A 64542-nucleotide genomic window follows, 5' to 3' on the forward strand; every position below is an offset into this window, starting at 1 on the left:
AAATGTCGGGTTATATAAGGCCAATAAAAATGGTTTGAGTGGTTTGAAACTACGTAAAGAAATGCGAAATGCGATTTAAAAAAAAAATATTCCCGACTTGGTATTTTTATGGTATTATGAGAAAAAAAGTCTGATTTTCGCCGAATTTTTCCAGAAAAAAAATTTCTTCATTTCTTTTTTTTTCAAATCGCGCGATTTTACAAATGAACATTTTTGAAAACGTTATGCAAAACATTATAAAGAATATTGTGCAAAAACGTTTTAATTCATGATCTTTATACTAGTATAACCCGATATTTAAATGTTATTGAAACGTTTTGAATAAACATTTTAAGAACATTTTTGTGTTTGCTGGGGTGACCGTTTATACCGCATGAATTACAAACTCAGACTTTCCAATAATCAGATATTGGTCAATATCATACTGATAGCTACCGATCATCAACATGATCATGTAAATGAAACACAACGGACACGAGCGTTTCCGATCTGGTATCACTAATCACTTCCACAAGCTTATACACAATCACACCCCGGATAACTGACATTCTGACCGCTATCAACACGATCGCAGCGTGTGTAAGAGTTTTTAATTCTAGTAAAGATTCACGGGGATTCCCCGGCATCGTTTTTCTACCGTGACTAGCCACGCACTCGTAACCAAATCTACTTTTCGGACCTGGCATTTCCACGTGCAAACACCGTATGAGTCATTAGCCAAACATCAGGGCCGGCGCAACCTATGCGACAGGTCAGGCGATCGCCGCACCAGTTTTGAGCAAAGCAAAAAAAAAAAAAAAGAGAGAGAGAGAGAGAAAAGGAAGAAAGAGAGAAAGAAAGGAAAAAGGATGCACCAAATCGGGCGGATTGAGTTCAGAAATGCAAAATTTCCCTAGGCAAGGGGACGCTGCCCCTTCCAACACACTGGACCCCCGTATTGGTCATAACTTTACAGCAGGCGCGGTTTAGGGGGCGGGCCCTCCTCCTCCCCACAAAAAAGAGGAAATGAGAGAAGAGAAAGGGGGGAAAAGGGCTATAAAAAAAGGAGAAAAGGAGGAGAGAAAAAGTTAAATTGCACGTAATTGAGTAGGTCCATGCCTAAAAAACCGCACATCGATCGGAAGTAGGCCCTATAACATAGGCCTGATTATTTTAGGCATTACTTGAAGGTAATCGTAGGCTATACCAAAAGCATGTGCAAATTACTGCGGGCCCGCCGATATGCAGGGCCTATCACATTTTGTCACCAAAGTCACTAGACGACAATAATAGGGAAAACTTTTTCACGAAAGGCTTCATATGGACGGGCCGTCATTCACAAATATTTTCGGCTTTTTCAACATGTTCTAACTAAAATTTTACATACTAATAGTGCCAAAATGGTCCACCAAATCGCTTCAATTAGGTCTTCATTTTGCAAAATTTTCCAACTTCTCAGCTCCGAGGGGGGAACTTGATATCCCCCTCAGACACCCCCTTGGATATAGTGGATAAACAAGTGTCCATTTTCGCTTCTGCTTTCAACATTTGCCCATTTATGTTTAAACATAGGCCTACAACAATCGGGAAAACTTGTCCACGAAAGGCTTCATGCCATGTCATTTCACAAATTGTCGGTTTTTTCAAACTAAAATTTTACACACTAATAAAGACAAAATGGTCGACTAAATCGCTTCAATTAGGTCTTCATTTTGCAAAAGTTTTACTTCTGAGGGGGCACACCCCCCTCAGACACCCCCCTGCGATACGATGCTCGCTTCACGTACATTTTTTTACATTTACGATATTTTATTTTAAAGCACCCCGGGGGAAGCAGTCCTGGATCCGCCCTTGTCACCTTGTATATATTGATGGGTCTACTTTCAAATTCTCAGCGGCACCCCCCCCTTTCCCAGGTTTTATAATGTGAAGTACTTAATCTGCATATTTACCATTGCAAATTGGGGGAAATTATAATAGAGTGATTTTTTTTCGTGATTACCGCGCAACCGGGACCTTATTTTGGTGTTAACTTAAGTCTAGAATATCCACAATTTTGTTTAAAAACAACAGGAAATGGCCTCTAAGCGCATCCAGAAACAAAAAATTTTCAGGGGCCCTAAAGCGGGCCCCTGCACCCCACGTCGTTAGACGCTCCGCTCGCATCGCTCACTACGCTCGAATTGGATAGTATATTTCTAGCGCCGCACCACTTATAAATCCCTTGCGCCGGGCCTGAACATGTAACTTATTAGCCTATATTATTATTATTAGCAACCCCGGGAATAACACACGTTTTGCAATTGTAGTTATGATCATTGAATGAACTAGTATAAATACACGTAAATAATTTGCTTAGTGTCAATATATAAGCTGCTATACAGCGTTTTTCATCCAATCATCATGGTGTGAATATGCCCGTGAATATAGTCTACCAACGTAGTATCGTTAATCATCAAGTTGGAGATCAGAGGGCAAAGCTACAAAATTATTGCCAATCATCACCACCAACACCAAGCTACTTACTATGAACATAGTAGCTTCGCGAAGTCATGTTGATGGACCAAGTTGTGTCTTCAAGTTTCATAAACATGATGATGAGTACATTTGAGAGTGAGTTACAGTGTTTATTCTTTAGACCAATCTATGTTTGAAAACTATGAATTCATAAACGTTTACAATATACTACTCAGACATGTCGGGTATAACCTTTCGAAGGGGCCGCGATAACTCAATATCACATATAAAATCATGCATTATGCTGTATCGCTTCAATTTCATAAAGTAACGATTGCACGCTTTACATATATTTTTACAGAAACCCAGCTCCTTTGGTTATACCACTTCAAACATTGACATAAAGATGGCAGTGAAGATTGTTAAGGTACTAGTCCGAGACAACTGTTGCGACTACAAGCTATTTAACACCTTCTTGAATGGAGACTCGACTGCCAAACCAAGATATATCACCAGAGGAGAGAGAATCGCATTTTTAGAGATTTCAAATCAAATGAGAAAATTTCGCTTTATTTTGATACATAGAAACTCACCCCAGTGGTTATTTGCAGAAAAAAAGGGAAATTGAAAGACATTTAGTAAGCGTCGCGTCGAGCTTATCTCTGTATGTTGAACTGTGTTGGGGGTTCAAAACTTAGATTACAAAATCGTGACATTTTACACAAAAGACGCTGATTTAAGCTGGACTACGGTATTTCAGATGATGAAGAAATAAGAGGAAGATTCGATCACCGCCAGCGCCTAGCAGGATTTTGTGCCGATTATACATTCCCCGATAAAACACTTTTGTTTTAGCGTTATAATTTTCAACTCAAAATGTAATGTATTTCTCTAAGTTCATTTCCGTAAAACGAGTTCAAAAAGTCAGGAGCAAGTATGCTATAATCTTTGAGCAATTTGCTTGCGCCTGTCCCATCAGGACCGAAACGTATATCTACCGGACCGACTGGTTAAACAAAGAAACAAATAGTCATGGTTTCGGTTCGGAAACGACAAGGACCAAAGCAGTGTGGCAAATCAGGAAATGATCACAATCTGACTTATCTTAATGAATATTGATATTATAAGCACTAACTATAGCTATTTCTAAACTTCCCGCCACAATTAAATGCAATTACACTTTAAGTTGGAAGGAAAATGTTCTTGACAGCTGGCTTCTTCTCTCGTTCTCAGACAGACATAATGCTTTCGACAGGTCCGACGTTTCTTCTTTTGCTCTAACAAAAAGCAGTAGGCTTATTATTCTATTCTTTGTATGCTGTATCAGCAATTCGACCAATTCCCCTTTAGTTTCAGTAATGACTTAGTATACTACAAGATTGTTCATCATGATCATAGCCCCTTCAGATGAGATTTGTACTCATTATAAGCATGATGAGGCAAAGAAATGTCACTACCTACATGACTTAGATAACATTAGATCTCGCTTACCTCATGGAAGAAAGAGATATTTCTTTCTTCCATGCTTACCTCAGCTAAGGCACGGTACTGTAAAACATCTGGAATTAAAGTGGAATTCTCGACCCATTATTATATAGGTTTAGGTCTCAACAGACCTCATGACTGTTTATCCAATACCATGAATACGAAGTCATTGCCGAAACTTTGAAATGAAAATTTGAAAGAAAAAACCAAACGCTATTGCTAGTTAAGCAGTAATCCATTTGTATGCTGTATCAGCATGTTTGTGACCCAATCATCTTCTTTTATTTGTATATAACATACATTAGGCCTAAAAAATTGTTTCATTGGCGAAACCCGATCAACCCTAAAAATTAAATTAAAAAAAATAAATAAAATAAATATACAAGACTTTTATCAAACGCAATTTGCAATTTACCGCTTTAAAATTGAAAAAAAAATCCCTACCCACCCTAAGGTTTTTTTTTATGTTACGCCAATCAAACAATTTTTTAGGCTCAAGTATAGTACATGTATATGAAATAGAAAACAATTCCTAAACAATGATGACTATTAATCAGAGAATGTTTTTTCCTTACATTAGCATGATTAGCTTACATTGAGACATTGGTGTCGGGTCCAGTGATGGCTTGATGTGTGTGATATGGGAGCGTTCCTGGGCCTCCAATACCATGCAAGGCCCAGGAACAAACCTATATTACATACATTGAGACATTGCTGGGCCCTATAGTATATATTTGTAATTTTAAATTAAGTGTCAGGTCCATTGATAGATTGATGTGTGTGATACGGGAGCGTTCCTGGGCCTTCAATATTACCATGCAAGGCCCAGGAACAAACCTATATTACATACATTGAGACATTGCTGGGCTCTTATAGTATTTGTAATTTAACATTCAGTGTCGGGTCCAGTGATGGCTTGATGTGTGTGATATCTGAGCGTTTCTGGGCCTCCAATACCATGGAAGGCCCAGGAACAAACCTATCAGTATTACATACATTAAGACATTGCTGGGCCCTATAGTATTTGTAATTTTAAATTAAGTGTCAGGTCCAGTGATGGATTGATCTGTGTGATACGGGAGCGTTCCTGGGCCTTCAATATTACCATGCAAGGCCCAGGAACAAACCTATATTACATATACATTGAGACATTGCTGGGCCCCATAGTATTTGTAATTTTAAATTAAGTGTCAGGTCCAGTGATGGATTGATGTGTGTGATATGGGAGCGTTCCTGGGCCTTCAATATTACCATGCAAGGCCCAGGAACAAACCTATATTACATACATTGAGGCATTGCTGGGCCCTTTAGTATTTGCAATTTAACATTCAGTGTCGGGTCCAGTGATGGATTGATGTGTGTGATATGGGAGCGTTCCTGGGCCTCCAATACCATGCAAGGCCCAGGAACAAACCTATATTACATACCTTGAGACATTGCTGGGCCCTTTAGTATTTGCAATTTAACGTTCAGTGTCGAGTCCAGTGATGGATTGATGTGTGTGATATGGGAGCGTTCCTGGGCCTTCAATACCATGCAAGGCCCAGGAACAAACCTATATTACATACCTTGAGACATTGCTGGGCCCTTTAGTATTTGCAATTTAACGTTCAGTGTCAAGTCCAGTGATGGATTGATGTGTGTGATATGGGAGCGTTCCTGGGCCTTCAATACCCTGCAAGGCCCAGGAACAAACCTATATTACATACATTGAGACATTGCTGGGCCCTTTAGCATTTGCAATTTAACGTTCAGTGTCGGGTCCAGTGATGGATTGATGTGTGTGATACGGGAGCGTTCCTGGGCCTCCAATACATGCAAGGCCCAGGAACAAACCTATATTACATACATTGAGACATTGCTGGGCCCTTTAGTATTTGTAATTTAACATTCAGTGTCGGGTCCAGTGATGGCTTGATGTGTGTTATATGGGAGCGTTCCTGGGCCTCCAATACCATGTAGGGTCCAGGAACAAACCTATATTACATACATTGAGACATTGCTGGGCCCTATAGTATTTGTAATTTAACATTCAGTGTATTGCATACATTGAGACATTGCTGGGCCCTATAGTATTTGTAATTTAACATTCAGTGACGGGTCCAGTGATGGATTGATGTGTGTGATATGGGAGCGTTCCTGGGCCTTCAATACGTACCATGCAAGGCCCAGGCACAAACCTATATTACATACATTGAGACATTGCTGGGCCCTTTAGTATTTGCAATTTAACGTTCAGTGTCGGGTCCAGTGATGGATTGATGTGTGTGATATGGGAGCGTTCCTGGGCCTTCAATACCATGTAAGGCCCAGGAACAAACCTATATTACATACATTAAGACATTGCTGGGCCCTAATACTAGTATTAACTTTTTGTAATTTAACATTAAGTGTCGGGTCCAGTGATGGCTTAATGTGTGTGATATCAGTGTTCTTGGGTTATATATAAATGCGCTTTTATAAATGCGCACGTGACCACCTCCGCGCTGCCATAGACAATAAGTCTCGAAGTGACCTTCTACATAGCGAGTGGTCTTTCTATACATTTGAATACAAAGGCGGAACAACATGAGACTGCTGAGAAGCAAAATGGTCTATTTTGTTCAACTTTGTGATTATTTTGTAAACGTTTCCATCGTTGAATATTTTTTCCGTCGTCATATACTTTCAAAATGTTGTTTTTGATAACATATTACACATTCGGAATTGCAAAATGTGTAATATTTTTGCAATTCAATTTATACTTAAATTTGATGATATTTATCTACAGAGTTCCTATCCCTTTCTGTGTAGTGGTCAATGCACGAGGATTTGATCACGCTTGTTGGTCTTGGTATGTCGTGCCCATGGGTCAAAAACAGTTGTTTTAGAATAGATAATCTGCTTCATATACCGTATACAAATTCTCGCAGGAGAAATGTCACAGAAAAGAATCAAATCAAAATTAGGTTCTGTCAACTAAGTCAATTTTTGAGGCTGAAATACATTATTATTAGTAAAGGTTTATTAGAACATAATTTATTATGGCCTGGCTTTCAAAAGATGCCCTGCTCGACTCATGTAATTGGGTAAAAAAACGTTGACGATTAAAGATTCTGTAAAAACGGATTAAGAAAGAGCTATAATTAAAAGTAAGAGTAGTGTATTACACATACCACTGTATAACTTTTTAGGTTCCAGTGACCACATATCTATTTTTTAGTTCATTGACGTCACGCGTCATTGTGGGAATTCCCCGGATCTACATTTAGCAATGACGTTATGGTAGAGATTCCCCGTGGTCTTACGTTTGGGGAATCCCTATATTTTACATCTAGCACCATGTTTCTATGGGTATTTCCCGATCTTGGTTTTATGGGGAATCCCCACGTCTAAATTTAGCACCTTGTTTCAATAAGTAAAGGCTGTGCAATAATTATGAGCGGGGTGTGGGTGTGTGTGTGTGTGGGGGGTTAAATTTTCAAACGGCTCGCCAAAAATCGCTTGCCCCCCTCTCGGCCCGCCAAAAATCGCTTGCCCCCCTCTCAGCCTGCCAAAAATTCTTTGCCCCCTCCCCTTGCGCATGCCAAATTTTTGGGATCCCAATTTACAAACCTTAAATGGTCTAGATATATGTTGCGAGCGCAGCGAGCAGGAAAATTTGCATATTTAAGCGTTTCCGTGCTGTTTTCCTAATCCCCCCCCATTTACCCTCCCCAGGGCTTACAATTATTGCACATCCCTAACCGTGGCGAGTGGGGATTCCCCGATGTTTATTTTGCGGGGAATCACTGTCTAAATTTAGCAATATTGTGGGGAAATGCCTTATGTTACTACATGTGTTTGTTGTAGGAATCGCTTCATGTTATTGTTATGTGAGTTACCTATGTGACATTGATTGTATTTTTGTTTATACTTTTTAGATAAATGCCTTGACCACTCAACACAAAATGATGACAGAAACAAGCAATCGTTTTGTTTCCTTGAACACTGAATATTCTTTACAACATTTAATTGTGTAACATTTCAATTTAATGTAAAATTTGAAGCAATGGATAAATATAATATTCTAATATATAGCCTATGTTTTAGAACTACTGCAACTTTTAAGTGCAATAATATTGAACATGTTGTAGATCAAACACAACATATTCTTTTGAGTTGAAAAGAACTGTTATAGTTGTTGTAAATATATTAAACAAAACACTTGCTTGTTTGTATCATATTCTTTGTGGTTCAGTGTTGCTCAATAATAATTAGGCTATAAACACAGGTTCAATCAATGTCACATGCATGGGTCTTCTCACGTAAATAACATTAAAGCAACAATGTTTTCCATATAAGAATAGATTCTTATTTGTTTTCCAAAAAAGGTTAGTTTTCACTGATCACATTAATAATAATTTTAATTTCGAGCCAAACAAATGAGGTAAAACAAAATTGCCATTTCATTCCAGCGACTCTAATTAAGGGGAATATATCATTGAATATGTTTTCAAATGACAAAATGAGACTATTGATTTAAAATAATGCTTAAAATGTTATCTTTCTTTTGCTTCAAATTTGATTAAAATCGGATCTTCCTAGCTTCGCAAAGTTACAATAACTTTTGTGTGAAAGGATCATATTTTGAATCCTTTTGTATTCTATTGTTTTATCTTATGTATTGTATTGTTTTTAAAATACGCCAATTTTAGATAGTTTGTTCCAATCAGGGTTAAACTATTAAATTATATTATTTTGATCCACCATATCGGACAGCCATCAGATATATAACAATTGCATGTTTAAATACTCATATTTACGGTATAGTAGTAAGGGTAAATATAGGTCACGTGCAATAAAGTTTTCACTTCTAAAGTATGTTATTTCGGTCCACTTTTTTTTGGACAGGCATCAGAGTTGAACAATAATTATTACATGTTTAAATACTCATATTTACGTTATAATAATACGGTAGTATAAAGGGTAAATAAAGGTCTCTCGCTACCAGGGTTAAACTCATGATTAAATTGTGTTATTTTGTTCCACTATTTTGTAATATGAATTTTGAATCACAAATTATTTCACATGATGAATGTAAACATAACATTTCTTGTTGCCGAAATGGGGGTAGGGTCGAAATTTGTCTATATAGTCTACCCACCCCTGCACACAAACAAATATCATCCGCCTTACACAATCTTTGAAACGCAGGAACTTCCCTTTCATTTCCTATACATTCGCGTCCCAGCATAGGTATTTGAGGATGGTCCCAGCAAACACGCAACGTTTTACAGAAAAGATTTAAAGGCCCATTCAGTGATTTGCTCACCCGGACGATCATAAAAATCATCAAAATTCAGATTTTGGTAACTGTGTCCACTTTGCTTTGTCATTGTCATAAATGTGTTAACATAACCTGCTAGTTGTTCAGCCAAAAACCGGGTATTTAACACAAACAAAGCGTTTACATGAATCTGTAATTTTTAATTACCTAGGCTAATGTATTTGAACGGTGCTTCAACTTCGTCAATACTGCTGTTTTCTTCGTTTTTGCCAAATATTTCATTTCAAAAATACCAAATGACAATTTAAATGACTTATCCTTCACTTTTAAGCAATTTATAAACAATTTTAATTTTTTTACACTTGCGCTTGGATCACTGAATGAGCCTTTAAATGTCGGGCTATATAAGGCCAATAAAAGAGGTTTGAGTGGTTTGAAAACAAATGCGAAATGCGATTAATTTTAAAATATTCCCGACTTGGTACTAGTATTTTTATGGTATTATGAGAAAAAAAGTCTGATTTTCGCCAAATTTTTCCAGAAAAAAAAATTCCGCATTTCTTTTTTTCAAATCGCGCGATTTTACAAATGCCTCCATTTTTGAAAACGTTATGCAAAACATTATATAAAGAATATTTTGCAAAAACGTTTTAATTCGTGATACTAGTACTAGTACAACCCGATATTTAAATGTTATTGAAACGTTTGGAATAACATTTTAAGAACATTTTTGTGTTTGCTGGGGTGACAAACTCAGACTTTCCAATAACAGATATTGGTCAATATCATACCGACCATCAACATGATCATGTAAATGAAACACAACGGACACGAGCGTTTCCGATCTGGTATCACTAATCACTTCCACAAGCTTATACACAATCACACCCCGATAACTGACATTCTGACCGCTATCAACATGATCACAGTGTGTGTAAGAGTTTTTAATTCTAGTGAAGATTCACGGGGATTCCCCAGCATCGTTTCTCTACCGTGACTAGCCACGCAATCGTAACCAAATCTTCTTTTCGGACCTGGTATTTCCACGTGCAAACACCGTATGATGAGTCATTAGCCAAACATGTAACTTATTAGCCTATATTATTATTATTAGCAACCCGGGAATAACACACATTTTCCAATCGTAGTTATGATCATTGAATGAACTAGTATAAATACACATAAATAATTTGCTTAGTGTCATCATATAAGCTGCCATGCAGCGTTTTTCATCCAATCATCATGGTGTGAATATGCCCGTGAATATAGCCTACCAACGTATGTAGTATCGTTAATCATCAAGTTGGAGATCAGAGGGCAAAGCTACAAAATGATTGCCAATCATCACCACCAACACCAAGCTACTTACTATGAACATGGTAGCAATGATTCGAGAAGTCATGTTGATGGACCAAGTTGTGTCTTCAAGTTTCATAAACATGATGATGAGTACATTTGAGAGTGAGTTACAGTGTTTATTCTTTAGACCAATCTATGTTTGAAAACTACGAATTCATAAACGTTTACAATATACTACTCAGACATGTCAGATATAACCTTTCGAAGGGGCCGCGATAACTCAATATCACATATAAAATCATGCATTATGCTGTATCGCTTCAATTTCATAACTAAATGATTGCACGCTCTACATTATATTTTACAGAACCTGTTGCTACTCCTTGGGTTATACCACTTCAAACATTGACATAAAGATGGCAGTGAACATTGTTAAAGGTACCAGTGAGTCCGAGACAACTGTTGCGACAGTTAGGTCTACAAGCTATTTAACACCCTCTTGAATGGAGACTCGACTGCCAAACCAAGATATATAACCAGAGAAGAGAGAATCGCATTTTTAGAGATTTCGCTGAAAAATCAAATGAAGAAATTTCGCTTTATTTTGATACATAGAAACTCACCCCAGTGGTTATTTGCAGAAAAAAGGAAAATTGAAAGACATTTAGTAAGCGTCGCGTCGAGCTTATCTTTGTTATGTTGAACTGTGTTGGGGGAATTTAAGTTATGGATTCAAAACTTAGATTACAAAATCATGACATTTTACACAAAAGACGCTGATTTAAGCTGGACTATTTCAGATGCTGAAGAAATAAGAGGAAGATTCGATCACCGCCAGCGCCTAGCAGGATTTTGTGTCGATTATGCATTAAAAACACTTTTGTTTTAGCGTTGTAATTTTTTAACTCAAAATGTAATGTATTTCTCTAAGTTCATTTCCGTGAAACGAGTTCATAAAGTCAGGAGCAAGTATGCTATAACCTTTGAGCAATTTGCTTGCGCCCGTCCCATTAGGACCGAAGCGGTGTATCTACCGGACCGACTGGTTAAACAAAGAAACAAATAGTCATGGTTTCGGTTCGGAAACGACAAGGACCAAAGCAGTGTGGCAAATCAGGAAATGATCACAATCTGACTTATCTTAATGAATATTGATATTATAAGCACTAACTATAGCTATTTCTAAACTGCCCGCCACAATTAACTGCAATTACACTTTAAGTTGGAAGGAAAATGTCCTTGACAGCTGGCTTCTTCTCTCGTTCTCAGACAGACATTGTTGCTTTCGACAAGCCCGACGTTTTTTCTATTGCTCTAACAACTCTAACAAAAAGCAGTAGGCTTTTTATTCTTTGTATGCTGTATCAGCAAACAGACCAATTCCCCTTTAGTTTCAGTAATGACTTAGTATACTACAAGATTGTTCATCATGATCATAGCCCCTTCAGATGAGATTTGTACTCATTATAAGCATGATCAGGCAAAGAATTGTCGCTACCTCAGCTAAGGCACGGTACTGTAAAACATCTGGAATTAAAGTGCAATTCTCGATCCATTATTATATAGGTCTAGGTCTCAACAGGCCTCATGACTGTTATCCAATACCACGAATACGAAGTCATTGCCGAAACTTTGAAATGAAAATTTGAAAGAAAAAAACAAACGCTATTGCTAGTAAAGCAGTAATCGATTTGTATGCTGTATCAGCATGTTTGTGACCTAATCATCTTCTTTTATTTGTATATAACATACATTAGGCCTAAAAAATTGTTTGATTGGTGAAACCCGACCTACACTAAAAATTAAATTTAAAAAAAGAAGAAAAAAAATATACAAGGCCTTTATCAAACGCAATTTGCAATTTACCGCTTTCAAATTTAAAAAAAAAATCCCTACCTACCCTTAACCCTAGGTTTTTTTTATGTTACGCCAATCAAACAATTTTTTAGGCTCAAGTATACCGGTAGTACATGTATATGAAATAGAAAACAATTCCTATAACAATGATGACTATTAAACAGAGAATGTTTTTTCCTTACATTAGCATGATTAGCTTACATTGAGACATTGGTGTCGAGTCCAGTGATGGCTTGATGTGTGTGATATGGGAGCGTTCCTGGGCCTCCAATACCATGCAAGGCCCATGAACAAACCTATATTACATACCTTGAGACATTGCTGGGCTCTATAGTATTTGTAATTTAACATTCAGTGTCGGGTCCAGTGATGGCTTGATGTGTGTTATATGGGAGCGTTCCTGGGCCTCTAATACCATGTAGGGTCCAGGAACAAACCTATATTACATACATTGAGACATTGCTGGGCCCTATAGTATTTGTAATTTTAAATTAAGTGTCAGGTCCAGTGATGGATTGATGTGTGTGATACGGGAGCGTTCACGGGCCTTCAATATTACCATGCAAGGCCCAGGAACAAACCTATATTACATACATTGAGACATTGCTGGGCTCTATAGTATTTGTAATTTTACATTCAGTGTCGGGTCCAGTGATGGATTGATGTGTGTGATACGGGAGCGTTCCTGGGCCTCCAATACATGCAAGGCCCAGGAACAAACGATATTACATACATTGAGAGACATTGCTGGGCCCTTTAACATTCAGTGTCGGGTCCAGTGATGGCTTGATGTGTGTTATATGGGAGCGTTCCTGGGCCTCCAATACCATGTAGGGTCCAGGAACAAACCTATATTACATACATTGAGACATTGCTGGGCCCTATAGTATTTGTAATTTTAAATTGTAATTTTAAATTAAGTGTCAGGTCCAGTGATGGATTGATGTGTGCGATACGGGAGCGTTCCTGGGCCTTCAATATTACCATGCAAGGCCCAGGAACAAATCTATATTACATACATTGAGACATTGCTGGGCCCTATAGTATTTGTAAGTTTAAATTAAGTGTCAGGTCCAGTGATGGATTGATGTGTGTGATACGGGAGCGTTCCTGGGCCTTCAATATTACCATGCAAGGCCCAGGAACAAACCTATATTACATACATTGAGACATTGCTGGGCCCTTTAGTATTTGTAATTTAACATTCAGTGTCGGGTCCAGTGATGGCTTGATGTGTGTTATATGGGAGCGTTCCTGGGCCTCCAATACCATGTAGGGTCCAGGAACAAACCTATATTACATACATTGAGACATTGCTGGGCCCTATAGTATTTGTAATTTTAAATTAAGTGTCAGGTCCAGTGATGGATTGATGTGTGTGATACGGGAGCATTCCTGGGCCTTCAATATTACCATGCAAGGCCCAGGAACAAACCTATATTACATACATTGAGACATTGCTGGGCCCTTTAGTATTTGCAATTTTACATTCAGTGTCGGGTCCAGTGATGGCTTGATATGTGTGATATGGGAGCGTTCCTGGGCCTCCAATACCATGCAAGGCCCAGGAACAAACCTATATTACATACATTGAGACATTGCTGGGCTTTATAGTATTTGTAATTTTACATTCAGTGTTGGGTCCAGTGATGGCTTGATATGTGTGATATTGGGGTGTTCCTGGGCCTCCAATACTATGCAAGGCCCAGGAACAAACCTATATTACATACCTTGAGACATTGCTGGGCCCTTTAGTATTTGCAATTTTACATTCAGTGTCGGGTCCAGTGATGGATTGATGTGTGTGATATGGGGGCGTTCCTGGGCCTCCAATACCATGCAAGGCCCAGGAACAAACCTATATTACATACCTTGAGACATTGCTGGGCCCTTTAGTATATGCAATTTAATGTTCAGTGTCGAGTCCAGTGATGGATTGATGTGTGTGATATGGGAGTGTTCCTGGGCCTTCAATACCATGCAAGGCCCAGGAACAAACCTATATTACATACATTGAGACATTGCTGGGCCCTTTAGTATATGCAATTTAACGTTCAGTGTCGAGTCCAGTGATGGCTTGATGTGTGTGATATGGGAGCGCTCCTGGGCCTTCAATACCATGCAAGGCACAGGAACAAACCTATATTACATACATTGAGACATTGCTGGGCGATAATAGTATTTGTAATTTTACATCCAGTGTCGGGTCCAGTGATGGATTGATATGTGTGATATGGGGCGTTCCTGGGCCTCCAATACCATGTAGGGTCCAGGAACAAACCTATATTACATACATTGAGACATTGCTGGGCCCTATAGTATTTGTAATTTTAAATTAAGTGTCAGGTCCAGTGATGGATTGATGTGTGTGATACGGGGAGGCGTTCACGGGCCTTCAATATTACCATGCAAGGCCCAGGAACAAACCTATATTACATACATTGAGACATTGCTGGGCTCTATAGTATTTGTAATTTTACATTCAGTGTCGGGTCCAGTGATGGATTGATGTGTGTGATACGGGAGCGTTCCTGGGCCTCCAATACATGCAAGGCCCAGGAACAAACGTATATTACATACATTGAGACATTGCTGGGCCCTTTAACATTCAGTGTCGGGTCCAGTGATGGCTTGATGTGTGTTATATGGGAGCGTTCCTGGGCCTCCAATACCATGTAGGGTCCAGGAACAAACCTATATTACATACATTGAGACATTGCTGGGCCCTATAGTATTTGTAATTTTAAATTAAGTGTCAGGTCCAGTGATGGATTGATGTGTGTGATATGGGGGCGTTCCTGGGCCTTCAATATTACCATGCAAGGCCCAGGAACAAATCTATATTACATACATTGAGACATTGCTGGGCCCTATAGTATTTGTAATTTTAAATTAAGTGTCAGGTCCAGTGATGGATTGATGTGTGTGATACTGGGGCGTTCCTGGGCCTTCAATATTACCATGCAAGGCCCAGGAACAAACCTATATTACATACATTGAGACATTGCTGGGCCCTTTAGTATTTGTAATTTAACATTCAGTGTCGGGTCCAGTGATGGCTTGATGTGTGTTATATGGGAGCGTTCCTGGGCCTTCAATACCATGCAAGGCCCAGGAACAAACCTATATTACATACATTGAGACATTGCTGGGCGATAATAGTATTTGTAATTTTACATTCAGTGTTGGGTCCAGTGATGGCTTGATATGCGTGATACGGGAGCGTTCCTGGGCCTTCAATACCATGCAAGGCCTAGGCACAAACCTATATTACATACATTACAGGAACCTTGTAAGTTGTATTTGTAATTTGACATTTTAGTCAGGCTTATACATAGCATGATGTGTCGTTTCTAGGTCTGTAAGGCAATAAATAAAGGCCCAGGAACAAATCTCTATAACATACATTGCTGTGGGCTCATTGTTATCATTATTATCAAATTATCTTGTAGACAATGTAAAATGTGTTGTGGAAACGGCTTAAGGCCAATAACGTCAGAATCTGTTGTGCTATATAAGTGATGCTTGGTATGTTTATGTTAAGATAAACTTTCCCTGGAACAAAAAAGGCCTATATTGTTACAATGACCATGTATATCGAGACATAAAATACACATCACATGGTTTTTTTTTTCAAATTGCCTCTGGAAGTGTTTCATCGATTTTGATTTTTTTAAATACTTTATTCAGTGAGTCTGAAAGAGGTGGATTACTTCTCATTGTATAGTGAAGTGAAGGTGAAAACAATGGGATTATGCTGTACCCAATGGCAGTATATAAAAAGTGTGATTTAGGGACACTTCACAAACACTTGTTAGGTGGGCCTGATGCAAAAAAAATTCATCGCGAAAATCCCCCCCCCCCTTTGACATGAAAATTATGGGTCAACCCCATAGAAAAGCATATAAACTCAATTTTCCCGGGTAAATTTGTGGTCATTTTTTCAGGGCCTCCCTTGGGAGTGTCAAAACTTTTAAGGCCCCCGTTTTGCATCAGGCCCCCAACAAGTGTTTGTGAACGCTCCCTTACTGTATTGGAAGACCTATCTATGAATACCATAACACAGCATAAAATTATGTTATAAAACAATTTTATTAATCAAAAGAAGACACCAAAGAGCACCTGTGGTCTATAACACACCCCAGGCAAGGTAACAGAACAGAACATAACCATAATAAAATAATCTTTTCTTTTTATGAACTCCAGCATACTAGACTAGTCAATTTAAGTAAATGTGTACATATGGACAAAATTTGAACACCAATATTTCTGCTTACTAGTGACATTAAATAATGTCATTTTGCATATATCAGGGTTACATTATTCAATTAAATAATGTCATTTTGGTTCCCTCTTTTAGACATACAGGGTTAAACTATTTAATTAAATAATGTCATTTTGGTTCACTCTTTTAGACATATATCCGGGTTAAACTATTCAATTAAATAATGTCATTTTGGTTCACTCTTTTAGACATATATCCGGGTTAAACTATTCAATTAAATAATGTCATTTTGGTTTACTCTTTTAGACATACATCAGAGTTAAACTATTCAATTAAATAATGTCATTTTGGTTCACTCTTTTAGACATTATCCGGGTTAAACTATTCAATTAAATAATGTCATTTTGGTTCACTCTTTTAGACATATATGCGGGTTAAACTATTCAATTAAATAATGTCATTTTGGTTCACCCTTTAAGACATACATCAGGGTTAAACTATTCAATTAAATAATGTCATTTTGGTTCACTCTTTTAGACATTATCCGGGTTAAACTATTCAATTAAATAATGTCATTTTGGTTCACCCTTTAAGACATACATCAGGGTTAAACTATTCAATTAAATAATGCCATTTTGGTTCACCCTTTAAGACATACATCAGGGTTAAACTATTCAATTAAATAATGTCATTTTGGTTCACTGTTTTAGACATATATCAGGGTTAAACTATTCAATTAAATAATGCACTATTCAATTGAATAATATCATTTTGGTTCACTCTTTTAGACATATATCAGGGTCAAAGTATTCAATTAAATAATGTCATTTCGGTTCCCTCTTTTAGACATACATCATTTTGGTTCACCCTTTAAGACATATATCAGGGTTTAACTATTCAATTTTAATTCACTCTTTTAGACATATATATCAGGGTTAAACTATTCAATTAAATATTGTCATTTTGGTTCACTCTTTTAGACATATATCAGGATTAAACTATTCAATTAAATAATGCACTATTCAATTAAATAATATCATTTTGGTTCACTCTTTTAGACATATATCAGGGTCAAAGTATTCAATTGAATATATGAATACAAAGCCCACCCAAGTCCATACGTTGGCTAAATTAAGTTAAGCATGGGAAATTGTTGCTATAAGAACAACTCAAATTCATCCTCTGTGTCTATTGAGCATGTGAAAAATAGCATGTATGAAAGAACCACCCAATTCCATGATTTGAGTCTTGTAACACATTGATTGAAATCCAGTATGTATAAAAGTCCACTTGTAACACATTCATTGCTAGAGAGTGACTTTTGAAAAAAAGCGGGTTTAATAAAGGAAAGTGTGTGGTTTATATTACATGACAGAATGCTTATCAACATTATAAATACCTGTGTGCTTTATTTTGTATTATCTTACTAGTGGTAATTTCATTCTAACATTGATGTCTTTGTATATGATTAAAAAAACCACCCGAGTCCAAAATTTAAAATGAACCCCACGAAGTCCCTGAAATGCTAATCGTCATACCTAATACAGGTTAATCCACTCATTTGCATGTAAAACTTACCATATTGACCAGGTAAATCTAACTGAAGGAATTAAAATGATACACAGGTTTTTCTCTCAAAAATCTCTTCCCATGGACTTGGGTGGGTTTTGTATTCATGTATTCAATTAAATAATGTCATTTCAGTTCCCTCTTTTAGACATACATCAAGGTTTTGATGACTCAATTGGTTAAGCACATAAACATGAAATTTGCACAAATAATAATAAATATGTAGTATTATGTAATATGAAACAACATTTTTTAATTCTAAAACCGTTCAATTGAGTCAGCGAGTCAACTCCACTCTAAGGACATGGCATAAATTTTACAGTAGAACAAAAGATCTTAAATGGTCAAGCATACCATAGCCACCTGTCTATAGAAAATGTGTATATCTTTTCCATGAGCCCTCAAGGGGTTTCATAGTGATGGAGTCAAGATGGAAGAATTCCAGCGAACCAATGAAAACAGTGCTGTGCACATAGCAATGATGAGGCCCAAGAGTTATTCATAGAATTTAACCATGATTGTATTTGCATCTAATGAATACAATTTTTGAATAGATCGCCCTGCACTACAATGTTCACGTGGTACCTATGCATCGAACCATAGATGTCAAAGAAATGCTGATCACTCGCACCTGTAAGATTAGTATCTTTGAAAAGAGCAGTATTGTATTCAATCTATGATTGCAGACATACACATGTGATGCGTGCAACCTGCTTGTAGTGCATGGCGATCTATTCAAAAATTGTATTCATCTATTGCTATGGTAGTTAATCTGATTATAACGTCACTTCGACAGCGAATTCAAAGCTATAATTCTTGAGAATCATGATACAGTCCAGTTGCGGTCATCATTGGGGAAGTGAATAATTAAACATTTTTTTTAATGGCAGCTACATCGGGGCTACATATTGTTTGAAGGTGCTTTGGCCATAACACATTTTCTTGGGCATTTATGGGGAATCTAAACTTTCATTTACTGTGGAGAGTGTATACATCATTCAAGAACAAACTATTTGCTCCCTCCGTGTATACAAAGAAAATGAAGCCTGTTTACCTCAGAGCAGGTGGTGAATGACGTGCATTCTCTAAATTCAGTAAATTTCCATCGTCAACCGTGTAATTGAATTGGATTATTTTGAAATTTTAAAACGCTTGAAATATCACGAACAAATAGGCCTATGTTAATAAATAATATAAATACAAGCTAAAACCATTGGGGTTCGATAATGAACCCCACAAAACTAACCGAGTATATGGAAAATGCCATACGGCCGGATGGTTTCACAAGTTGCGGGCTCTATCATGCCACTCGTCGCCTGTCTCAGAGCTCCTCTGCAAAATATTTAATTAAATATTACAGCATATCTTCTTTGAAATCCATATCTTGGACATGAATGTGCAAATCACCAGATATGTTATACATATCTCTTCTTGCACATGGTTGGTTTCCATAAATTCTTGTTTTGCTGATTTGAACACCATTGGTAGTTTCTGTTGTTAGAACACCACTGTTACTTGCTTCTGTTAGACAGTGGTTGGGTCTTTCACTGATGGCATTTGTGGCCTCATCTGAAGTAAACAAACAGCAAACAAATTGGAAATATTTTACTAAATGCACATATATCATACACAATTCTGTAATCACTCGATAACAAGTATATGCAGGCCCGTAGGCAGGATTTTTTTGGGGGGTGCTGATTTTGAAAAAATGGACTTTAAAAAAAAAATTTGGACCTTTTTGGACTGGAGGGGCAGATTTGGACATTTTTGGACCAAAAAGGCATAAAAACCTCTATTTTTTTGCTCGGTATGCTCGCAAATGGGACATTTGGGTCCGAAAAGGGGACTTTCTGGGCCTTTGGCATTTTTTTTTGTTTTTTTTTTGGGGGGGAGGTGCATAACACCCCAAAACCACGGTTTCTGAGTATATGTGCTTACTATTGAGTGCTTTTGAAAACATGCAAACATGAAGAGCACCATCCACAAAAGTGTAAAGGGTTTTGAGCAAATCATTGATACAAACAAGTAAACCTACAAATTTGTGTCTCAACCCCATTAGCTCAGTTGATAAAGCGGCGGACATTAGTACAATTTCAGAAGAGCTTGTTATCGAGTGATTACAGTATGTGATGTAAACAAAGGAATGCTTAGTAATGGTTTGATGTATTAATCATGATTCACTCGGTCGGACATCCGGGAACATTGTCCCCTTCGTCCCCTTTGTACAAGGGCGCCCATAGCAACCAGCTCGAGAAAGGGGAACTGCACATGCGCTGCACATGCGCACACTGGTTTTACAAGGCTATTTCCCCTTTGTGACGTCAGCCCGACCAAGAGAATATACATACAAATGAACAGACCAAGGAGCACTTTTTCAATCTATCATTTGTACCATTTGTCATGTTTTAAAAGTGGATATGAGAGACAAGTTCAAACTTGACTCAATTACATACCTTGCTTGGACATGTTACACTTCCTTTTACTCTGAAACCACGTCTTGAAGACCTCTGTGTCAACCCACACCTGTTTCTCGTTGCATTTGACCTTTGACTCATTGAGACAATCTTCTAGAGGAAGCAGATGGCAGCATCTGGATGCATCTGATGATGGAGACAAGTCGTTACAAGGACAGACTATGGAGAACTCATACTTGATTCCATGAATCCAAGTTAAGGTTAGCTCATTGAGAGCATCAGCAAGAAATGTTTTTACCTGCATTACGAAAACAAACAAACAATGAGTTATAGAACTAAAGATAAAGAGTACCTACTCCGCCATGTTTGTTAGAGGGCAAATAATGTACCTCCAGATAATTTCCCTATACGCTCAGGAAACTTTCATTCTAAATGCGATGTTTATGTTTGGCGTGTAACAGGTTGTGCCAAACATGCGCACTAATAAGTTATCAAATAATACCAATTTGTCTTTGTACCATTTATGCTTTTGAAATATGGTAAAATGTATCAACTGTTCTTTAGATATTAACACAGCAATGAAAATACTTTTGCCCATCACAGCCATTTGGAATGCAAGCTTGGTGGCCTTTACCTCAAACGTTGGTCTGATCAAAGATAACAATTTATATATTCACTAGTACTTACAGAAGTGCATGCCTTAGGATCAGGTGGAGCATCCCCGATGTTGCCTCTGTCTCGCATACCTCCTGCAGATATCACAGGAGTCTTGCTTACTGTCACCTGAAATATACACATGCCAACATTGGTAAATAGTAAGTTCCACAAACATGTATCATTCATAAGTTTTTGGTACAGTAGATCTGTCCAAATGGATAAATTTTGTGATGCAGAAGAGCAGACATCATTGTCCAAAGTAAGCTTGTTACTTATTCACTCACCTTGATACATACTGGTTTAGTAGTTTGCATCTCCAGTTGGAAATGATGTTCATTATCAAGGCTGAAGTTGCCGTAGCGATAGAACAAGTGTGGTGTCTGTCGACTCTGTTGTTGGGACCAACGAGCAGCATGCACCAACAAGCGATGAAAGAGTCCATCTGTTTTTAAATTATAGTAATAATAATAATTAACACAAAACTGGCCTTTTCAATACGATGGTTGAAGTCAGGTATTGATGTGGAAGGTACTACTAAGGGACTGTTCACAAACATTTGTTGGGGGCCTGATGCAAAAAAAGGGGGGGCCTGGAAAGTTTTGACCCTCCTAAGGGGGCCCTGAAAAAAATGACCACAAATTTTCCTGGGAAAATTGAGTTTATATGCTTTTCTATGGGGTTGACTCATAATTTTCATGTCAAAAGGGGGGGGGCAACAAGTGTTTGTGAACAGTCTCTAAGTGAATGTGTTGTTCAACTACTTGGCAATATATGCTGATTCTGACTGCTTGATTGGTGCCATTCCTTAACACAGTCTTGATCTTCGTATGCTGATGGTAAGAGTCTAACCCTGTGTGGTCTTTTAAAGAGCTCAAGTCCCAAGGGAAGACCAAAAAACAGATGGGGCGGCAAAGGGGGGGGGGCAACAAGTGTTTGTGAACAGTCTCTAAGTGAATGTGTTGTTCAACTACTTGGCAATATATGCTGATTCTGACTGCTTGATTGGTGCCATTCCTTAACACAGTCTTGATCTTCGTATGCTGATGGTAAGAGTCTAACCCTGTGTGGTCTTTTAAAGAGCTCAAGTCCCAAGGGAAGACCAAAAAACAGATGGGGCGGCATATTACAAAAGGACCTAAAGGAGTGGAAACTGTAAAACTGGTAGAGAAATAGCAAGAACCGTGATTACCGAAGGGCATCATATCTAAAGCTGGACATCCATAAGTAACAATAATACTAATAACAACAACAACAATAAGATTGTCTTTGAGCATCCCTCAACTTAAATTAGTCTTATAAAACTACCTCACAAAATCCATTTTTTTTTGCATTTCAACTGCTTTCAGAAATAAATTACTACGTAGCAATGTAGCTTATAATATAGTATATATATACTACAGTTCTCCACCTCTGAACATTCTACACTTTTCTTATTTACTATTTCAAGCTACTTCCAAACAAGATTTAGTTTTTGAATCTAAAAGCAACTTAAAATGTACCAGGCAGGAATCCTTGTAAGTCTATGTAGAATATGATGTTGCTTCTCTTTCCAGTCAGTTCCTGATGCATATTCTCAACCACACAAGGCTGTAAGCAAGCTGGAACATAATAGCCAGCTTTACCCTGTATATAAGATGAAATAGTGAAATTATATGTTTGTCGTTTTAACTAAGATGTATCAAGTTAGTCACTATTCCCTAAAAAACAAAGTAAATATACAAAATACAAAAAAGCCAAGAAAAAAAAAAAGCCATGACAACAACATAGAACAGGCCTTCTCAACTAGTTTATTTGAAGCGCCAACTGGGAAATTTGAGTGATCATGAAGTGCCATCATGTTAAGGGAGTATTTTGCGAGGGAGAGCGTGCGCGACCGAACACCGTTGTTAAAAATATATGTGAAAAATTTACCATGCGCCACTTCGACTAACTCCAAGCGCCACAAGTAGCGCGCGCGCCGCCAGTTGAGAAGGCCTGACATAGAACTTCACTGACCTTCTCAGTGGCTGTTTGTGGACAGAGCAAATCAAACATCTCCATGAGAGCCAAGAGAGCAGGCTTCTGAGGCAAGAGATCATGCCACATGTGATCAATAAGACAATCTTCTAAGATGCCTTCTTCCTTCAATCTTCGCCATTTGGTCTTCAGTGTGGCCCACTGAAAGATAAACATAGAAATGTCACAGAATGAAAAATATATTGTTGATACTTGCTTGAGCATGGATATAAATATTAAATGTATTTCATAAATGTTTACCTGTTGGTGCCGTGGTAGAACTGTAATAATTCTTTTGAATATGTCAATAAGCCACTGTGGGTCCAAGATGACCATGTCCTGTAGGTATTTGTTGGTATTACCATTGCCTCCGAAGTAGATAATGGTGCCAAGATCATGATAGAAATGCAGCATTGTGAACAGTTCTGTGTCTGATTGGATTCCAAGGTCTCTGCTCATAGCTTGTACCTGTTTTATACAAGACAAGTGTTTTTTTAAAAAAAAAACATTCAACATAAAACTCTAATAGTTTAACTTGGTGAGAGGGAATGGGTTACTATTCAAGTACTATTTTCCGGGGAAATGGTTTTACTATTTCCTCTGAGCGTGTATGACCTCAGTGCCGTGTCGCAGTTCCTAGTGGTCGGTGCATCTCGCCAAGTGCATCTCGCCTTGACTGGGCCTAGCCTACATGTATGCCTAGGCCTGTCTATGATAAAGGCATTGCATTTCTAATATTTTAACAAATCAATGAACAAAGAATATTAATAAAGGATATAAAACCTGGCGATCTCACGAAAATAGTAGACTCACGGTTTCCAGTTCACTGAGGGGACCAATAGATTCCACCAGATCCCGAATATAGAGCAGTAAATATTTGTATACTATAAGTCCACTGCTTGTGAAGTCCAATATTTGTGCAAAAACATGTGATAATTATATACAAAGATTAATTTCCTATCTATTGAATGAGACATTTTTTATATGCACATATCTGTCAATTATTGTACCTGTGCCAGTTTCATGAAATGTTGACCTCCACTGATAGCCTCTGCTACAGATTTCTCAAATGTAAGCCATCTAAGTGGAATCTCCTCTCCCATGTATGTCTCCTGGCTTGTAACTGAAAATATATGCTCCCTTAAGAAGGACAGCTGAAACAAACCAACATACATTCATAATATATAAAGTAAGTATGATTATGTGTTATAAACATTGCATATGCGTTTGACTTATATTTCCATCGTAATAATAAACCGTCCTGATCAGACGGTTTATTGAAAATCTCAGAATTTGACCAAACTAAAGCACCTAAAGTCTTGATTTGTGCAGGGTATATGTTACTTTACTGAAGTACATTATCGTGTAAAAAACAGAATTTTGAACTATATTGAGGGGTCCTCCTAAACAATTGTCACAATATGGCTTGAAGACTTAGAGCCTTAATGTACAATCTTATTATATGAATTTTTTTCCCAAACCTGATTTTTTGGCATATTTGTAATGTTTATGCATGTCCTAACTTGCATCTACATGGAATCAGCCAAATTTGTTGTGTTTGTTTTTCAACAGAGCAAAGTTTCCCATAAAGTCATAATTCATGAATTATGACTTTATTTCCTCCTATAGAACTGCATGCTAAATGGCCAAAATAACTAGTAGGGGTTTCCTTCACTTCAAAATGGACATAAACCCTTCCCAAAAATTATTACTAGTATTATTTCAGCATTTTGAGTATAGAATAACAAATTTAAAATTGGAAGGAAATCGTACATTATGGCTTTTAACCTTTCATACTATGAGCTCTTCTAATTAAAAAATCTGATACTTAAATGCTGACTTCTGACCCTATATCTGCCTTAATATTGGAGATCTTGTATTTCCCTGTCATTACAGCTGTTCTTTACAGTGGCGGCACCAGGAATTTGTTTGGGGGCATAGTGAATTTCAGGGGGGGCAAAAATCAACAAATTTTGTGCAAAATTGTAGTAAAAAGTGGTATTTTTCATAATTTTTGGTTTTTACTGGGGGGCAACAGGGGGGGTTGAGTTCTGACATTTGCGCCCCCCATGCCCCCCGTGGCGCCGCCACTGGTTCTTTATGGTATATTAAGTACTAAATAACTTGCATGCTGCTTACCTCTGTATCTGTTTGATCATCTGAGCTGTTCTCTACAGCATAAAATCTGCTGACTACATGCTGTTCATAAGGCTTGCCAGAAATCATGTCACTGATGCTTTGGAACTTTGTTGTTATCTGTGACAATAGAGAACAAAAACTATTACAAGAACTTAATCTTGTTATTTCATTAAGCAGCATTTCAAAGTAAACAGTCGCTAATGCTTACCAATCTTTTCCTTTCTTGTGGATCAGTGCTGATATCAGAGCTATCTCGGTGAGTTCCCACAATAAATATTGGAGGTGATAGCTGAGGTTTATTTGCATCATAGATTTGCTTGTTGGTTGTAGCATAGGCATAGATAGACTGCATCCAAAAATCCAAGAATCCAAGGCCTGATAACTCATGGAATCGTGACTCCACCTGGGAAAGTATCAAAGATTTAACAGTAATTACATACAAGTGCCTCTGATTGCCATTGCTCTTTTACATGTTTGGTAGCTGAATCACTACTGCTGTACACATCAAAACTTTTCTTTTGAATTGTGTATTTTATTGCTTCATGATTGGAGAGTATAATAGAGAAAAGGACAACCATTTGAGAGCGAAATGTAAGGAGTATTTGAGATTCAAAACAATGTTATAGTTCAATTCATATAGTCTGTTTGTCTAGTCTAGACTGAAATCAAATCACTTTTCATATTTAATTAAGTTACTCCATTGTTATGCTTCTGCAAACATGCAAAGCTTATTAGATGTGCTTTGAAAATTATTGAATACCTTCATATCTCTTTAATCAATTAAAATACTGCTATTTCTGAAATATTGAAATATCTATAACAATTCACACAAGGATCTTCAAAGCCAAAAAACAATGAATGAATGCATGAATTTATGATTGAATAAATAAATTAAAAAATTAAAAAACAAACAAATAAATAAATAAATAAATATAAATAAATAAATAAATAAATAATGATGTTGATGATGATGATGCTATTGATGATTAAAGATGTTGGTAGGTGTACACAATAAGCCGATGATGAATGTAACAAAGATTGTTTAACCATAGATTGGTATTGAAAATCTATGGTATAACATACCTTGTCCATGTTGGCGATCTGAACTTTGACAGGTCTACTAAGGTCAAGACGTAGATCAAACACAACAATGTAGATGGCTCGGTTGCTAAGGAAAACCTGAGATGCCATGAAAGAAAGATTTAAAATACATTATACATTTTTTTTTTTTTTTTTATTTGACATATTTTCAAAAAAAATAGACTGAGTCTTTCCTGTTTCCATTGGAGGTGTGCCTATTGTACCAAGTGTTTTGAATAGACTGAATACTTCTAGTTTCATACATACCTGATGTGTCGTATAGTATACATCTTGCCCAGCAAAATCCCATATCTGGAATTCTGGGACACTCTGGTGTACATTAGCATCATCTTGGGTCAACTGCAGTTGTTGTTGTAATTTCTTTGAAATGGTTTCTGGTACAATTGTTGGGTGTGCTGCAATAAGAAAAAAACACAGACTCTAAGTTCAAAAGTAAATCCAATTGAGTTAAATATACTTGTAGATGGCTAATGACAAAATTGAATTTCTAAATCATTTAAATCTTTCTGACTAGACAAGATAGACAATACCTTGAACATCTGCTCCAGATATGGTGCCCTCTGATACTTGTCCTGATTCGTCACCATCAATCATATTTGATAATTCAATTGTCTGGTCTCCGTCAGCAAAATCTTGCACTCTGTTTGGGCTGGTGTTATCTGCTTCATGGCCTTCTGTAATGGTCTGTTCTAAGTTCTGGTCAGTTTTTGGCTCTTTACTTTCAAGTTTGTCTTCAAGTTCCAGAAACTGTCGTACCATCAAGGCAGAAACTGTATCTGTGTACTGATTCTCCACATGTTTGGCAAAATCTATATAGCAGGTTTGGAAACCAACAAAATTACTACAGTGTGGATCTACTGATTAGATGACACATAAGATAGTAAGATACAGGACAGATATACACAACACATGTGAGTTACGAATGGCAGTAGCAATATAAATTTACAAACAAACAACATATACTATGATGACAACTAATGTACATATACTACCTCCATACGGTTCTCCTCATCTCCCCTACCCACTGCCATCACCAGATGAGCTCGGTTAAACCTAGGTATATATACTTGAGGTCTACAAAGAGATAATACCTGTGCTGGCCGTCTCTTGTATTCCCCATGGATTGTCCTTGTTTTGGGAGACCTGTACAAATGTTCTAGCATCAACACCATCAGTTATTCCTTCAGATTCATTAAACCTGCAACATAAAATGACAAAATAAGGTCAAGAATAACTTGACATGTGGTGGCACAAGACTTTTTCAAGGAGGCAATGAGGGGAGGAAGTACTTGCCCTCATGTAGATTCATGTGGGGGGTGGGGATGAAGATCCTGAAATACACAAAAGAATTTACATTTTTAATCCAAATATAAAATTTGTTAATCCAACATTATTACATTAAGGCATTTTTTCTACCTTTGTCCAGTGATGGTTTTCATGAGACTTGTCTTCCCAACTCTTTCTTGACCAACAAGCATGAGTCGAGTTCTGTACACAGATTTGGTGCCATCCTGTGATGCCTTCAGGTAAGCCTCAAGAGCCACTGGCCCACGAGCTATGATCTCAGCAGGTGTATCTGTACAAGTATTATAAAGCAATGTCATGAAAGGATAAATGAAAGCTAATTTTGGTTTTAGTGCTTCAATTCAGGACACAATTTAATTTAATACCAAGTTGTAATTACAGGCTTTCAAGGAGGAGTAAGATATTCAAGGCATTTTAAGAACATAATTGATTCAACTAGTATAGAATTCCTAAATTTGTATCCGAATTCAAAATTTCTGCCATGTTAGCTAATACATTTTTAATACAACAACATTTTCATCAATTCAGAAGCCAGGAGTCTCGAAACTACCAACTTGTGACTACACACCCATTTCTTGGGAGCAAGCAGAACTGACTACTATAGTGTTGTACCATGATTTGCATCATCTTCATTCTGCATTCAGTTGGTGCATGACCTTGAATTGGTGGTAAAAACTTACACTGCTGTACGCCAGGCAAAATTGAGTCACTTTAACTTTTAGAATTGCTGCTAGAATAAAGCAAAAATAAATTAAACCCATATTATAACATTTGCTGAGGAGAACGCCCTCAAAAATTTTTTAAATTCTGGTTTTTACACGATTGTAATGTACTTTAGTCAATAAAGATACTTTGCAAAAATCAAGACTTAAGGTGCTGTAGTTTTGTCAAAATCCGAGATTTTGAATAAAACGATGGAACCGGTGTTTTATTATTACGATGGAAATATTAGTCGAACACGTATGCTCAGTACGTACACGGCGTGTGGGATACACATACACACACACCCAGAGGATCGCACCGCATTACAACCGCGGAAGTAACATGCATGGGCGCTAGTAGTAAATCCCAATTTTCTATGCTTTACCTCGCTTGTTCGGCTCAAAATTAAAAGGGGACATATCTGACAGTAAAAGCTAACATTTTATGGAAAATAGATACTAATCTTTTTTTACAGAAATGTTATAATATGGCTTTAATGCTGGGCTTTGCTAAAAATACAAGGAAAATTAAGTGCCTCAAAAATGCAGATGCCAATTCTCGATTATCAGTGAAAATGATGGGAAATCTAAACTTCCAATTCATTGTTAGCTATTTGGATATGGTTGGAACAAGAATGTTCGTGAAATGGCCTGCATACTTTTAGTATACTCCTCCTGTTAGTGTATAGTATTCTAGAATAAGGTCAAGTATACTACTATATATATTCAATCAGAATAAATAGTTCAAATTATTTTACCTTTGTAATCCTCCTTTGTCTTTGTAGCAGATACTCTAACCTCTGCATAATTTTCAAAAGCTTTTGTCAAAGCCTGTGCCATCTCTGTTGTCATCTCTACAAATTTGATGACCTTGATGGTACTAGATGGATTCCCACGGAAATCTTTCACCAGTACATCAACCATAAGTGGACATCCTTTTTCTACTATTAATCCTGTGATGTCCTTAGCTCCCATTGCAGGTAAAGTTATTGTGCTGGCATTAATACTATCTGCAACTTGCAGACTATTTGCTAAAGCAGCTCGTAATCCTTGACCAAATTCTTTCTCAACATCCCTGTTCACACTTGGTATAGTGATTAAAATTACATTGCTACATAAGAACCCATTACCAGATAGTACAAAAGTTGATCCAACATTTGATGTTGCTGTTTGAAGATCTGAAAGCTCTCTCTTGAAAACATCTCCACCTATAGATATGTGTAAGGATAAGAAAACACTTCCAAAACGAAATAAACAAGGAACATACAAAAACAATATATCAACAATAACTACAATAAAAGTTCTTGCCAATGTTTTGGTGTGCTTGTCAAACCAAAATGGTGAGAGCTCACAGGGACAATATCAAAAGGTTAGGTCACTAAGGCACCAGAACCAAATTTGTCTGATCTTTGGATCGACCGTTGATGTTGCTTCGATGCTAACAACTAATTAATCAAAATTAATGCTAAATTTATATTGGTCAATATCAATATAGGCAAATATTCATAGGTTGTAAAAATTACCAGTTAATTAATTGATTTCGTAAATAAGGATCGACCAAGCATCGATGTTCGATTGAAAGATCGAACTACCGTATTCGCTCCAATAAGCGCCCATACCCCAATAAGTGCCCACCCACATTGCTAAAGGGTACCGTTAATGTTGAAGTGACTGATAGACGTTGATACAGTGAAATAGCTTGAGGATTTGATGTGTAAACTTGCAATGCATTTACTGCATCAGAAAAGCTACTAGAAGGTCTCTGGACCCTATTATAATGTAGGTAAATTTGTCTCTAATAAACGGTCCTTACGAAAAAATAAGGTAAACCAGGTAAAAAATAAGGGCCCACCCAAAATGACTTTGTAAAGCAACCTGGGCGCTTATTGGAATGAATACGGCAATTTGTTTCTATTGCCTAAGCCATGCATGGGTCACCAACACCGATCTGTAGTCTCCTCAGCAGCCGGTTTGATTATGCTCAGAGTGTGGAGTAAGCAGAATTTATTGGTCAAGCTATGAGTTTTAAAATATTGGATGAGACATAGTTGAGTCAAATATTTTAAAACTCAATAGTGAGACCAATAAAATATTGGGCGTATTAAGCATTCAGTATTATCATGTTTCGGAATTTTTATCCAATATTTTCACACACTTGGATTTACCAAAACATAATAATAGTTGCAATAGGATTTGAACTGTTTATATACGACCAAATTTGAAACAAAAGTCTTACATATGGTTGTCGGACACACCCCTCTTTGGAAACGGTGGTCAGAACTATGAAAACGGGATATTTCAATAAAAAGGCGCCATTTCTTCTTTTAGAATGATTTGCACATATGTACTACCAAGTTGTAATTGACATTAGACCTAAGGTTACAGGTTAGCACATTTACTATCTTAATTGCCATATTTCATTATCACTTACCAAAGAAATAGCCAGAAAGACAGAATTCCTGCAAACTGTCATCTGTGTCCTTCGCAATTATCATGGCATCAGATTCCACTTGAAAAATGTTGCCATTGATAACATGGAAAGCTGGTCCATTTGTCATGGTATATACCTGAGTATATGGCATGGACTGCGCTGCAGAAAAAGCTGAAATATCAAGCCATTTAAAAACAAGATTGTACACAAATGTATTGGTACATGTGGTTAAGAATAATTGAACTCGGTATGAACTGACTCTAAGACATGTTCATCTCCATCTTAGAAAAGTTTGTCTCAATTTTGTAACAAACTTTCTTGGCTCAAAAAGTTTGGCCCAATTTAAAGACTGGTTTTAAAATGAGGTATATTTTGCTTTAGTTTCATTAATCATTCATAGCAGAGCACACCCTAAACTACGACTCAGAAAACATTTGACATTGTATGTAAGTTTGAAGACAATCCATATCCTAAACCAAGGGCGGGTTAGTGTAGTGGTCTTCTCACTCGCTTCTCACCGCTGAGGCCGGGGTTCAATTCCCCGCGGCGCCACATGTGAGTTTGGTTGGCGATCCATGCTCGTCCTCGCAGGTTTTTCTCCGGGTGCTCCGGTTTACCTCCTGCATCTAAAATCGGACTTCTTCCCATATCCCTGTCCCGTCATATCCGGATGGCATCCCTTGAATTTAGGAGCACTATTGGGATTAGCCTGGCTTTGGCCGAATGTTAAAAATAAATAAATAAATAAAAAAACTTGGTTACCCCCTCCCGCCTTTAAATAAACTATTTAGATGATTGGCTGATTATGTATTTTGATTGTATTCTCTGACTCTGTGACTGATCAATCCACTGGCACCATTTAGCTCATGTCATGCGGATGAATGTTATTTTTGGTCTATGTAAAAACTTATTGTTGAATATGTGTTGATAGAATATGGTAATCTCTTGTCAGTGGATTGAACTTCCATTCAGTATATCTGACAAAAAATTGAATTTTCCTGAGTTAGTAATGTTAAAGAGGGTAATGAGCATGAACAGACCGTAAAAATGAGTCATTTCAGGTACTGAATGGGAATGCCGCATTCGTAGTGGGAAAGATATACAAATCTTCTTATCATACATGTGGTGTGCTTAGCCTGAGTCGCTTGGCCTATCTCGAACAAAATCGGCATCTCTGTTGAAGAACTAGTGGATTCGCCCTACTATCACAGCAATTTTTAACACAAAGATATAATGACGCTGTGTGTTGTTAATATTCCAAATTCCAATGCAAAAATGCCAAATAATGAGAAAAAACATACCATTTCAAAGAATTAAACCTAAAAATGCATTTTTCTCCATATAACCTATTATATACCTCATATATAGATTCCTGTCATCTGATTGGTTGAAAGTGCAGTCATTGAATTAACTATGCCCATAAAATGAACTATGGACCGGTCCATGGAAATGAACTATGGACCGGTCACGTGCGTCCACGATCAAACTGCGCTTTTTCCCAGCGTAAAATGATATTACGCGCGCGTTGATGTTTTCACAGCGTTATAATCACGCAGAAATCGCAGATTGTAATCTGTGTGCGTTCGCATTGAAACTATTAATTTCTCTTCCCAAAATCGATGCTTTTAACCAAACAGATGTCAAGAATCTTAAGATTTGGTATATAAAACAAATATTGACTGCTTTTTATTGGGGCATGGTTAAAATTATAGGCCAGCGGTGATCTCAAAACCATGACTATGCCCCTCGGCTACGTCTCGGGGCATAGTCTTGAGATCATCATGGGCCTATAATTTTGACCCTGCCCCCAATAAAAAGCAGTCAATATTTGTATAGTATTGTAAAAAGGTTTAATAACTATAGTTATACTTACTTGTATCAATTTTATCTGCCATTATCACTGGTGCATTTGAACTTCAACCTAAAACAAAAATTAATAACACTCTATGTTACTTCTAAGTTTTGTACATGTACAGATGACTGGATATAGCTGAGCATGGTCCAAACAAGGGCCCCATGTAAAGCATTAAGGCTAAAAAATAGTTAACAACACCTTGGTCGGTCAGTCAATATATATATTTTATTTATTTATTTATTTTTTATTTTTGCAATTTTTGCAAAATACGACGCGACACAAAATATTTTGGTTTTTTTCCCGTCCCACATTTCTCCGTTTAAGTTTCAGCATAACTTTGTGGCTGTCACAGGAAAAAATCGCTGTGGAGCAAATCACACATGGCTTTAACATTTATCACTTTCATTATTTCCTTCCTGATTTTGCCAGAAATATATGCTCCGGGTTACACCCCTAGCAAATGTGATGATTATTGAACAAGTCTCAATATATTATAAAGCTGTTTCCATGTATTTGTTTCAGACACCAGTAGTATCAGTGACACCTACAATCCCAGACATAAGTAGTTCGAACACTTAATTGTGTCAAAGTAGGACTGTTTGAGACCGTATTTCTGATATACTTGACATATTAAAATTTCGCTTTCTTTGACATGAAGTCTGAACCATTTCCTACTACTACAACCCTCGATCCCCTGCCCCACCAATCAATGTTGGATGTTTCTAGGGGTTCATGACAAAAAAAACCAAAACAACAACATTGATCGGGGGGAATGGGGGCATATTTGAAGCCCGGGATTTGAAGTACCCATGTTAAAGTGTAATTTGAACAATTATGACCGGGATTGTAGAAGGGAGCTTTGACTTGGAAAGGAAAATACCTTAAGTGACCTTTGACTTGGAAGTGACTAATTGACCTGTACTTGACCTTTGACCAAATGTGACCTTTGACCCAAAAGTAACCATTGCCCCAGATGTGACATTTGACCCGGAAGTGACATTTGACCCCTACATGACCATTGACCCAGAAGTGACTGTTGACCCCTACCTGAACTTTGACCCTTTAATTTTTTGCACAATAGCTGTATCGGGTGTTTTGGGTGAAGGGCAGCATTTTTAAAATATGATATTGCCTTTAGTTTATTCTTTGTTGTATGGGAATTAAAAGGGCACTTCGTGATCCACAGCCTCATCCCCCCACTTTTCTCCAAAAAAATTGAGATTTTTATATCACTGGAATACTCTGGCTACATAATGTTTATGTACAAAATATTTCTTGCAGATTGATTCGTTTAGCAAAGATATCATGAAATTTGAATTTCGTTCTGGTGCACCAGAACGAAATTACAACGTATTGTCTATGGAGCAGTGTAATACACATAATCATGCATAACTCGCAAACGCAAAATCGGAATCAACTGAAATTTTGGGAATATGCTATTTTCGTGGATATGTACTGAAAAATGTCATAAAAAGAGGATGCTAGGATCACAAAATACTCCTTTAACATATGATTCTTAAAAAATATTTTAAATTGTTTAAATTTCTTGCACGTTTATGTCACACATTATTTCTGATTATTTCATTTTGTTTACTAATTTTTCTTTTTCTGATGCAACATATGTTAATGATTTTCCATAATAACCAAAAAAGTAATGCGAAATTATATTTTAGAACGTCGCCCATCTCCACCCAAATACATCCAAAACACCATATACACCCTTCCAACATGTGCCATAAAAAGCCCAATATGCCAAAACCTCATTGAAAATGGCAGTGAAAATAGCACCCTCTATATACCTTGGTAGGGTCACATAGGGATCAGGTAAATGGTCAGTTTTGGATCAAAGGTTACACAAGGGTTAAAGTTCACTTCTGGGTCAAAGGTCACTTTGAGGTAAATGGTCAGATAGGGGTCAATGGTCAATTCTCACATAGGGTTCAAATATCACTTCCAGGCCAAAGTTCACTGATACTATTGACATGCCCATTTTCATCAATTAGGATGTGTTCAACAGCTTTGGATCTAGACTATGCCATAGTTGAATTTTATTAAAAATATGTTATTATTTAGTCATTATGAACCCATTTCGTTGAACTCAAAATTATACTGATGTTTATTAAAATTAACATATTCAATAGTAAAATGGTCATAAAGAGTTAAAAATATCAGATGATTAGTGACAATAAAAGTAATTGAATGCAACATTATCTTGCATAATTATAATGGCTCACTTTAATACTGAACAATTCTGATTTTGGAATCTACCAGTTTATTGATAGCGAACCCGAAAATCCGACTATGTACTTTGAATTTTAAGCAGAACTTTACCCCGGGACTTTGCTCTCTAAAAACACACTGTCAAGCATACTTGTTTATCAGTCCATTAACCACAAGTCCCGCCACAAGTGCTAAGCATGGTATAGTACAAGACGCGCTAGATGTTTGATGAGAGATTAACTTTCGCGTCAACACAAAAGCACCGCAAATACCACAGATAGTTGTGTACGGTGTAGTTAATGGTAATGGCACGGGCCCAGCAGATTTAAACCATAGCGAGATATGGGCGACCAATCACAAGGCAGATCCATTTAAATATGCATTTACATCATGGCCAATTTTAGTTAGGCCAGAAATTGGCCTAACTCTCCATAGAGTCCCGTGTTAAAAATCTTAACCGCAAGGCAAAGTCAGTAGTCCACTCGGGAAGCTAACAAACAGAGGGAGTGCAGTGACTGAAAAGATCAGATACAGATGTGAAAATCTATCAGTTGCACACAAATCAATAATTATAAATCATAGTTTTATGCTTAAATGTAATAGCCAGAGTATGCAAAATGGGCAAGTGGACTACGGAGAAGTCTACTTTGGATCATGAACTTCAGAGAACTGTAATAGTATCATAATTGTTATCTTCAGTAGATAGCGCAGATAGAATGGTATTCAAGACAAAACTAAACTTCATCAACACAGAGCAACATATAATTTAGTGTTTCACACCTATACACTCCCACACACATACCCCACCCTCTTGTATGACCCCTCAAGTGTGGAGGGTGTACAACTCTTCAACCGTGAAGTATCATGCACACACTCACATTCTAATTACGGAGTTTAATAGGTATATACCCAGTAACAGGTACTTTATTGTACACTGAAATCATATTAAAATAAGCACATGAACAAAATTTTAATGTAGCAAAAACATTCCTGAATTTCATTACAAGTTATATGAACAAAATCTTGTCTACACTTTACATCAAGTCAGACATTCTTACTCACATTTCATGTCATACCTTAGAAGTATTCTTCCATGTCCACTATTTTGGGTAGTCCGCTGTGGCTCAGACTGCAAATTGGGGCGTTTGTTTACACGGAGTGACTCAGGCTACAGGAACTATGGCTTTTGATCCAGTGCAGGGCATACAACCCCCTTTCCATTGTGTTAAATACATCAGGTATGAAATACAATAGGTATTTTAGTCTTGAATTGGAAAACCCCCATTCGCCAACAAACTACAATCTCAATTCAAAAACAAGAAATGTCTTTAAAAAACAGATTGGGGAATTTGAAGGTTATGCCAAAGTTAAAGCCACATTATAACATTTCTGTAAAAATAGATTAGTATTTATTTTTCATAAAATGTTAGCGTTTACTGTCAGATATGTCCCCTTTTAATTTTGAGCCAAACAAGTGAGGTAAAGCATGGAAAATTGGAATTTACTACTAGTGCCCATGCATGTTACTCCCGCGGTTGTAATACGATACGATCCTCTGGGTGTGTGTGTGTGTATGTGTATCCCGCATGCCGTATACGTACTGTGCATACGAGTTCGACTGATATTTCCATCGTAATAATAAAACACCGGTTCCATCGTTTTATTCAAAATCTCGGATTTTGACAAAACTACAGCACCTAAAGTCTTGATTTTTGCAGATTATCTTTATTGACTAAAGTACATTACAATCGTGTAAAAAACAGAATTAAAAATTCTTTTGAGGGCGTTCTCCTCAGCAAATGTTATAATATGGCTTTAAGGGCAATGTCATCAGGTGTCAGAAGTAGTAAAAGTAAATGATGTAGAAAGACTTTCATTTTGAATTAAATTAAAAAAAAATATACAGCATTTAACCTATATGGGAAAAGAAGTAAGCAATGTAGAAAGATTTTCAGTTTGTAAAATTAAAGACTAGAAGAATGTCCATGCTATTATAGGAAGAAGAAATTGGCAGAAGAAAAATAGGCAAAAGAAAATAAATAAATAAATAAAATAAATTTCGGTGTTTTATATAGCGCCTTTTCCAGATCTTAGAGGGATCAAAGCGCTGTAATTTCGCTGCCATGGTGGATCATCACAATCAGATCGCATCAACTAGGCTGGTTGCAGCCGAACTTGGCGCAAACCTATCCGCACTTAGATTGTAACATCCACCAATTATCTATGCATCCCCAAATTCCTTTGGGTGATGAAGGAAGTTTTTGATAGCCAAACAACTAATCACCGATTTTTTGAAAGCAGGAGGAAACCGGAGATCTCGGAGAAAACCTGCGTAGAGCGAGCATGGAATCGGGATAAACCAAGTGCACATGAGTCCTTGGGCGCGCTGGGGCTTGAACCCGGGACCTCAGTGGTGCCAGGCGAGGGAATAACGCTGCGCCAACTCGCCTCCCATATGATGAAAAATATGAGAAGTAGAAAAACTAAAGAATGTAGAAAGACTTAAAATGTTTATAAACAACATTTAACCCTTCATGCTGAGAGAAGTATGTTTATTTTTAACTTTTATATTCTTCTTGGTCTTAAATCACTTTTATCTTGGTGTGTGCATGTGAGCTAGGGTATGGGGAGTGATAAAATAGCAATTTGGTCTGGTATCAATCACCATACTAATATGTCATATCCCATGAGTATTTGGGATGTACCATTAGATATCAAGGGTGTTTACAGTGAACTTCACATGTCTAGATGGAAGTAGAGTATGGAGTCAAGAGCATAGTGGAGTTCTTCCAAATTACAATATAGCTTGCATGATAAGCTGACCCTGAAAATACCTTGCAGGAGCTTTGTTATGTTACATTCATGCTAACTTCTTTTAATAATATTTAAACCATGATATAAAGATGAACCTTTTACCAAACAGAAAACAATATCTTTCGAAACATCTCACCATCATTAATGATTTGACGGAACTCCCTATCCATTTACGTCATCAAAAAACATGGGGTCTAAAGCACAAAAATAATGTTCAGGGTTGCCAGTTTGTTTTCTAGTTGAATCAAAACAATTCGCTTCCTACCCCTGCAAAATAATTCCATCTTCAACTAGATTTACGTGGTTCAGTAATTAAGGTGGTCCCCACACAAAGGTGTGTAAATGCAAATAATATGCAATATGCAAATAAGCTCATTAATATTCATAAATATGCAAATATGACACAAAACTATACAGCCTATCAGGCCACCATATACTATCACAATACCAAGTTAGAAGTTGATCTGTTCTTACATTATAAGTTGCAGAGTGGATTTATGAAAATGTAGGCAAAATATGCAATATAATAGTAATATTCATAAATATGCAAATAACATGACACAAAAATATACAGCACTCCAGGCCAGCATATCCAATCACCAAACCAAGTTTGATATAATATTGGATGGCTGAGCATGATACCATAACATATCGGATGAGTCATAACAATATCGGACGAGCCAACGCCCAACGGCGAGTTCGATATTTGTATGACAAATCTGATATGTTATGGTATCATATGAAATAAGCCATCCAATATTATCATTATTAGGTTTTCTTAACTCCTAATAACCCTGAAAACATAATGAAGTTGATCGGTTGTTGCGTTTAAGGTGCAGAGTGGATTAATGAAAATGTAGGCAAAATATGCAAATAAGCTTATTAATATTCATAAATATGCAAATAACATGACACAAAACTATACAGCACATCAGGCTACCATATCCTACCATTGATCAGTTATTGCGTTGGAGCTGCAGAGTGGATTAATGAATTTGCTTCCGCCCGGACACCCAAACAAAGAAACAAAGAAACAACCAGGCAACCATTTGGATGATAACATAAGCCCCACACATGTGTGGGGGCCAAAAATCATTTCCTGCAACAGTTTCATTGACTTCTATGAGTTTTATTGTCTACCATGTCTACTAGAGGGTCCATAACTTCCCCAATACTCTTTAAAATAAGTTTGAAAATACAAATAATATAAATATGTAAATAACATGGCGCAAAACTACACACGCATATCAGGCCACCATATACTATACCAAGTTTGATATAAAATTGACGGATTGAGCGTGATACCTGAATTTATCGGATTGAGCTAGAGTTTTCAAATATCATGTGAGGCGAAGTCGAGCGTGATATTTGAAAACTCTAGCAGATTGATAAATTCAGGTATCATCGAAAAGTATCCATCCAATTTTATCATTATTATGTCTTCAGAATCTTTTTTGGTTAAAAACATGATTTTTAGTAAAAAAACACATGATTTTTAGTAGAAAACATTTTTTGGCAAAAACATGAGTTTGCTTAAAATTGCGATTTCTGCTCAAAATGTGATTTTGGTAAAAAATGTGATTTTGGCTAAAAAATGAGATTTTGGGTAAAAAATGTGATTTTTGGTCAAAAGTGTGATTTTTGGTCAAAAGTGTGATTTTTGGTCAAAAATATGATTTTGGGTCAAAAAATTGTGATTTTGGGTCAAAAATGTGATTTTGGGTCAAAAATGTGATTTTGGGTCAAAAATGTGATTTTTGGTCAAAAATTTGATTCTTGGTCAAAAATGTGATTTTTGGTCAAAAATCATATGTACTCATTTGGGCTGGGGCATAGACAGTATTATATTTATGTGCTCATCCATATACTGCATAATTGCACTTACATTCATATGCACAACAGAGGAAAGTGGTAAAAAATAATGTATGAATCACTCAAAATGTTGTATATCAATCCTCAGCTTCTGTAAATGGTAGCCTTTTAATATTTTCTACAATTATAAACTTAGGTCAAACTTGTATGTTCCAGTTATAAACAAAATATAGATTAGAGAGCTAATCTACTAAAGGGACAACCCATAAATATTCATGTAAATCTTTTGAGAGCTTTAACAATTCTGGTGTACCAAATCTTGTTTTGATTCAGAGATTATAATTATGTACAGAAATCTGATAAATGTATCAATATAAGACTGCTCACATTACTGAGGTTATAAGAGTTGAGGCAGAACTTTTAAATGACCCTGTTCAACACCGATAAAGTAGTTCCAGGGTTGTGAGAAGCCACAGACCAAAAGCGAGGAAAATTACTAAAAATGCTGAAAAACAGTGTCAAATCATGGTAAAAAATAGGCTAAAAATAAAAGAAAACATGTAAATTTTGGCAACAAAAAAAGAGAAAATCAGCTGAAAAGAGGAACTCTCACACCTCTGAATAGTTCTTACCTCAAATCATAGTGAATTTGTAAAATATGCTTGTGAATGAGTGCATGTACATGGGTGTGGATGCATGTGTGCTTATATTGAAAAGTCCCCCCAGGTGATAAATTATTAAATAACTATATAAAATTAACTTAAAAGGGCATTTCGTGATCCACAGCCTCATCCCCCCACTTTTCTCAAAATAAGTTGAGATTTTTATATCACTGGAAACCTCTGGCTACATAATGTTTATGTACAAAATATTTCTTGCAGATTAATTCGTTTAGCAAAGATATCGTGAAATTTGAATTTCGTTCTGGTGCAACGTATTGTCTATGGAGCAGTGTAATACACATAATCATGCATAACTCATAAACGCAATATCGGAATCAACTGAAATTTTGGGAATATGCTTTTTTTCGTTTTTTTGTACTGAAAAATGCCATAAAAAGAGGATGCAAGGATCACGAAATACTCCTTTAAGGTACTATTCAGGTATCCATGGTATATCTCACTTAGGTATATTCGTCTCAGTGTGTGGTTAGGAGACTTTCTTTGTAATACTTCCAGGTATTGGCTTTTGGTATATATTCCACATATCAAGTGTATGAGTATGACAAATACAAAATCATTAGAAAATGGGAGATCTGTGCTGAGTATTTAGTTAACTCCCTGGTGTTTAAATAAGAATGAATTAATAAATATATATAATAGCAAGATATTCATCCTTTTGCCAAATTACTTGTCTTGGGCAATGAGAAAGATCTCAAATTTAATTTTGGTAGGAGTTTGACAAAGACTTATGCATATATCTTATTAATACCAGCGTCATCATGTATGTACAGAACAAAGTATGTATTTGCTCCCGTTATAATTTTATACAAAGAAATTGAAGCGCGGTGCACTTCTGCAGACTATTTATAAACTTTGTAAATATTACAACATATCTTTATTCAAATCCATTTCTTGGACATGAATGTGCAAATCACCAGATATGTTATAATTGTCTCTTTTTGGACACAGTTGGTTTCCATAAATTCTTGTTTTGCTGATTTGAACACCATTGGTACTTTCTGTCGTTAGAACACCACTGTTACTTGCTTCTGTTAGACAGCCGTCAGGTCTTTCAATGATGGCATTTGTGGCCTCATCTGAAGTAAAAAAACAGCAAACAAATTGAAAGTACTTTACTAGATGCAAAAAAAAAATCATACATAATATTGTGATGCCAACAAAGGAATGTTTGACGTAATAATAATGATATAGATACAAATGAACAGACCACAAAGAACTTTTTCAATCTATCATTTATCATTATCTGTATATTTTAAAAGTGGATATGAACGAAAAGTTCAAACTTGAAACATACCTTGCTTGGACATGTTACACTTCATTTCACTGTGAAACCACGTCTTGAAGACCTCTGTGTCAACCCACACCTGTTTCTCATTGCATTTGACCTTTGACTCATTGAGACAATCTTCTAGAGTAAGCAGATGGCAGCATCTGTATTCATCTGATGCTGCAGACAAGTCATTACAAGGACAGCCTATGGACAACTCATACTTGATTCCATGAATCCAAGTTAAGGTCAGCTCATTGAGAGCAGTAGCAAGAAATGATTTTACCTGCAGTATAAGAAAAGAAACTAATGAGGTATAGAACCAAAGACAAAGAGTACGTACTCCGCCATATTTGCATGATGCACATGAAGGGCAAATAATTGATTTTAAGTGCGTTGTTGTTTGCATTCAGCATGAAACAGGTTGTGCCAAAAATGCACACCAAGAGATTAGAGAATAGTTTTATAACTATGAAGCTTAAATACACTAATTATCATTTGATTTCGGCCCTACATGAGCCTTACACACACAGCAATTTTGAGTTGGTACTCTGTAGGTATAAACTCTTTGTATTTACACAATGCATAAAACAGCACTACTAAATTGTGTCCCACTTGAACTTAACCATTTGTGACCTACCTATTCAAACAAAACCAGGATCATGGCCAAAATTCCTTTTTGAGATTTTGCTAAGGCTCTCTAGATTAAATAATAAGTTATCAAGTAACACCAAGTTGTCTTTTTTACCATTTATGCTTTTGAAATTATGGTCAAGTTATTATCAACTGTTCTTTAAATATTACATACATACATATACAATTTATACCGCGCATATTATCTAATTAAAGGTCAAAGCGCCTTTACAAACTCCAGCCAAGGCTGGAATAGAAACAAACAAAAAATATATAAGGAAATAATTACAAATTACATTTACATAAAAAGATGTGTTTTTAAAAGTTTTTGAAAACAATAAGGAAACAGCTTCTCTGATGGAGAGAGGAAGCATGTTCCATAGCCGGGGTCCAATAACGGAAAGGCCCTGTCACCTGTTGAACGATGGTTTTAAATGTTAATGCAATTCTGATTAATAAAACAATGTCTTTTTCCTATTACATAGCAATGAAAGTACTTTTCCCCATGCACCGCCTTTAGGAATGCAAGCTTGGGTTATCATCTCCATCAACCTTTTTGAAGGACTTAATCTCAAAAATTGGTCTGGTGAGGTCACAAATAACAATTTACATCTTCACTAGTACTTACAGAAGTGCATGCCTTGGGATCTGGTTGAGCATCCCTGATGTTGCTTCTGTCTTGCATACCTCCTGCGGATATCACAGGAGTCTTGCTTACTGTCACCTGAAATATACACATGCCAACATTGGTAAATAGTACGTTCAAAAATTACAAACATGTATCATTCATAATTACTACAAACATTGGCAAAGTTTGTGGTACAGTTAGATCCATCCAAAGAGATCAAATTTGTGATGTTGACGAGTAGAAATCATTGTCCAAAGCAGACATGTCATCTCCTACGCACTCACCTTGATACATACTGGTTTAGAAGTTTGCATCTGCAGTTGAAAATGATGTTCATTATCAAGGCTGAAGTTGCCATAGCGATAAAACAAGTGTGGTGTCTGTCCACTCTGTTGTTGGGACCAACGAGCAGCGTGCACCAACAAGCGATGAAAGAGTCCATCTGTTTTCAAATAATGATACGTTACGATTCTAGGTTGTCGGCTTCAAGTATACTTTTCTTTTTGTTAAAATTTTGTTTGATGAACTACTTTCCAAGACAATTTTGTTTTTCAACTGGCTTTTACAAATCAACTACTAGCAACAGTGGTTCCTAGCTTAATACACAAGACACTGTTAGCTTCATATAATTACTATATTTCTCCATCTTTGAACATTCTGCACTGTTCAGATAATCCTCACATTTACTGTTTCTAGCTACTTTCACACAAGTAATTCAGGAATGCTTACAAGCTGCTAGAAATAGAATAGATGGACTACTATTACAGTAATTAAGTCTAGCTAAAATTTACCAGGCAAGAATCCATGTAAGTCTATGTAGAATGTGACATTGCTCTTATTTCCTGCCAGTTCCTGATGCATCTTCCCACCAGCACATGGCTGTAAGCAAGCTGGTACATAATAGGTACATACAGCTTCACCCTGTATCAGATAGAAAAGTGAAAATATAGGTTTGTCATTTTGACTGAATTTCAACTAGGATGTATTGAGTTGGTTCCTAAAATAAAATGAAAGAAATATTACAACAAGTCGGGTAAAGGAACATGACAAAAATTGGAACTTCACTGACCTTCTCAGTGGGTGTTTGTGGACAGAGCAGATCAAACATCTCCATGAGAGCCAAGAGAGCAGGCTTCTGAGGCAAGAGATCATGCCACATGTGATCAATAAGACATTCTTCTAAGATGCCTTCTTCCTTCAATCTTCTCCATTTGGTCTTCAGTGTAGCCCACTAAAAGATAAACAGAGAAAGCTCATAAGACTGAAAATAATATATTGTTAAGCATGGATTTAAATTTAATAATGTATTTCATAAACGTTTACCTGTTGTTGCCATGGTAAAACTGTAATAATTCTCTTAAATATGTCGATAAGCCACTGTGGGTCCAAGATAACCATTTCCTGTAGGCATCTGTTGTTATTATCATTTCCTCCAAAGTAGATAATGGTGCCAAGATCATGGTAGAAATGCAGCATTGTGAACAGTTCTGTGTCCGATTGGATTCCAAGGTCTCTGCTCATAGCTTGTACCTGTTTTACAAAGTATGAAGTGTCTTTTTTTAACTAATCAACAGAGAATTTGACATATTGATTGGCATACATGTCAAATAGTCTATACAAAGTACACGCCTTGTGCAGTCCAACAATTTGTGTAAATAATGTGATAATTATACATTACGATTAGTGTCGCAGTCATATTCTCCATCGTAGTGTGACGTCAAAATCGATTATTGCCAAGTCAACTGGTTCACACTATCTGTATTCGGAATCACAATCAATATGATCATAACACAAAGTCAATGGGTTGCTATCAGTTGTATAAACCAAGTGAACCAGTAACTAAGGTATGAAGTATTCACTGTGATGATGAATATAGAGAGAAAAACTTTTTCATATGCACACTGCATTGTTTACCTGTGCTAGTTTCATGAAATGTTGACCTTCATTGATAGCCTCTGCTACAGACTTCTCAAATTTGAGCCATCTAAGTGGAATCTCCTCTCCCATGTATGTCTCCTGGCTTGCAACAGAGACTATGTGCTCCCTCAGGAAGGACACCTGAAAGAAACCAATATACATATGAACACACCTTTATTCCAAAATTAATAGTACATACATTGCCAATTTATATAATAAACACTTTTTTAATAAGACTTACAAAGACAAGCTCTTCTGAAAAAAAAAAAAAAAAGTAGTTATCTACATGTACATGTACCTGCTGGCTTTTCACCCTGTATCTGCATTATACATATTAGGAGATCTTTTCTGTGCCATAAAAGCTGCTATATCATTATATCGCTTTAGAGTTTATCGCATAATAACTGCTGATTCCTTGTGTATTTATATGTTATTTTAAGTGTTCTTTACGGTAAATCAGTATACAAATATAGACTGCTCATGAGGGAGATAGTGAGAACTGTTTCCCCGAGGTAATCTTGAGACCATGGGTCTACAATTTCTCCGAGATCGTCAGGTCGAGGGGAAATCAGTTGTCACCATCTCCCGAATAAAGAGCAGTCTATAGAGGTTATCCGTGTTCTATAAGCTGCATATCCTATCAGCGACAGCTATACCTTGTTTAGGACTTTCAAAAGAATTACCTACATGTGCAACCATGACTGTTTCAAAATAGCCCGCCAAAGTCACGCAGGTAATTCCGAGGTCGTGCAATTGGTTTGAATGAGGAATACTACAGGAACCAGCGCATTTTGTTAGAAGTCACACATGAGTAAAGTGGATAACCTCTATATTTGTTTCATACACCTCATACATATTTTTTGGCATCTTGTAGAAATAAAAAAATGACATGTGACCCAATTTTAACCAATCAGATGACAGAAAAATATGTATGAGGTGTATAATACTCTTCTTCATGGTATAATATCTGCAGATCGACTGCCTCCATGTTGCTTACCTCTGTATCTGCCTGGTCATTTAAGCTGTTCTCTATAGCATAAAATCTGCTGACTACATGCTGTTCATAAGGCTTACCAGACACCATGTCACAGATGATTTGGAACTTTGCTGCTATCTATTAAAAGAGAAAAATTACATACACTTAAAGAACTTAATCTTGTGGATTTGTGACACATAAAGCAGCAATAAGAAGTAAGTGTTCAAACTTACCAGACTTTTCCTTTCTTGTGGATCAATACTGATATCAGAACTATCTCTGTGAGTTCCCACAATAAATATTGGAGGTGATAGCTGAGGCTTGTTTGCATCACAGATTTGCTTCTTGGTTATAGCATATGCATAGATAGACTGCATCCAGAAATCCAAGAACCCAAGACCTGTTAACTCATGGAATCGTGACTCTAACTGGCATAATATCAAATATTTACAATGGTAATTATTATAATAACATGTACCCTCTGATTATTATTACAGCTCTTTTGGAGACATGAAATTAATGAGATTTGGTAGCTGAATCACTCGTGTTGAACACATCAAAACTCTTTTTAAAATACATTATTGCTTTAATTATGATTGGAGAATGATATGAGGGAGAGCAAAAAGGCAAATGACTGACAGCAAAATGTAAGAAAGAATATTGGATATTCAGGATACACTTACAGTTCAATCAATAGTCTGTGTGTCTAGTCCAAGTTTAAGATAATTAAAATCAATCGCTTTGTATCATTTAACTTTATGTACACATTTTGTACCACACATTAAATTTGCTTTGGAATGATGATTAAACCTACTTCTCTATAAACAATTTATAAAATACTGCTATTTCAAATTCTGAAATGGTCTAGTATAGTTATGTATCTTCAATCCCATAGAATAAAGAATGCAAGGATGATGATGGTGGTGGTGGTGGTGACAGTGGTGGTGATGGTGAAGATGCGCGACGATGATGATGATAACAATGATGATGCATACACCACACATTTGCTTTGCAAATGATGATTCCAATTCTAAAAAAGTCATTGTAGTTGTTTACATGGATCTTCAAATCCATAGAATAAAGAATGCATGAATGATGATATAATGACAATGATGATAATGATTATTGAAGACATTTTGTGTGCACATATGGCACTTCTCACCCATTTCCTCCATTATGCTTATGATGAATGTAACAAAACTCTTGTTAACTTACCTTGTCCATGTTAGCGATCTGAACTTTGACAGGTCTACTAAGGTCAAGACGTAGATCAAATGCCAGGATGTAGATGGCCCGGTTGCTAAGGAAAACCTGACAGATGCAATAAAATTTTAAAAAGTCAGATTTGAAGTACATTATGCAATTTGTTTATGTTTTTTTGAAAAGTCTTTCTGAAGGGTAGAAAAAGGAATCCCCAAAGCTCCAATTGGAGGTATGACTAAATACGTTTTCAGTCAAATTTTAATTTGGTTATTCTTTGCCAAGTAATATAAAATATTATTAGTAACAACTGTCAAGAAAGTTTTCTGGTCATTTTAATCCAAACAAATGCGGCAAAATGAAAGAGAACTCCGGAATTTTAAGTCGTAATTATGACTAATTCAAACTTGTTCTGTTTTCCAAAAAATGCAAAGAATTTCGCTGAATCCTACTAGGTGTAACTTGGGACAAATGTAAACATTACAAACATGCCCAAAAATCAGGTTTGAGAAAAAAAATGTATGTTATGGCTTTAAAACAGTATCAACTGAGTATATAATTCTAGTTTTATACATACCTGGTGTGTTGTGTAATACACATCTTGACCAGCAAAATCCCAAATCTGGAATTCTGGAACATTCTGGTGGGCAATATGATCATCTTGGGTCAACTGCAGTTGATGTAGTAATTTCTTTGCAATGGTTTCTGGTACAATTGTTTGGTGTGCTGCAATATAGACAAAATACACAGACTATTAGTTCCAAACTAAAGCCAACTGAGTAAAATATAGATGGCTAATAATAATACAGACTTTCTAAATCACTGCAATTTTTTGGACTAGGCTTGAACCATACCTTGAACATCTGCTCCAGATATGGTGCCTTCTGGTACTTGCTGTGATTCTTCATCATCAACAACCATATTGGACAATTCATTTGTCTGGTCTCCATCAGCAAAATCTTGCCCCTTGTCTTGGCTGGTTTTATCTGCCTCAGGATTTGCCGATATGCTCTGTTCTACTTCCTGGTCATCAGTTCTTGTCTCTTCACTTTCAAGTGTGTTGCCCAAATTCTTAAGTTGCTGTACCATCAAGGTAGAAAGTGTATCTATGTACTGATTCTCCACATGTTTGGCAAAATCTATGTATCAAGTTTGTAAACAATCGTACAATTTTAAATAACAGCATGGATTTATCAGGGGATCTATTATGGCATACATTACATAGCCGATATATTCTGTTAAAAGTATGCAGGGTAGCGACCCAATTGAGAATCTGCACACCAATATACTATCTTGACACCTCATCTTGGAGCAGAATCATAATACAAATAACAGCAATGGTAGTAGCAATATTAGCAAAGAAAACCTGATGCACTATCCTGACAACTGATGTACTATGGTGACAATGATGACAACTGATATAACACCCATCACAGGATGAGCCCCTGATAGACCCCCGATTATAAACCTTATTTGAGATCTACAAAGGAAGATACCTGTGCAGGCTGTCTCTTGTACTATCCATGGATTGCCTTTGTTTGGTGAGACCTGTACAAATGTTGTAGCATCAACACCATCAGTAATTCCTTCAGATTGATTATACCTGAAATGATCGAGACAAAATAAGGTCAAGAATAATTTGATGTGTGGTGGCACAAAAGTTTTTTAAAGGTCATAATGAGGGGAGGAAGGTCCTGCCCTCATAGGGGGAGGGTCCTGAAATACACTAACAAATTGACCATTTTATTCCAAAAGTAAATCTTTAATCTAACATTATTCCATCATATCTTTGTCCAGTGATGGTTTTCATGAGACTTGTCTTTCCAACTCTTTCTTGACCAACAAGCATGAGTCGAGTTCTGTACACAGATTTGGTGCCATCTTGTGATGCCTTCAGGTAAGCTTTAAGAGCCACTGGCCCACAAGATAATATTTCGGCAGGTGTATCTGTACAAGCATAAGTCAATGTGTACATTTTCAAAGATTTGACAATATAAATTGGTTTTGTTGTGCAGTATAATGAAGAAAAGATACAATACACCAAATTACTAGCAAATTGGTGCACGATACATTGAATCTTCACTTAGGTCACACATGATGATGAATTACTTTGTATGAAGAAATGTGTGAATTAACACCATCTTGTTACTGGTGTAATACCAAATACTCCTTATTAAAAAGTTCGAATAGGTGTACATCACACAATTCCATTATTACAATTGCACTGGTTGCAGAAGTATCTGAAACCATGCACCATTCCTAAAAATGAATTTCACCTCAACTGTCCTCCACCCTAATTAATTATGTCTTTCGTTACTCTCTCAGCTCATATGTATCAAAATAAGAAGGTATGTGCCATTGCCGGTCAAAGGAGCAATGGCACCTTTCTGTAAAACAGCTTAAAACCTACATGTACATGTACATTGCATGAATTCATATTTTTATGACACAAAATAAACATATAGATCTAAATTTATTACAAATTATTTTACCTGTGTAATCGTCATTAGCAGAAACTTTAACAACTGCATTACTTTCAAGAGCTTCTGTCAAAGCCTGTATCATCCTCATTGAAATATCCACAAATTTGATAACCTTGATGGTACTAGATGGATTCTCATGGAAATATTTCACCAGTGTATCAACCAGAATTGGACATGCTTTTTCATATAATTGTGTGTATGTTGATCCTATTGCAGGTAGAGTTATTGTTGTAGCATTCATTTTCTCTGCACATTCCAGGCTATTTGCCAAAGCCAGTTGTAATCCTTGTGCATGATCTGTATTAACATGCTTAAAATTCATTTTCATGCTTGGTACTATGGTTAGAATTACATTGCTACATAAGAACCCATCTCCAGATAGAACAAAAGTTGATCCAATGGTTGTAGATACTGTTTCAAGATATGAAAGCTGACTTTGGAAAATATGTCCTCCTGTAAGTAAAAGAAATACACTCCAAAAACAAAACAGGAAACAAACAAATACAACAATAATAACAATAAATTTATTGTCAGTTTATAGTGCATCACATTGCTGTGCTACTCAACCCAACATTTTAGTTTGATACAATAGCTGTGGCATAAATTTTAAAATATCCTGAAAGCATGGAAATGTTAAAAGGGCAGTGAAAGCACGTACTCAACTATAATTATTTACCAATTACACTTCATTTAAAGTTTAAAGAACAAAGCCAAATTTGCTGGTGGTGGTGACCATGATTAGGGAATGTAAAATTGAAAAGTACTCCAAAATGTGAGCTCCAGAGTTAACCGTATTTAAATAAAGTTTTGAATGTACATCCACTTCTGTTAGCTCTGTTACCTTATCTCAAATATGCAAATAACTAAAAAACCTAAACAGCACAAGAGGTGATCACAGTCTACCTTCCTACCAAGTAAGGAGAAAAAAAATAGACAGAATCATATGATTCTGTAACACTGCCCACAAAAATTAGTCAATTTCTATTCTTTTTTAGACTATGTGGTAGCATATGACCATAATTCATTCATTATTATCTTAATTTTCATACTACTCTGCTATTTATCACTTACCAAACAAACCGGCAGAAACACAGAATTCACCAACAGTGTCGACATCGGAGTCCTTTGCAATAATCATAGCATCAGCTACCACATGAAAAATGTTGTCATTGATAACCTGTATAGTTGGTCCATTTGTCATGGTATACACCCGAGTATATGGTATGGACTGCAGGACTGCAGAATCAGCTGCAAAATATCAACATATTAAAAATCATGGCATAAACTGATAGTAATGCTTTTTGATGCAGATATATGAGGTCTTGTTTACAATCCATTACTTATTCAACACTACTAGCTTCTGTTGTATTACCTTTTTTTCTAAAAATGGCTGTAATATCGTCCACTTCATGCATATCATCTATTATGAACATGACATCCCTAAGTGATTGTGTGGACACCAAGTCGACTGTGGCTTCCACTACTGTCTCTATGATAAATGCATACTGCCACTGCTCTCGAAAAACAGCAAATGCAATGGATCTAGCTCCAAGCCATTGTACTTGGTACACTTGGCTTATACACTTAGTAATTGCCATTTTGAAGTCAGCAACTGCTGATGGACCGCTGAGAAGCTTGCCATTGATGATGATGTAGAGAGCCCGATTGCAAGGAAAGTTGCCTGGGGGCATTCCGAAAACCTGACATAGCTCTTCTGTAGATTGCTGATGGATTTGCCTTTCCAGGTCATGCCTTACTGTAAGAAAGCAAATATAAGCCAAATTCAGTTGCATAGAGCCCAAACATGTTTTGATTGTCTCTATTTTAACACACAAACATATTACTGCAGACTGTTTTTAACCACCTTTCTGACCATTATACACTTCCAACTGCGGATGTTGTTTTTATTTGAATTCATATTCCGTCACGAAGTGACGAGCGATTGGTATTTGACCAATAAGGTAGATTGCTTTTCACAATGCAACAAAGAGTCCTATCTCATTGGATCACCAATCGCTATCACTCAGCAACTTAATATGGGGTCTTCCCGTCAGTCTGAAACACCGTCAGTCGGAAACACTGTCAGTCCGAAATTTTAGGATTAGGGTTAGGTTTAGCGTTAGAGTTAGGAACCATATTCCTAACCCTAAAAATTCAGACTGATAGTGGTTTGGACTGACGGTGTTTCGGACTGACAGGATATATAAGTTCAGCTAACATAGTCAAAATCCTATTGATGAATGCCGGGATGAATGAGACAAAAACCCAATACTTGTGTACTCGCATTGTGATATATTATTCCTTCGTATTGATTGATTGATATACATTTTCATTTAGGAAAATTATCAAGTCTATGATATTCATCTGATGCTATTGATATTCTCGGAATGCCTATATATATCTTGACATGGGTAGAAAACCACAAATATATCCTGTTATTTTTGATCTCCCATTGTCACGTGATTGAACACGAACATATATTTTTTTTTTAAATTTTGACTGCCTATAACTGGGAAAAGTTTGAGATTTACACACATTTTACACAAATTATACATAAGTTATTATGACAATTAACATATGTGACCAGCTCCAACAAAACCCGGAACAAGTCGCCAGGCATGTTTTTGAGTATAGGCCTTTTAAGATAACATTCCCATAAAAAACTAGAATTACGCGGTTCATAATTAAGGTGGCCCCCACAAAACTATACACCACATGAGCCCACCATATACTATCACAATACCAAGTTTGATATAATATTGGATGGCTGAGCATGATACCATAACATATCGGATGAGTCATAAAAATATCGGACGAGCCAGCGGCGAGTTCGATTTGTATGACGAATCCGATATGTTATGGTATCATGCTAAATAAGCCATCAATATTATCATTATTAAACTTTCTTAACTCCTAATAACCCTGAAAACATAATAATGAAGTTGATCAGTGATTGCGTTTAAGCTGGAGAGTGGATTAATGGAAATGAAGGCAAAATATGCAAATGAGCTCATTAATATTCATAAATATGCAAATAAAATGACACAAAACTATTCAGCACATCAGGCCACCATATCCTATCACTGTACCAAGTTTGATATAATATTGGATGGCTGAGCATGATACCATAACATATCGGATGAGTCATAAAAATATCGGACGAGCCAACGGCGAGTGCGATATTTGTATGTCGAATCCGATATGTTATGGTATCATGCGAAATAAGCCATCCAATATTATCATTATTAGGTTTTCTTAACTCCTAATAACCCTGAAAACATAATAATGAAGTTCATCGGTGATTGCGTTAAAGCTGCAGAGTGCATTAATGACAATGTACCGTATTCATTCCAATAAGCGCCCATGCCCCAATAAGCGCCCACCCAGGATATATTCAACTTGCTAAAGGGTACCATTAATGTTGAAGTGACAGATAGATGTTGATATAGTGAAATAGCTGGAGGACTACACATCCAGTGTAAACTTGCAATACATTTTCTACAACAGAAAAGCTACTAGAACGTCTCAGGACCCTTTTATAACATACATAAATTCATCTCTAATAATCGCCCCTCACAAACAATTAGGTAAACCAGGTAAAGAAATAAGCGCCCACCCAAAATGACTTTGTTAAGTGCCCTGGGCGCTTATTGGAATGAATACGGTAGGCCAAATATGCTAATGAGCTCATTAATATTCATTAATATGCAAATAATGTGACACAAAAGTATACAACACATGGGGCCATCAAATACTATCACCGTACCAAGTTTAAAGTTGATCGGTGATTGCGTTAAAGCTGCAGAGTGCATTAATGACAATGTAGGCCAAATATGCTATTGAGCTCATTAATATTCATTAATATGCAAATAATGTTACACAAAAGTATACAACACATGGGGCCACCAAATACTATCACCGTACCAAGTTTGAAATTGATTGGTGATTGCATTTGTGCTGCAGAATGGATTAATGACAATGTAGGCAAAATATGCTAATGAGCTAACTAATATTCATAAATATGCAAATAATGCAACACAAAACTATACAGCACATGAGACCACCATACCCTATCTCCGTACCAAGTTTACAATCGGTGGTTGCGTTAGTGGATCAATGAATTTGCTTCCGCCCGGACAAACAAACAAAGATACAAAGAAAGAAACAAACAGGCAAGGAAACAAACAACCATATGGATGATAACATAAGCCCCACATATATATGGGGGTCAAAAATCAAATTGCGGAATTCTTAATTTCATGGTATTTGACCTTGGGACTGACTGGACTTTCAAATCTTGGAAAGTACTTATTAAACAGAGGTTTATTTAATCAATAATTAACAGTTGAACTATGATAATCGCTACTCAATCCTATGTAAGGCAGGAAACTAATTAGCACATTTCTAAGACTAGCAATTTTGCAAAAATATCAAGGTATTATTTACAAAATTATCCATGCATATCTTGAAAAGTATTGATGCTATATATATAATTTTGGTATCATTTTGAAGCTTATTGTCCCATGCTTACATTTTAATTCAAATCATGAAATGTCAAAAATGCCACTTGTTCCTGGTTTTGTCGGAACGGGGCACATATGTTGTCCAGGGACTGATATTAACATCACCAATAGGGGACATACTCTCAAATGCATTTTTAGGTTATTTGCACCCCAATGCACATACTACAGAACTGGGTACAGTCCCCAGATGGAATATAAAATTAAAAATCGTCTCGTTCTATACCTACGCATATACAACATAACCAAAATCAGATAGGCGTATAGGGATGGAGTCCAAGGTTACAAGGCTAACTTAACTTACCCGAGTCAGGAATCAAGCTGCATATTTGATCACTCTTCAAATCAGCTTCTAAAAATGCAGTGACATAGACATCTGCTGGTGGTGGTTTGTGCTTGGTCCAATCACAATGAAATATGGATGCTTCACATCCACTACTTAACTTAAAACTGCTACACTTCAATGGCTGACGTTTCTCTGAAAGATGAACCAATATTACAGTGTTGGAAATAAGGCAGGCTGTCAGGCCAAATGCCTAAGAATATCACCCTCAGGTCCGCTGATGCACCACCCTAAACGGCTCGGTCCCATGAAATCAGAGTCACCAAGACTAACTTGTTTCCCACTTCAACATTAATCTAAAACATTAATCTAATCTTTACCTACCAACAATTAAAGCTTCCACACTCATTATGCCATTACTATTTGTTGATCTCTGGTCTGAAAAACATGTATATGTATAGAATTTTAAAATTTGTTGAGGGCCCATAGACCTATGGGCCAAAATGGCGCCCTTGAACATTTATTTCCAACACTGCAATTATGTGTTTTAAACTAAGGTACACATAGCTATATCACTTCAAACACTCCCCTGACTTCGATAAGCCTCCTATTTAGTTACATCCATAAACCCAACCCACCTATCACCAAAATGGTTAATTTTTTTTTACATATTATATAGATTCCTGTAATCTGATTGGCCAAAAGTGTTTTCATAAGTTTGACTGTGCCTGTTGCCCTGGGTGATGGGCATAGTTAACTTACTTGATGCCCATTGTCAAGGGCTGCCGCAATGGGAATGGTCGATCTGTGTGTATCCATTTATTCGAGCATCGCAATGCCCTTGTTGTCAAATGACAAGAATCTTTGCCGGGAATCTTTGTCTACAACCATGACAACTATTATCTTGGTAAAATATGACTGATTTATATTCAGGGCATGATTGACTTATAGACCCTTGATGATCTCATTGCAAAACCAGATTAATATTATCGTAGGTCTATAATTTTTAACCATGCCTCTCACGGCAGTCAAAATTTGTATACTATTACTAGCTTTTATCCCTACCTCATACCTGAGGCCAAACATTTCTTTGGTACTACTTAAACACAAAAATAGAAAAAGTAAGCATATGAGCATCAAGAACCTTTTGGCAGTAACAGATGTCAATTTCATGGATATTGAACATCTTGTTTTGTAAAATAGAGATGTTCATATTACAGACTCATTGATGTGTGTTGATAATATTTTGTAGATATTGACATTTATTTGAAGTTGGAGGTCTCGAAGTGTTTTAATCCTAACCGCCTAAGGGGTTTTTGGCAACGGGAAGGAAAGAATAAAGAGAGAAAAGAAAGAAAGAAGTTGTTTGCTCTGGGTGGGATTCGAACCCGAGACCCCTCGCATGCCAAGCACTTTCGGTCGCGACACTTTTGCCACGGGTCTTGGGCTTCGCTGGCCAGCGAAACCGTGCCTATATATCACTTAGGGCGATTGCGTCATCACACCACGTGGAATGCGCGCACGAACAGCGCATATAGTATTTTGTAGTATACAGGAGGGTTAGGGTTAATATGATACATAAGGTTGTTTTATTGCTCTTCCACATGCATTTATTTGGATGTTTGTGGATGTTGCGATTGCGCATGTGCGTAGACGCACAACATGCGTAGACGCACACAGGTCAATAGTTCATTTCCATGACCGTGCATAGTTCACTTTGAGGGCATAGCTAATTTAATGACCGCACTTTTAACCAATCAGATGACAGGAATCTATTACGAGGTACCGTATATAATAACTATACTGAACTTACCTGTGTCATTTTTATCTGCCATGATCAGTGATGCATTGGAAATTCAACCCTAAAACATAAATAAAAATTAACATCATAATATTATTCATTAATCTTGTCACACCATGTTTTACTGTGCACATCGTGTAAGCATCCTGGTCATTTTAATAATAATAATAATACAGATGACGATGAATGTGCATTGGCTATTGATAATAATTGTGACACAAGTGCAACTTGCACCAATACCCCTAGTTCCTTTAAATGTGCCTGTAATGCCATTATAGTGAAGACGGTACCACTGGAACATGCACAGGATAGTTATTTTTGTACTATATCACCATTTCATTTATTTCAGAATGAATCAACTTGGAAATGGTGTATCTCTATCAAAATGATCTACTACAATTGCTTAAAGCCATATTATAACATTTGCTGAGGAGGACGCCCTCACTGGTTTTTTATATTCATTTTTTACACGATTATATTGTACTTTATTAAACCAATATACCCTACAAAAATCAAGACTCTAGGTGCTGTAGTTTTGTCGAAATCTGAGATTTTGAATAAAACGCCAATGGAATTATTAGTCGAACGCATACATGATGTTCATAATACACAGTACGTACACGGCGTGCGGGACGGTGATCTACACAACAAAGGATCGTACCATAACATGACCGAAGGAGTGGTACGTATTGGTGACATATGCGCTGGTGGTAAATTCCAATTTTCTTTGCTTTGCCGTAGTTGTTCGGCTCAAAAATAAAAGGGGATATATCTGACAGTAAGAACTAACATTTTATGGCAAAGAAATGCTAATCTATTTTGTATGAAAATGTTATAATATGGCTTTAAGTTTTCAAAATAAATTCCATTTTATGAGCAATATTTGGTTGAGCAATATTTGGTTGAGCAATGGGAGCTAATATACACAACCGTATTCGTAATATTACAAAGAAACATAATTTACATAATTTTTTAGTTCAACTTGACCAGTACGATATTATTGAAAATACACAAGACATACCAATTATCACCTGATTATATAAATACAAAATATCAATGTGGCTTTATCCTGACACTACAAGTCTGTGCCGACATGCAAACAACACACAAGATGAAACACAAAGCATGATGTAAGTGAACATCAAAACTACAAACTCATATCTGCCGCAAACCCCAAGGGTACTTGAGTCAGACATTAATCAACTGCATGAAAACAATTAATGTTATAACATTGCATATAATCACTTTAAAACACAATATAAACAGTAGTCAAAGATCGAAAAGATAAGTTTTCAACATTGCACAGAGTCCGCATGTCTCACAAATGATGATAATTGAACTTGTCTCATTTTTTATATGTCTCATATTTCCTTGAATTTGTTTTGACATAGGCCTAATGTGTTCAACAGGTTTTAGTCATGAACTTCAAAAAATGTTATTAAAGCATTATAATTATTATGTGCTCTTATCTTCAGTAGATAGCACAGATAGCATCAGAGTAATCTCCTTTTCAAGATACAGCTTTTATAAGTGTTATATGTCACTTTTTCAAAATGTTATACCAAATGACCTCCTTCTTTCAAAATTTTATACCCTATTACCCCTTTTTCATTTTGTTATACCCAATGACCAATTTTTATACAAATAGGGTCCTACTAAGCAATGCCAGTAGGTAGATACCTGTCACGTTAAAGTTGAATGACCTACCCCCACCTCCGGGCATGTACTTTGACCGGATTTCGCTCGGACTCGAGTCCGGACTCGGACACAAAAGGACTCAGACTTGGCTCGGACTCGGATACAAATGGACTCGGCTTGGCTCAGACTCGGGTACAAGTCTGGGTCTTGTAAATCACATATACTGTAGTATACCTGGTGCAAGAGTTCTTACCTGGTACAGGCTCTGCCAGAGTGGGGTGTAAGATTTCTTTGAAGATTCCACCTTGGGAAGTTTCTTACTAAATAACTGAGAAAAAATGGAACTCCTGCTGCTATTCCGTCTTGTATCTTTTGCCATTCTTGTTTGTTATATTTCTATGATCTAAAGGTCACTCTATCCAAGATGGCTAGGCTCCATTTCTTCAGTAACCTAAGGAAAACAAAATATTATACAAATGGGAAAATTTTTGAAATAAATTGATGAATAAATAATAAGAAAATAATTGTCGTCAAATACACTACAGGAACTTTATGTGACTAAAGATCGGGTAACTGATTGCTTATTGATGCATTGACATTAAGTAAATAAAAAAGTATGTAAATCACTTGCAACTATTCATAAGTGAGTTCCAGGGCAAGTTATTTGGTTAATAAAGTTCTGCCAATTTATTAATTTAGCATTATATAACTCTGCTTTATCATTAACCAAAAACAAAAAAGTGTATGAAAATTTGAATTCTAATTGAATGTAGAAGGTTACAGTAAAATGCCAAATTCATTTTAGGCATAATCCTCGCATAGTACATAGCATGTCAAGCGTGGGCATTGGACCTTGATCAAAATGTACTGGATGCTTAGTCCGCTAATTTTTGTAGAGCGATTTTGCGTATCATTTTGATATTAAGGATGGTCTCCAAATTAATCTGCATTGCTCAAAATAAAAGAATGTATAAAATACAACTTCATGTTAAATATCAAGTTATTACTTAAAAAATGCACACACTTGCAAGTGACCAAAGGTGTCACACAACTATGCAAATCTTGCAAGCATGTTTTACAGTTATTGGTAATTTTAGCACTGTCAACGTTGAAAGTAAACCGATATAATATCTGCAAACACATCTGTGTTTTTAATACATTTTCAAAAATTATTTAAGTGCAAACATACCTTTTACAGGAAGTAGAGTCAAAATTACACAGCACCTCGGCACTCAATTTTCAGAATCTGAGCTTGACAATAATTTCAATAGAAGTTGTTAAGTTGACTCAGGGACCGTCTATTATACGATACCTGGTTGTCATAATAGTGCTTTCATGCAACAGTGATTCTACTTTGACCTTCATTAAAAGTAGAGCTGGATATGTTAAAATTGTGACAGAGTCATGAACTTTATGCTAAAATCTTTAAAAATGAAATGGACAAAACATGATATGGTAAAGAGGAACGTGATCAATTCTAGTGTAGGCACCTGCAAGTGGGGAATAAAGTTGATCACTTCTTGCAGTCAAGTTTTTGCTGAACCATGAAATGGTATCAGCCTATATTAGTGTATGTTACTTACTTGCTTACTTTAATACTTGCTTACTTACTTACCAACCATTTGGTCTGAAATGGACATATCTTTAAATGCCACGAAGGTATGAACCCCCAAGTGGTGTCAAATGAAAGAGGAAGGAGTAAAGAATGTAATAAAAGTATTTCCTAATGTCTGAGGTCATCCAAGGGGTCACAGGGGGCAAAAAAAATGCTCCAATTGAGCTGAAATTTAAATGCAAAATCCTTATGACATTCTAAACATGTTTAAAATAATTTAATATTCATTTAAGGTCATTAAGGGGTCAAAGGTGAAGTTTCAAAAAATGCTCCAATTGAGCTGATATTTAAATGCAATGATCCTTATGACATTCTAAACATGTTTAAATATTTTAAAATTCATTGAAGGTCATTAAGGGTGATACATGTACCACAATATACTGCCAAAGCCCATGGTTCAGCTATGGTGCGGTAACCGCTCTAGTTTTGTTTTTGCTGAACCATGAAATGGTATCAGCCTATATGAGTGTATGTTACTTACTTGCTTACTTACTTACTTACTTACCAACCATTTGGTCTGAAATGGACATATCTTTAAATGCCACGAAGGTATGAACCCCCAAGTGGTGTCAAATGAAAGGGAAAGAAGTGAAGAATATGATAAAAATATTTCCTAACGTCAGAGGTCATCCAAGGGTCACAGGGTCAAAAAAGGTCATTTTAACCAAAAATGCTCCAATCAAGCTGAAATTTATATGCAGTGATCCTTATGACATTCTAAACATGTTTAAAATATTTTGATATTCATTTAAGGTCATTAAGGGGTCAAAGGTCAAGTTTTCAAAAATGCTCCAATTGAGCTGATATTTAAATGCAATGATCTTTAAAACATTCTAAACATGTTTACAATATTTTAAAATTCATTTAAGGTCATTAAGGGGCCAACATATCGAAACCTTTGGGGAACTAAGATTTTCTGAGCTATTCCACGCTTGAACTCCTATAGAAACACGGGCTAAAATCAGGTCTTTTTTTACATCTCTTGCCACCGAAACATCATTTGTAGTGATATAACCTGGATCTGCTAGTTACATGGAGCTAATACTGTGATCTTTTGATTTTTTCAAAAATAAACATGCACAAAACTTGCTTAGACTCGCGTATCTAGGGGTAAACGTTTTATTTTTAGTCAAAAATCGCGAAAATTTCAGTGTAAATTTCGCGTTTCTTGAAAAAAGGGAGCTTCTAGTCAGCTTCTATTCACCAGAAAAATAAACAGCGCCATCTAATCACTTTGATCTCTTGAGTAAAATTTCTTCAAAGTGACCGCTTTCCATTGATGTAACATTCATTTTGTTGGCTTCAGATTAAGACTCGCGTGTGTTCAAGAAAGAAAACATCGTGAATTCAAAGTCTGACTGAAATCTAGTCATCAGGCCGTCATATCCTAGTCTTTTGCACAGACCTAAACATTTCGACGCACTGAATGCGCAAAGCCAATTGATCAGAAAGTAAACAAACAACCAGATGAAGAGGTTAAGTGAGCTATTGTGCATAACGTGGACAAGCTTCTTCGCAAAGTTCGTGTAGATTTTATCGTATTTGTGGCCAAATTGTAATTAAATTTTTATTTTTTTTATTATTCTGTAACCACAGTATTGTAAAATAAGTAATACAGAATGTGTATTTGTTTGCAATAAAACACAATATAAAGTGGTTAAAATAGCGACAAACGAGTCGTATGTCAAAATAAAACATTTGACGGATACTATCATAGGTTTCAGTGCTTCGTTGACAGTATCGATCTGTGTTCACTATGCGTGACCTGTGCATTCAGGCCAATTTTGATAGGGCCCTTTTCACTAAAAAGGTTTCCATATGTAAATGGGTCAAAGGTCAAGTTTTCAAAATGGTTCAATTGAGCTGAAATTTAAATGCAATGATCCTTATGACATTCTAAACATGTTTAAAATAATTTAATATTCATTTAAGGTCAGTAAGAGGTCAAAGGTCAAGTTTCCGAAAATGCTCCAATTGAGCTGATATTTAAATGCAATGACATTCTAAACATATTTAAATATTTTAAAATTCATTTAAGGTCATTAAGGGGTCATAAAGGGATGATATATACATGTACCACAATTTACTGCCAAAGCCCCATGGTTCAGCTATGGTGCGGTAACTGCTCTAGTTTTTAAATGCTTGTGCAGGGCCAACATTATAGTCACAACAACTAAGGGCAGGTGAGTGTAGAGCAGGTACCAGCACGGACAAATCTGCAATATCAGTCTATTTCAGCTAACTGTGGTCCCGCAGCCCAGAAACCACAAAACGTTTAATGACTGAGCTATATAAATTCATGAAAATGTTTTGTATGAAAACACTTTCTGGGATCACACCACTAAATCAAATTCCTATTCTTTTATGTGTTAAAAGGGTATTTCGTGATCCACAGCCTCATCCCCCCACTTTTCTCAAAAAAAGTTAAGATTTTTACATCACTGGAAACCTCTCGCTACATGTTTATGTAGAAAATATTTCTTGCAGATTAATTCGTTTAGCAAAGATATCGTGAAATTTGAATTTCATTCTGGTGCACCAGAACAAAATTACAACGCATTGTCTATGGAGCAGTGTAATACACATAATCATGCATAACTCGCAAACGCAAAAACGGAATCAACTGAAATTTTGGGAATAGGTTTTTTTCGTGGATATCTAATGAAAAATGACATAAATAGAGGATGCTAGGATCACGAAATACTCCTTTAAATGGTACAAAAGAAATCATCATTTTCTCATGGTTAAAACATCCTAGTGCATTCAAAACACCATTTTGCCAAAATCTATGATATATTCTACCCTAGAAACAGCATTTTTTTGGTAGTTGACCAGCTTAATTTTTTGCAGTGGTGCATTGAACATGATGTAAACTATACCAAAGCCTACAGCTCAGCTCCTCTATGTTGTGACGTCATTTGGTGCATGGAACCAAAAAACCTTCCTAACTTATGTCAGAATTGTAATTTTTTTTAAAATCTTTTTATGCTTGGATGATAAGAAAAACATCCAAAGAGAACAACTATCACCAAAAAAAATGGCACAAAACTATGCAGCACATCAGGGCAATTTTGAAGTTGATGGGTTATTGCATTAATAAGCTGCAGAGTGATTTAATGAAAATGTAGGCAAAATATGCAAATAAGCTCATTAATGGTCATAAATATGCAAATAACATGACACAAAACTATACAGCATATCTAGGCCACCATATCTAATTCCAATACCAAGTGTGAAGTTGGTCCGTCTTTGCAATTAAGCTGCAGAGTGGATTAATGAAAATGTAGCCAATATAAGCAAATCAGCTCATTAATATTCATAAATATGCAAATAAGATGATGCAAAACTATACAGCACATCAGACCACCATATCCTATCACCATACCAATTTTGAAGCTGGCCATTTATTGCGTTGGAGCTGCACAGTGGAATAATGAATTTGCTTCAGCCTGGACAGCCAGACAGTCAAACTTCTGTTTGCTGTTTTTGTCTCTTTGTTAAAAAAACACTTCTAATTGTCTGACTCTTGCCCAGTGGCCGCTTCTACCCAGGGGAGCGCTTTGCTGATCATAATGTCACACATAGTTTTGTCAAAAGCACACAATTTTATCACAATGTGCATGATTATTCCATTTCCTGCTTTACTAAATCTGATACGCAAGAGATCAGGAATATAATCTGGTGGGTATTTCCAAAATTCTAAATTTGTTTCTTTACTAAACAAAAAACTACCATCAATTCCACACTACAAAATATAAAAAAAAAGGCAAACTTGATACACAATGGCTCTGAAAACATGTGACTGGTTAATTTTGATGTGTATTTCCAAGTTCTGATATTTTGTATGTATAAAACTAACAAACAGCAACAACAACTTTTACTCTATTCGAATACGTTTTGCATGACAACTGAACATGGATAATATTACACCAGTCCACTTTATATACATTTGCCTGAAAGGGCTATACACAAACTTTCACAAAATATAAGGTAGGACTAAAATAGGGTATTATATGGGCAGATAGGTGTATTTATGAATGAATGCATAATTTGATTGCAATTGACACCAATAGTCATAAAGTTTAGTCCGGGGGGCTCAACTTTAGAAGTGATGGTATGTGCCTGCTAGGCCCCCTTTTTAAAGTCCAATATACCTGATGACCCCCCTTTTAAAGTTACACCCAATGACCCCCTTTTTTGTGGGTGCGGCTACCCAATGAACCCCTTTATTTCTAGAATTGTATCATCAAAATGCCACAAAATAATGCAGAAACTTATTTCAGGAAATTTGCATTGAAAATTTGGAACAAAAAATAAAATTTTGCTCCATTTTTTGAAAGTTTTCTACTCGATGATCCCTTTTTTGAAAATACCCAATGACCCCCTTTTTTCAAAATATTATACCCAATGGCCCCTTATCATTTTGTTAGTAGTAGTACCCAATGACCCTACTTTTTAAAATGATGTTTTGTACCGATATAGGCCCCTACTTTGTGACACCGGTAGGTACCCATCACTTCTAAAGATGTTTGATGTATAGAACCTTTAAGTTGCCGAAAATAATATATAATTTTCCCATATTGAAATAGAAGCTGTATTCAGACCTCTCGCTGCTATATTTCATATGCACACACATGGGCAATAAAATGGCAAATTCTGACCAAATTCAGATTTTGAATTACAACTAGACAAAAAGATTTACCATTTTACTGACCACACTGGTACAGAAAAACTATAAGTATTAAAAATGGGATACATCTTTGGAATCGGCTCATATTTAAAGAATAGAAGGCAATCGCGCAGAGCATAAAAAATACAAATCAATCAATGTTGAAAGAGCAAATATAATCTAATATTTATACCTGAATAAGTGACAACCAAAGAAATAATAAAATCAATTTGATGCCATATAGACCAACCAATGAATATGTGTTTGATAAATAATTTCTGGTGCAACGTTGTGAATTATCTTACATTTTGAGTTACTTTTGCTTGACAGTAACTAATTTTTGTCTCAACAATCGACATTAAATGGACTCCGCAGTACGTCTAAGATATTGAAATCAAGTCTTTTTAGGCCTTACATCAAACAGCATCATATGACCTGACATAGAGAAAGGAGAAGAATTTGGAAGTAATAAAAGGAACTTGAGAAAGAAAGAAAGAACAGAGGAAACAGAATAAAAGGAAAGCATTAATACCCCGCATAAATGTGACCAGTTCCTCTTGCTCTGATAACTTCCGAATACTTCCTGGTATTTATTGTACATGTGGTAGGCCTACATACAGCTAGTATTGACTACATGAAAACACCAGATAACAGCAAACCAAGTAG

The 64542-nt window shown here is 36.4% G+C and overlaps 2 protein-coding genes across 2 annotated transcripts; both read right to left on the minus strand.

Annotated features, from left to right (window-relative positions):
• Positions 1–18373: 18373 nt before the first annotated feature.
• Positions 18374–36094, minus strand: LOC140153029 (uncharacterized). Its single transcript, XM_072175620.1, has 19 exons — positions 36000–36094; positions 32736–32783; positions 30863–31033; positions 29190–29639; positions 27842–28001; positions 27517–27623; positions 26956–27234; positions 26672–26820; positions 26408–26503; positions 25533–25727; positions 25325–25441; positions 24196–24339; positions 23447–23653; positions 23186–23347; positions 22690–22813; positions 21475–21632; positions 21221–21316; positions 20573–20831; positions 18374–19688 (listed from the first exon to the last, which is right to left on the minus strand). Exons 2-19 carry the CDS (start codon positions 32755–32757, stop codon positions 19474–19476), a joined length of 3111 nt encoding a protein of 1036 aa, XP_072031721.1. The 5' UTR covers positions 32758–32783; positions 36000–36094; the 3' UTR covers positions 18374–19473.
• Positions 36095–41053: 4959 nt separating this feature from the next.
• LOC140152146 (uncharacterized) lies at positions 41054–56017 on the minus strand. Its single transcript, XM_072174444.1, has 20 exons — positions 55967–56017; positions 54175–54348; positions 50723–51106; positions 50422–50598; positions 49360–49803; positions 48640–48814; positions 48364–48470; positions 47722–48006; positions 47445–47593; positions 46883–46978; positions 45901–46095; positions 45689–45805; positions 44689–44832; positions 44098–44304; positions 43844–44005; positions 43566–43695; positions 43059–43216; positions 42775–42870; positions 41541–41799; positions 41054–41322 (listed from the first exon to the last, which is right to left on the minus strand). The coding sequence occupies exons 1-20, from the start codon at positions 55986–55988 to the stop codon at positions 41108–41110; spliced, it is 3696 nt and encodes a 1231-aa protein (XP_072030545.1). The 5' UTR covers positions 55989–56017; the 3' UTR covers positions 41054–41107.
• Between the last annotated feature and the right edge of the window lie 8525 nt (positions 56018–64542).

Source organism: Amphiura filiformis, chromosome 5 (assembly GCF_039555335.1).
Source record: "Amphiura filiformis chromosome 5, Afil_fr2py, whole genome shotgun sequence".
Lineage (NCBI taxonomy): Eukaryota > Metazoa > Echinodermata > Ophiuroidea > Amphilepidida > Amphiuridae > Amphiura > Amphiura filiformis.

Bases quoted from the DNA above. Each gene is read 5' to 3' on its own strand.
- LOC140153029 (XM_072175620.1), bottom strand. From the start codon at position 32,757: ATGGCAGATAAAATTGATACAA. The intron at 23,654-24,195 runs GTACAATAATTG...TGTATAAAACAG, and splicing joins ATTTCATGAAACTGGCACAG to GTACAAGCTATGAGCAGAGA. The intron at 20,832-21,220 runs GTAAGTACTAGT...TTCGTAATGCAG, and splicing joins ATCCTAAGGCATGCACTTCT to GTAAAAACATTTCTTGCTGA.
- LOC140152146 (XM_072174444.1), bottom strand. From the start codon at position 55,988: ATGGCAGATAAAAATGACACAG. The intron at 51,107-54,174 runs GTAAGTTAAGTT...GCTTTCTTACAG, and splicing joins CAGCTTGATTCCTGACTCGG to TAAGGCATGACCTGGAAAGG. The intron at 41,323-41,540 runs GTATGTTTCAAG...TTTTTACTTCAG, and splicing joins GTGTAACATGTCCAAGCAAG to ATGAGGCCACAAATGCCATC.